Genomic DNA, 72,089 nt, shown 5'->3' on the forward strand with positions numbered 1-72,089 from the left:
ATTCTTACACAAGATCTTCTCTCATGTTCCTCCTTTCTTTTCCACCTTTATTGCCCCCTGTCCTAGATTAAGCTTCAGAAGCTTACAACTCATTTCAGATGCCTAATTAGTTCCCCTGCCCTGTCAGGCCCGGAGCCAGATGAAGAAAAGCTTCAGGGGGCAGTGTCTTACCTGCTAGGATGGGGGTCTTGTTACCCATCCTAAGTGAGCAAGAGCTAAAGTGCTGTGCTAGAGCGAGGCCACTGTCAGAGTCCTGATAAAAAAACACAGCTGCCCATTTGAAGAGAATATAACATGGAGAACATGGTCCAGATACTGAATCAAAAAACAGTGCCAAAACAAAGAGGACAAATGAACAAATGATATCAACACACATAGGAAAGAGTTTAAGTTGGAACGATTAAAAAATAGTGAGTTATATGATTTTCTAAAATTGTTTTTAAAATATATTTTATTGATTTTTTACAGAAAGAAAGGGAGAAGGATAGAGAGCTAGAAACATTGATGAGAGAGAGACATCGATCAGCTGCCTCCTACACATCCCCTATTGGGAATGTGCCCACAACCAATGTACATGCCCTTGACTGGAATCGAACCTGGGACCTCTATTCACTGAGCCAAACCAGTTTCGGCTAAAAATTGTTTTTAGTTGAGATAATTAGCATATCATGATTTCAAAAATGTACAATTCAGTGACTTTTAGTATATTCACCAAGTTGTGAAACTATCATCACCATCTAATCCCCAAATGGCTCGTCACCACAAAAAGAAGCCCCGTACCCTTTAGCAGTCATTCCCACTTGCCCCTCACCCCAGCTCCTGGCAATACTAACCTGCTTCCTGTCTCCATGGTTTTGCCTATTCTGAACTGGCTTGAAATAAGATTTTCAATGTGCTTCAGCCTCTGATTGGCATCATTCTACTGGCTGTATTTAAACAGACTGAAATATAGTAGAAGCAACCCCATATACTGTCACTAATAAATTCATCCCATAGGTTACACTGAACATGTCTTCCCCTCCACCAAAATTTTAGCATTCTCCTTCTTTGACCCTTCTCTCAGACAACAGTCTCTGTAGTAGAGTTCAAACTCCTTCACTGAAAAATCCATTAAACTAGATTCCATCCTCTCTTCCTTATCTCCACATTTTTGTTCATATGTAGCCTTTATCATTTTTAAGAAACAGTTTATAATTGATTTCAGATTGAAAAGGAGATGGAAAGATAGAATCACCAATGATAAGAGAGGATCATCAATTGGCTGCCTCCTGTACTCCCCCCATTGGAGATTGAGCCCACAACCCAGGCATGTGCCCTGACCGAGAATCAAACCTCCACCTCCTGGTTCATAGATCAATGCTCAACCATTGAGCTACACCGGCCGGACCTGAGTACTTTTAAGAGTTAAGGTTAAGATTTCAACATATAAGGGGACATAATACAGCCCACAAATCATGTGATGGAATTTTGACCAATAAAATATGGACACAAATGCCACTCTTCAGGTCAATTCCATAGACACCTTGCATACACAGTCCTCTGCTCCCTTTGCCCCTTCCAGCTGCTGGGAATAGAGGCCACCCCCAGGACAACCTGAAAGCCATGTGTTGAAAACCAGTTTACAAGGTAGAAGAAACCTGGGTTCCTGAGTCACGAATTGGAGAAGAGCCACTCCACCTGAGTGCCCACGTAGAAATGTGATGTGAACAAAAAATAAGCTGTTATTGTATTAGGCGCTGCCAGGACTATCGTAGCTAAAATAACCATTCAATGAGGGAGGATTCAGAGAAACAAAGATACATTTGCTTTACCTCCTTTAAGCAGCTAGCCCTAAGCGCCTACTCAGTGCTCAGAGCCCTGTCAGGTGCTGTGGGACAAGAGCAAGGAAAAGCGAGATGTCTGCCCTCAGCATGGCTGCTAAGGCACAGCACATGACAACACACGGAAGGCTGACCTGTCGAGACATCCCTCCAGGTTAATGCATGAAAAGGGGTTTATCCAGGGAGGTTGGTGGAGTCAGAAAGCTTTGTTTGATGAGTTGGACGTGGAGCTTGGCTGGAAGCCCGGGAGAAATGTAGATCCGTGAAGCCATCCCAGGAAGGAGGTGATCATGCAGGAAACCAAATGTGAAAGACAGCCAGGCATGAGTGAGAACTGGTGAGAGTCCTGCCCAACAGGAGCAGGGAATCCGCTGGGGGTCAGTGGTGCTAGGGAATGAAGGGAAGCACTAAGCCCAGGCCAAACTCAGCAGAGCCTGGGCAGCCAGGTAATTCTTTCAAGCTGCTTTACGTGAGGCCAAGAGTCCAGCCTCTAACTTGCTTGGTAAAATTCTTCAGAATAGTCTCCTTGGGTCTTTTTCTTCCAACACCTTCCTTTTGCCTTGCCTGTTGTTTTTGCCTTTGTCCACTTACTTCTAGAGCTTGTGAATAGATCTTAGGATAGAACAATAAAGCATACACACACACACACACACACACACACACACACACACACACACACGGTTTATGATCTCACTTTTGTTTTCAGTCTATCAAGTGTAAGTATTATTCCTAACCCTAATTCTATCTTGGGTTGCTGTTTTGTTTTGTTTTGTTTTACAAAACTTCAGCTAATTATAAAAAATTTCCCCCTTTCCTCATTATAATGTAACAGGGACTTTGCATTCTCAAATAAAATATCATTATCATCATCATCCCTCTTACAACCCCTTGCTTCCATCTGTGTCTGCTTTAATGTAATTCTCTAGTTCAGCATCTCTTGCCCTTGGCCATTTGTTACGAGACTCCAGCCAGCATTTCCTGCAGCACTCAATAATGCCCCAGTAATAGTTTTTCCATTGAAAAAAATACCACCGCAAGTGCAATATTTCCAATGGAAACACCACAAGAACAGTGTTTCCACTGGGCGCACCGCAAGGGGAGTGCTCCTGTGGTATCTCAACTTCGGGCTGAACTCACAATGTGCATCTTAGACTCATTAAAAGTGGAGCCCCAGCTCTCTAGAAGGCCCTGCCATGGGGATGGAATTTTTATTTGTCATTTTTAAAAATACAATAACAATAAAAATTGGATGATGCCAAGGCAATTTTGCACTTGCTTTTTGTGAGTAAAATATAAATAGATTTAGCAAGTAAAAGAATGAGGAAAAACTTCATAAAAATGTACAGAGAGGCTTACCAGCTGGAAAAGCAAGTGTGTGTGTGTGTGTGTGTGTGTGTGTGTGTGAGAGAGAGATAACATTTAAGGCAGCTAAGCAGCTGGGAGAGCAACAACCTGTAAAAACACTTAACATTTACAGCCACTCAGTGGCTGGAAAACCAACTTCTCATAAAATCGATTTAACATTCTGGTCGCTGTTGGAGACATTTAATGCATGCATGTTTATATATCTGTGTTTGTACTGTAGTCCCGGGGGTCTCAGTGGGTTTTCACAGTCATCCACTGTAGGAGAATGTTTGAAACTGTTGAAGGTATAGAATGTGTTTGCACCTCTGACAATGACAATGGTCACCGATGCCTACAGCCTGCCTTCAGCTGTGTGAGCGAGTGAACCTAGAGTTTGACTCAAGGGCAGTCGCTTTAACTTCTGTGTTTGTAACATCTCGCGGGTCTATAGTGCCCTACTTTGGAAAGTCACTTCTTAAAATTTCCAGTTGGAATTCATCTCTTATTTTCCAGGAGTTTAAGCTTCTTAAATCCTGATCTGCCTGTAGTTTGGCAAACAAAGCTATCTGTCAGGACAGTCCAATTTTTCCCCATTTCCCTTGTTATGTCTTAAATCAGTTCAGTGAAACAGAGTAACATTTTGCTTTTTTTTTTCTTTAAGTTTTTTTTTCCTTATTAGTTATACAAAATGAACTTGACTACCAGCTGGTTAAGGGAAATCCCCTCTTTTCTAATTGGGGAATGGATTGAAGAAATTTTTAAAAAGTAAGTAGAATTTTTAAAAAGACTTTTTAAAAAGTTTAAAAATGTTTATTTTCTTAAAACTATTGAAGTCAATAACGCTGCAGCAAATTATAGCAGAGAGATGCTAAGATTCTAAAACATGGTCCATCATTTTGTAGCTACATGACTTTGAAGCTTCAAGCTGCTATTTGTAAAATATAGAGCATTGTTCTTACTTTAACCATCTCTCCTTACAGTTTTGAGGCTCAAACAATGTCACCTGTGATTAGGTGATGTCAAAGCACTAGACATAAAATATCATCATAACACTTAGTGATAAAAGGTTGTCTAATGAAAACTTTAGCACATTAGAAATGAAGCTTGGTCAACATTACAATGATGTCTGTGTTGCTAGGCTCCCATCCCTTTGGAAGATGAAAGAGAAACTAGGAAACCAAGACACAGGGCATACAAATGATCCTGAAATTGTCCACCTGAATTCCCCCCTCCTCCTCTTCTTTGTATTCCAAGGACAGACTCTACACAGAAACACTGCAGCAGCTACCTCTTTCCCAAAAGCCATGCTCATGGCCTGGAACCCAAATGACATAACTAAGAGTCACAGTCTTAGCTGAGGCTCCCCTCTCCCCCAAATAAATAGTCACTCTTTACCAACAGAGATAGAGAGGAAGTGGTATCTCAGTTCTAAGAGTTCCCTGAATTTGTAGGCCACTGACTTGACCCGATCGAAAATAAACATGGAAAACTAACCAGCATTTAAAATAGATTATTCTGTCTATATAAAAACCTAAGCAACTATGCAATGGTTCAACCAGTAGCTATGATGCACAATGACCATCAGGGGGCCAACACTCAATGCACAGGCATGGGAATATGGAACAGAATGATGAATCTCTGAGGGAAGGGGAGTTAGGGGAAGAGCAGGAAGAGATTAATCAAAGATCTTATATGCATACTAGAGGTCTGGTGCACAGATTTTTGTGGGGTCCCTCAGCCTGGCCTGTGGGGATCAGGCCAAAATTGGCTCTCTGACATCCCCAGAGGTGTCCTAGATTGTGAGAGGGCGCTGGCCAGGCCAGGGAATGCCACTAGTGCACGAATCCCTGCACCAGGCCTCTAGTGGACTATAAATCTGGGACCTCTCATACTAGCCAGGGTGCCAAGATCTATCTCCTCTGTTACTTACTTTATAATTGAATTAGGTTCAAGTGGTACTAGAAATAAAACATAAAAATGTTGTTAAATGTTACTAGAGATCTTTCTCCATAAAAACCTCATTCACTTCTAACAGAGTGAAATAAAAGCAAGGCTTGGGGAAGGATGTTATGGAACTCACCCCTAACATTCCAAAGACACCTACTTCGTGCTAAAGAAGAGCATCACATCCGAGACACAGATTAATAAAGGGCCAACAACAAGATGCCTTGTGGTGAGGTGGCTTTGGAGATTTCCAACTCACAGAAAACTGGAGGGGAAAATAGTGTCCTTTTTCTAAACTTTAAGCTAGAGGGACGTGAGCTAACACCACAGAAAGTCTCCACCAATGCCGGGGCTCCTAGTCACTGGGCAGGGTTTTCCACGGGGCTCAAACCGCTGTCCTTTCCTCCCTCCCTGGAGATACCCAAATAGTGCAGGCTAACCACAGACCCCAGGGCTGCGCAGTCATCCTTCCTGTACGTAAATGGCAAGGCCTCTGATAATAAAGAGACTTCCAACGTCCGAAAGTTGTAAACAAGATAAACCATGAGCTATTATGGAAGAATCAGCAGAAGGGGGTGGAAATGGAGTAGTCCATAGTCCAACTGGCCCTGGCTCTTCTCCACTCTATGGCTGTCAACACTGCTGACCTTCTCTGAGACATGCATACGCATTGGTGATGGGGTATTTACACTTAAGAAGGCTCCCTAAATATAGGCATTATCACATGGTCTAATCTTGTAGGGAGTAAATGTAAAAGGTCGAGAAATGTGGGATATGGTTAAATCCTCTTGCTGACATTCCTGTGACTTAAGGGGAAATAAAACTCTCATTATGGGCCAGGTCTAGACAATCAATAATTTGATAATGAATGATAATTGGTTTGATAGTCTACAGCACAAATATCAGAGATTCAAGGAAATCTAAAAGGTCAGTGAAGTTTTATTGAACAAAACAAGTCATGTACCCACTTGAGTTGTGCTTACTTTAGAAACAGTTTTATTGCTGGCCAAGAATTTCTAAATCAGAGATAAAAGTGCACAGATGAAAGGAGCAGGCAGCGTAAGAGTATACGAGGATAAGAAACAGCAAAAGGCTCCAGGAAAGACATAGTTGGATCTCGAAGGGAAAAAAAAGAAAAAAGAAAAAAAAAAGAAAGAGGAGGGCAGGGAGAGTAGAGGAGAAACTTCTGGAAAAAAAGAGACTCTCTTGGCAAGATGAATGGAAAATAAAACTGCAGAATGAAAGACTGCTTAAAAGAGCAGCCCCTAATCTGCTGCCAACACAGGCTAATTTGTATTTCTGGAACCAGCAGAAAGGATGTCAGCTGAAACCCATGTTAGAGTCACCTTGCAGCAAATGTTCCACCACACATGTGCAGTCTGGAGGGGATGGCATGAATCCGGGTTTCAGAGTGAAGGATGACTTCCGGAACTCCCAGCACCCCATCCCCAAGCTCCCACTTCAGTACACATGCTCTTTCATGCTAGTGGCACGTGGGAACTAGAAAGCATGGGGGCTGGGCTGTCAACTGAGATCTAAATGTGGCTCCCAGGCCAGAGAGAGAGCACCCATCCCACCATAAATGCTTCTTTAATGAGGTATGAAGGCCTAAGCTTGACACCAAGAAAAACACTCGCCTGGAGAGTACTAAGAATTGAAAGAGAGGTGAACCGAGGCTGTGCTCACTCCAGAATAACATTCTCATCCTTTCGTTTGTTTGGGTTCATGTGAAGTCATTAGCTTTTGCTGTTCGTTTTCCATATTGCTTTACATGTCACTATGGTGGCCATGACATTGTAGACCCATAGAAAGGAATTTTCCCTTCAGTCTTTCCCTTTTCCTTTCCTTTCTTTCCCCAGGCCTCCATTTCCACCTGCAGGGAAATTCAGCTAAAAGTACAGAAAAGGACAGCCTAATGCCATTTTTACAAAGTGGACACACTCTGTATATCCAACCTGCACTCAGACCACAAAGTAGAAAGTTACTACCAAAGATAAGCATTGCTATGATTTATAACAACATAGATTAAATTTCACTGTATTTTGACTTTATTATGTAATTAGAATCAGTCTATTAATTTTTTTGTGTTTGGCTATTTTTGCTTAGCATTATGTTTGTAAGTCATTGTTGCATAGGCAATAAATTATTAATTCTCCTTCTTTCTCCATTGTATGGATGAACCACAACTTTATTTATAGATTCTTCTATTAGTAGAAATTATCATACATGTCTTTTGGTGAATATGTTTATGTCCATCTTTCAGGTGTACACCAAGAGAAGTGGAATTTCTGAGTTATAAGTTAGGATTTTTCTCAACTTTAATAACCATTTGGATTGTCTCTCTGTACAGTTTATGTTCAAATCTTCTGACAACTTTTCTTTTTTATTGATTCCAGAGAGGAAGGGAGAGGAAGAGAGAGATGGAAACATCAAAGAGGAGAGAGAATCATTGACCGGCTGCCTCCTACACACCCCACACTGGGGATAGAACCCAAAACTGGGGCATGTGCCCTGACGGGAATTGAAATGTGACCTCCTGGTTCATAGGTCGATGTTCAACCACTGAGCCATGCCAGCTGGGCTTGAGGACTTTTCTATTTGTTTTCTGCCTTTAATTATCTTAATGCTTTATTTTGAATTAACAGGATTCTTAATATAATGTAGATCAATTATCCATTGTTACTGTATTATGGAGAATTATCTTTTTTATTTAAGAAATCTTTATCTGTTTGAAGATCATGAAAATATCCCCCAATACCTTCACCTAGAAGCTTTACTTAATTTTACATTTAGATCTACTTTTCATATGGAATTGTCTTCAGTGTGTGGTGTGAAGTAGAAGGTGGGAGTAGTAAGGATCACATCCATATAGTTAATTAGCACAATAAAGAAATGAGGCCAACTGGGACAGGACTTTGGTTCAAGAAATTCCTGCAAACCAATTTCTCCAAGCGAAAATCTTGCTTATATATTTCTCCAATCAGGATAATAGATTTCTCACCTGAGCAAGCAGTTCACTTATCAAAAATCAGTTTACTTATCTAGACTCACTTCAAGACTCTCTCTTGAACCAATCCTAAACTACTATGCCCTGGATTTTTAATCTTAATTAGTTTCTACCCTTGAAAGATCTAATTTTAACCATTTAGGTTCAAATCTTAAAGCCCTGGATGCCATTCTCTGACTTGTGCTGAACACAGATCTATTATATGCAGTGTCCTTAGTCAACAGGTTTTTGGTTGGTCTTTGCTGGGGTTGACAGAAGACAGAGGGAATATGTCTTTAGCTCCTTAGACATACCACACTGACTCAGCTCCATCTATTGAAAAGACCACCCTTTGTATCAGGTAGCCATACACGTGTTTTTTTTTTCATGCTTACTATTCTGTCCTATTTGTCTATTATATGCTAATACCACACTTGTGTGTAAATACTGCAGCATTATAACAAGTCTTCATACCTGGGGTTCTGACTCTCCCAACTTGGTTGTTCTTTGGGACTTTCTAGGCTAGTTTATGCCCTTTGCATTTCCAAGTAAGTTCTGAAATCAGCTTGCCAATTTCCAGGAACTATCTTCAGGCATTTCATTTGATCTATTGATCAATATGGAATGAGTCATAATCTGTAAACAATTTGATCTTCTAAGAACATATATATGTATCTGTCTTATTTCTCTCACTAATGTTTTCCAGTTTCTGTGTAGACAGTTTGTACATTTATAATTAGATTTATTCCTAAGTATTTTGTATGTTTCAATTCAACTATAAGTGGTATCTTTTTAATTCCATTTTCTGTTTATTGTATCCAGAGATCTTGCCAAAGTTGCTTATTAAGGCAAATTCATTATCTGTGCAGTCTTATGGATTGTCTACTTATGCAATCATGACGTCTGTGAATAAAAATCACTTTATATATTTTTAAATATGTAAATACTTTTTTCTGACAAAGTGGTATTTTCTCTTACTGAAATATCTCTGGTCAATGTGTTTTAGGTGCTCTTTTGTTTTGTGGAATTGACAGATTGCAGAAGCAATATTTACTTAGCTCATTTGAATTTCCATAGTTAATGAACTCTGGGATTGGAAGCAGAAGCTCTGAATTCAAGTCTGCTATATGAAAATTTTCAAAAGAGCAAAATTCTGAATTTCATAATAAAAATATACAATAAACATGTAAATTTTTATTTAACATATTAATGAGGAGACATGTATAGGATGTTAAAACCAGTTCAAAGAAAAATCTGAAAACAGATACAAATACAGGCAATCAAGAATGCTAAAATAAACTTGCTAATAGATGGAAAAGAATCAAGATCCACCAGGAATAAAATGTAGTATTTGAGCCATCTATTCAACAGGGTAGAAATCAATTACAAATCCACCAGACTAAATGTATTTGCATCTGTACACACGAGAATTATTTATATTCTTCTCAGTCTTCTATAATTTAGAGTTGTAAATTAATAAAAATTGATCAATAAAAGGCTCAGGTTCCTATATAAACAACACCCAACTTTCAATTGAAAGGACACCCAAATAAGCAAGTGTCCATTTCAACACCTTTTTGTTTTTCCTGACAAGTCTAAAGAATATGTGATTTGGGCATCTGAAACAACAACCTCAACTTCCAGCTTTTCACTATGAGATGATGGTTATGAATACATCTGAAAACTATAAATCTATAAATCTATATTTATTTAAATCTACCATAATACTTATCGTGATCATGGAATACTTATTTTAAGAGGTGCCAATTCAAATTAATTGCAGTTCTCCATTATGCTGCCACACATCGCATTTCTTCATTACAGCTTTCTTGCTTCCACTATAATTCTGCATACCCTGGATCTGGGATTGATTTTTGCATTGTTTCCAGTATTTAATTGCGCTGGAACTTCATAATAACTGTAAAAGGGTCATAGAGTATGATCCTAAGAGAAATCATACAAATTCCTTCGCTGTGAGTGTGCCTACAGACCAGAGGAGCAGCCCCATCTGAATTACATGCATTTGCGAAGTGACTGGATATGGGTCAGAGGCTGTAAATCTTAACAGAATCCCTCACCCACACATACACACACATAACACACACATAACACACACACACACACACACACACACACACACACACACACACACACACACAGACGGCCAAGTAATGGATCAGGAAGAAGTCTGCCAGAGGGAAGAGAATGCTGGTATGCAAAAGCTAAATGTGGGACAATGCTTCTCATACTGGCTACATGTTAGAATAACTTGGAAGACTTTGTGAAAGGATTAGCCCATTTCCAGAAATTCCAAATCAGTTGCTCTGCTCTGGCATTAATTTTTAAAAGCTCCCAGTGAACTGTAGAGTGCTCCTTGCCCACCCCTGCCTCCTAGGCTTTTGTGCAGGTGAAATGTGGAGCCTCATGCCCCTCCCACAATGGCTCTGCTGTGCTCCCTCCAGGTCTGCACAACTAGGGAGAGTTTCTCAGAACTCTCTCCAATCTTTTGATGAGCATCTATTAGAGTTCACGGGGAACAGAAGATCAGTGGGTATAAACTGTTCCTGTACTGGAGCCTCCAGGGCCTCCCCACTCTCTCCAGCCCATACTGGCCTTCCCGGGTGCATGAAGAATTCTAGATGAATTCTTCCCACCTGTGTTTCCGGCCATGTTTGCCCCAGGTAAACAAGTCTTCAAATTTCTTCTTTCTTTGCAGCTGCTCATTGTTCTTAGATTTTGGGCTACCTCATTGGTATGTAACCTCTCAGAGTTCCACTGCATCTCTATAGTTTATATCTCTACCTCTCCCTCCTTTCTAGATTAAACATACTTCTTGAGAATAGGGACATTTATCTTCTCAAAACCTACCATGGTACTTAAGAGTAGAAATGAAACAGAATCTTTTTATTTCTGAACAGAAGAACTTCTCCAACTCTGCCAATATTTCTGGTGCAGCTATCCTGTGTGTGGGACCCAATTCTATCCACCCTGATCTCTTAAGTTCCCCGAGGTTTCTTAATCCAACCCCAACACCAGTCTGACAGTCGCTAGAGCTTGGCAGAGGAGTTGTTGCCTGTATCCTATCCTAGGATCTTCTTTCTTCTCCACTTTCTCAGGATCTGGATGTTTCTGAAGCTCCGAATTCCTTTCGACAGAAATTCCATCATGCCCCTAGTCACTTTAGCACCATGTACCATGCTCAGAAACCCCTTTGTTCTCAACATCCACCCTGATAGTAGGTTCATGACCCACGTGAAGCTTTGGCCTCTTTGGCTCCCCATCCCCTATACCATCATGACTCTATAGCCATTTTCCTGTGATCGTGGGACTTGCCTGTTCACCACACTCTCTCTTCCCTGTGACTGGGTTCTCCGCTCCTCCCAGACTGCCACAGAGCTGGCACCACAAAGAGCCAATCCTGGCCACAATGCTTGTTCAACCACCCTTAGCAGCCAATGTGAATAACCACATCCACTGTACCTGCCATCAAACAAACTTTTCCTAATTTAAAATTTGTTTTAATGTTCAGGAGCCTCTGCCTTTTTCTAACTTTCCACAGAAAATCTTGAGCATTGCCAGAAAAATCTGCCTCAGCCATAAATTACAATTAGCACTATCTACATAACCTTGGCTAAATGGGCATGGGTAGGCAACTTGAGCCATGTTGGTTTCACATCCGGATTTGCTCTGGGATTATGGGCAGCTTTGCTTGCATTTGCAATCTGTTTGTACTCTACCTTTCCAAGTTAGAGTGGTGTCAAACTGTGGTCACTGTTCCTGACTAGTCTATGTGGGTGGTAATCAGGCTTCCTGTGGAAGTAGTTCTCCAGCCCTCAGTCTGGGAAATGAATTTTCCACATTGGTTATTCATCTTGGCATTCTTATGATGTCGTGACTCGCTAAGATTATTATTATCAAACAGCTCACAAGCTAGTCAAATAACACCCTTTAGGACTGACTCATTTCTACCACAACATATATCTTAGGAGGTGTATTGAAAATTTATTTATTACCTATTTCAGAAATACCTGCAAAGAAATAACCAATGTTTCAATTGCATGGGAATAGGACTGTTTCTTTAGTTGATTATTCTCTCCTGATTCCACACAACCTAACTGCTAATTAGTTTTGCACTAGCCATTTAAGATTTCAGCCTTATTTGAGAGAGGAATACCTCGCATAAATTACACAACACTGCCTGGAACCTTGCCAGAGCCATGAGATTTCAGCTGGAGGAGGATCTGGGTGTTTAGGAAGGTGAAGTGACTTGCTCAGCAAATTGATAGCAGAATAAGGACTTTTCCCAGATCTCCTGACCTACTTACCTTCACACAACTTATTTGTATGTCCATTCATTCTTTTAAACAAATATTTAATGAGCTCTATTTTATGTTGGGCACTCTTTCAACCACTGGTACAAAATTAAGAGCAAGACAGTTGAAGGCTGTGCCTGTAAGGTCTGTGTATCCTAGTTCATTCAGCTCAATGTGCAACATTAGTTCCTCCATTCAGTCATAATGGAAGCATAGAGGAGCACAAAGAGGTGGATGAAGTCTTAGGACTTAGAGTACAGACAAGGATCCAATCTCAGAACGGTTGCCTCTTGTTGCCATACATTGGTGCCCTTTTAATGTAGCCTCTGAAGACCATATAAAACAACCAAACATCCCTTAAACCCTCACTCCTGAGTAGGAACTTATTCGGACATGGACTACCTTACCCAGACCCGAACAGTCATGCAGAGCAGATAAGAGCATCTCCTCCTGGGATGCAGGTGCTTTTATCCTGCCTCCAAGAACACATTAAGTACTGTCTGGAGACATTTGGGATTGGCACAACTGGAGAGGGATGCTAACTGGCACATAATGAGGGGAGACCAGAGATGCTGCTAACTATCCTACAATACACAGCATAGCCCCCCTCGCCAACAACAAAGAATAATGTGACCCCAAATGTCAATCAGATCCAGTTTGAGAAACTCTGGGCTAGAGCTCTAGTAGCCTTACCCAAAAGCAATTCAAAGCCCATGAAGCACCTGTCCCTTCAGATCCATGCAGAATGAACTGCTTTAAATAGAACCAAACTCAAGTCCTTCAGAGGATCCCTAATTACCTTGGTTATTCCAACGTCATCCTGCATGAGGAGCTGCACTATGCCATTCCACGCACATGTATGCTCATGAAATAAAGAACCCAAGTCATCAGCATCGGGTTTATGTACCATTTAACTTTATGAGTGATCCTCAAAAACACAAGGAACTATTTATTAGCTAAATTGTCTATTACACTTCATGATAAATAATGAGTTCAAATGCCTATCAAAATGAAAGAAAGATAATGTCACCCATAAACCTGGAAAAGAATTCTATAAGAAACTAAAAATGACAAAATGATAAATTACCTGTGCAAAAAATACAGCAACCTAATTCTGGAATAGAACTTTATCAATGCAAATTCTGTATTAAATCAATCCAAAAAGATGTGACAGACTAAGGTATTTGCTCTAAATATTATCAGTTCAGCTCTTTCACTACTTAAAACTTTTTTCCCTATTTGCCAAAAATAGAGTTATTCTTCTAAAAGAACTGCTAAGGCAATAAATAATTGTCACACACACAGCTCACACAATAAAAAGTCTGGTATGCATCATCGTAAGTAACCAATCCTTATTAAATTCCCTCTATCTGCTTCTCCATGGTCTTCAAAATGAAGATGCATCCTTGAGAGGCAGGTATTATTTTCTCCAGGTTAAAGGTGTGGGTGTGTGTGTGTGTGTGTGTGTGTGTGTGTGTGTGTGTGTTTGATTTCAGGCTTAAACAAATGAACTACTATGGCCAAGGTTATACCAAAGGAAAACCAAACCAGCTAGACCTACTTCTAATCTCCACTCCTTCTACCGCCTTTTCTCCAGAAACTTCACCTGTGGGTAGTCTTATCTGCTGCCATCAGTATTTCCCAAAAGCATTCCAGTCTGCTCACTTTTCCAACTCTGAAAAGGTTGCTCTGACATATACCAGGCCTGCTAAGAGTCTGCAGGCTAACATAGAATAGGAAAATAACGGCTTACCAGGGTCAAATCCCTAATTAAGGTAAGTCATGTTAACTCACCTGACATGGCTTAGTTTTGTATTGTCCACCTTCTTCAGAGTGGATAACACCATCGGATTGGGCATAACTGGCTGGACCAGTTCTACCCAGCAGGCGACCTAGAATTGCCTTTGATCAGAAGTGAACGCGGTTTGTGGAACTGACTAGCTTCCGATGCCAAAAAAACAAATACAGTGATTTTTTGGAGCTAGACAAACACTGGGAACGCTTACTAGCAACCACAAAGTTAGTGTATTTGATCTTCCATGCTTGACGTCAAGACAAGGTTTTTAAATATCCTAGTATTTGGCTAGCTCTCAAGTTAGCATTTGAGATGTTTATAGATAGTGTAGTTAATAATATTGACACATACAAGCAAACAGAGGTCACTTACAGAAGGAAAACGTGCGATTTTAAAGAACAAAGTAGTATGGAGAACAGTAGTCCTCAACTCTTACATACAGTGAGAACCTCTCAGACAGGGGGAAGGATGCTTTATAAAATGCAAATACCTGAGCTCCCCCTCCAAACCCCCTGCGCAAGGCCAACTGAGCCAGAATCCCCAGGGCATGATGGGACTAGTTTTGTTTTCAAATCTCAGGGGTTGATGACAATGGGTAGCAAGTGCTGAAAATGAGGGCACAGGAGAGGATCTGAGACAGGTAGCTCTGCAAACCTCAGTTCTGAGGTTACCAACTGTGCAGACTGACAAAATCCACCATGCTCCCATCTTCATGTCTCCTATCAATGAGCTAGCAGGACAGGTACCTACCCTTCCAAAATACTATGAGGACTAAAGCAAGGTATGAAAGGCACCTGTCCCTTTTGTGGAGTCAAGATCATCATTACTTTAAGATGGAAGCATTCTATTAATATTCTCTTAAAAGCAAAGGCTTTGAGTTCTGAAATGGTGAATGGACCAGTCTTCCGAGGCCAAACCCATGAACCTACTCGTCTCTCTCTTTTTTCTTTCTCTAACGGGGTGAGCACCTGCCCTGACCTCACCAGGGTTGAGACCTAGTGACTGCCTTGCCACTGAAGCACAGAGGAGGAGGGTGCTGGGTAGGATGGCTCCCTGTGTGTCCTGAGCCACAGGCTACCCCTGTGAGCCTTCTCTCCCCATCCCGTGTGCTGACTTCTGCTGGGACCCTGACCAGAACAGGCTTCCGTGGACCACAGAACCAAAAGTGGGTAGCGAGTTGATCAAAACCTCTCATTCAAAGTAACTGCTGACTAGCATTGAGGAAGGATGCTGAGCATTTTACAACTGTTATTTCCTTGTTCCTCATGGTGATGGTGACCACCTTTCGTAGATATGATCTTGACTTCACCAAAATAGAAGTTGATATTGAATGGTGTGTCAAGGGTTTCCCAATCAGTAAAATGGCATTCCCTGCATCTGAAGCCATGCTTAGGTGATTAGAAACCCCATTCCCTTAATGAATTCAATTTCCTGGAACTCATAACACACAGAGATGAAGGGTTCCCAAGACAACCTCCTGCCTCCTGAATGTGCTATGTTGTGGGTGAGCTAACCCTCCCATCGATAGCTCTAGAGTAGCAGCAAATGTCAAGTTCATGCAAAGCAAACTGGGAAACTGGGTGATAGGTAGAGTCCCAGTCCTATCTTGCAGTGATTCAGCAACTGTGAGTCCGAGAGGGGGGCTCTCACTCTGCCTGTTTAGCTTTCATTCCAGGTTTCTTTTACACTCGTTTCTATGTGTTTCTTGTAAGAAGTATGTTTCTAAACAACATATATGGCTCTGAGTTTATTACTTGAAACTTATTGTCCTAAAACAAGGAGTCGTCAGGCCAAAGCAGGTGGCCACCTGATTTTGCAAATAAATTTTCTGAGAATTCAGCCACCTGATGTGTTGACGTATCCCGTGGGTCTACTTCCACCATTGCAGGGTTGAGTATTCACAACAGAGATGGAGGCAGAAAATGTCTCCTACCTGTCCCCTCAGAGAATAAGTTTTCTAACTCCTGTTCTGAAATGACTCTACTGCTAGTTTTGGCAAAAAGGTGAGCCACTAATTAATATAGAAATACTTTTCTATATCTGATATAATCGGAATTGTTCAGCTTCTGGGATTCAATAAGTGTATGAAAAATGTATTTTATTCATGTAAAACAAGCCATTCGTTATGTCTTGAGACGTGTTTTTCAGCTAAGTACTTCAATAAACTGCATTATCTCCTTTTTCTACCTTCTGGTTAGCCACAAATTCAAAGGCAGAAGCACCAGAATTTTCTGTAATATGTGACCCAGAAAATGAGACATTCCCGTCAGATTTGCAAGGAAAATAGAGAAAAATCTGAGGAATCCATTAAGAATCCCACTTCCCTTATTGACTTAAAAAAAAAAAAAAAAGTAAAGGCGCAGGCCTTTCCTGACGCCATATATTTAAAAAAATATCAAGATTGAGGGGAAGAGCCAACTGACATGGGTGGAGGTAACTCCTTCCAATTGCTGACTATTAGGAAAGTTAACCCACCTCTTCCTTCCCAACCCATCATTATGTAAAGGAAATCATTGCCACATTAGGTCAAGCTCCTTTGGACCAGAGAGGGGAAAAGGGACAAATCATCAAGCCAGGGAAAAGCAAAGGAGATGAGTAAGATAGAGTCAAGTGACCAGAAATATATATTTTGGAGGATCCAATGGAGAAAATGGCAAAGATATAGATTACTACGAACTCAGAGAATCTTAAAGAAGATTGTCTGCGGCAGAGGCACGCAAGGGATGTTCACGCTGTTGAATGAACAGGCTTAGAAAAATAGTGCTGGGTTGGGGACTCCGAAAAGAAAAGCAATGCTAGGAGTTCAAAGAAGAAAAATAAAAGCATGGTTTTTACACATAATCATCCAGTATCATATGAATGATCTCTAAGTATTTTCCCACCAGGGAAAATAAGAGCCCAAATTCCTCACTTGGAGCTCAGCTTCCTGGAGGAGCTCAAGGCTGGGCCAGGTCTAGACTGCATTTTATGCTCCGCTCTCAGCCAGCTCCTCTGGCACAAGTGGCCAGGTTCCATGGTCTGCCGCTGCTCTCTCCACGTTGGCTTGGTGAGTTGCCTACTTCTCTGTCTGGTTCAACAGGAAGTGAGTACTGTTTGCGGGATGCTACTTGGCTATTTTTAAGAGCGGAGCTACATACAGGTATTTATGACTCTAGATCCGACTCAGGGAAACAAAATGTTTGCCAAGGCAAGTGCAGTGAGCATTTTAGCAGCCAACCAGATGGGCTCAGGATGGAAAGGGTCAGGGTGAACAAGTAGGACGAGGCTCTCTCCCCAGCCCTGCAAAAGCCATCACTGCCCTTTTGCCAGGTCGCCATGTCAGATTCTAAGAAATGGGCCTTTGCTGGCAGGAAAGGGCGTTCCATTCTCACCTGGACTGCAGAGGTGGCAGTGAGCTTTACACACTATTTTTCACACTTTCGCTCTACTTTTGTTTATATATGTTAATCAGGAATCCTTCAGAGAAACAGTTCCCTACAAATGTCCTATACGTGCTTTATAAGACATCATTATACATCCCATACACATGCTCTAGGGCTCTGAGCCCAATTAATGATATATGTCAGGACAAATGTGTGTGTCCTATGTGCATACATTCCTTCTTGAAAATTCTGAGGAATTGGCTCACACAAAGACCTGCAGAGGCCACAGAATAGTTCAGCCGCCACAGGTCCAAGGGGTGCTGGTGTCCCCTCCTAAAGCCATTGTGTGGGGGCCTTCAGGCCAGAAATTCTCTCTCACTCAGAAGACAGTAAGCCTTTTGCTCTATTCAGGCTTTCAGCTGGTGGGCTGAGGCCCGCCCACACACAGCTAGGGTAATCTCCTTTACTCAATCCACCCGATGAAAACTTAATCTCATCCAAAACCATCCTCACTGCCCTTCCCTGGTAGCTCAATTGGTTAGAGCAGTCACCGGCAAACTCAACAGTCAACAGAGCCAAATATCCACACTGCAACGATTGACATTTCTTTTGAGAGCCAAGTTTTTTAAACTTAATTTTTTTCTAACGCCACTTCTTCAAAACAGACTCGCTCCGGCTGTGGTATTTTGTGCAAGAGCCACACTCAAGGGGCCAAAGAGCCACAGTATGCCGACCACAGGGTTGGAGCATTGTCCCGATACGCGTGTCTGAAGTAATGCATTCTGCATGAGCAATAGAGGAGACACACGGGAGGAAAGAAAAGTTTTATAACACAGATATGCAAAGATTTCTTAGATATAATACCACGGGCATGATGCACAAAGGGTTGGACTTCATATAAATTTTAAAAGGTCATCTTTTTAAAATACATTATTTAAAAAAGAAAGGGCACAGAATGTTTTTTTTTTTTTAATCTATGTAAAACATCCAGGGAAATAGTGACAAAATAATATCAGGGAAATAGTGACAAAATGATATCATTGCTTCTCATCAGAAACAAAGCCGGCTAGGCAATGAAACAGCAAGTGTAAAGTGCTGGGGGCAAAACAGACCAACAAAAACTGTGTCATCCTAGACTTCAATATCCAGCAAAGAAACCTTCATAAAGGAAGACAAGATTAGGACATTTCACATAAACAAAACATGAGCACACTTATCACCAGTTGACAATAAATAAATAAATAAATAAATAAATAAATAAATACAAAAAAAACACAAAAGAAGTTTCTTTGGGCACGAGTGAGATGATTCCTGCAGGAAATTAGGCACTAGAAATAGCACAAAAGGTCACATGACAATATCTGTTCACAAAATCCAAGTTCTGAAAGGTGCAGGCGGAGCTCTGACTTTATACCCAGGTCTAGGGAAATGGAAGTGACTGCATGGACAAGCAGCCCCTTCAGGAGACCTGGTAATGATAAATGCCCCCCAAACACGTCTTGTCTCTTCCAGGAGGTTTTACCTTTTCCCATTAGCATTCTGGGGAAAAAGTAAAGTTTTGATTGTTTTTCCCTAAGTTGCTCTGGGGGAGGGCACCAGCATCTTATTCCCAGAAAATGGATAAAATATATCCAGTGCTCAGTCTTTTTTTCCCTAAATAAATTGAATTGTGGTTTATTTGATTTACAAAAATTTTAAAGGAAACAGAAAAAGGCAAATAGACTGTAGCTACAAAAGGAGATTTTAAAGGATTGGAGGCCAATAGCCTCAGAATAACCCCAAACGTTCCTTTGGTGACGATGCCTTCCCGAGGAAAATTTTTTAAAAATAAATAATTGTATATGTATTGGGTTAGTGCAAAAGCTGATTGTCCTCTCAGACACCCTTCTTGATGTGGTTGGAAATTGGAACCAGTTTGGAAAGCAATTTGACATTTTATAGCTTAGATATTTCCTCCTTTGCTTTATGCTTTCAGAAATGGAACACTCTGTGATAGAGGGAGCCGCCCCAGGCATGCAATTCAGCCGGGAAGGAATACTATAAACTACAGGTAGCTTGTGCCCTTTATGTGTTTTGGGTATGGCTTTCCCTTGCTATTCTGCCCAGTTTCTTTGAAAGTTACTGAAGGGCACAACTAAAAAAAAAAAAAAAAAAAAGGTTTTCCGGTATTCCTGACTGGACCAATGGGAAATGTGTTTTGTATATCCACTTACTGTACTCTGATTTGGGGTTGAACCTGGAAAGTTACATGGGGTTGGGTGGTTTTTCTGTTTTGTTTCTATATAAAATCACTTCTCTCCAAATGAGGCAGGAGGAGATGAAAGAAACTGATATTCTATGAACGTAGCATTACTAAGTTAAATGGACATCAGGAGAAACGTCTAAAGTGCTTGTGGGGAAATGGAAATTGCACCCTACGCTGCTGAGAAAGCTGCAGCCAGGAGGCTTCAGTTACTTACTGTCCCATTCAGGCACCAAACAAGAACCCATGGACGATGGCCAACTTTCACAAGGGGAAAGCAAATTTCAGTGATTGAATGGGCCAGGGACTTGTCCAGATTTTGTTACTGCAACCAAAATGCACTGCAGATGTGTCTTTTTATGTTAGCAGGGCCTTTCTTTCTAGTACTTGAGCAGATTTAACTGAGCCATGAAGCTCTTTCAAGGATTTCTCTTGGTCAAATCTGATGGTGGCTTCACTGAGAAGCAGAGCGCTGAGTTGGCTTTCCCTTACAGACTCAGCATGTGCCTGCCCCTTCGTGGACCAACAAGCCATCTCACCCCACCTTCTCACAGCTTCCTCGACCTAGGGTTTTTTGGTGTTTGTTTTTTAGAAATAAATAATGGAATTTGGTTATCACTCATTGAACAGTTCTTAATGAGCCCTGGCAGGTGTGGCTCAGTTGGTTTTGTGTCATTTGTGCACCGAAAGGTTGCCAGTTTGATTCCCCATCAAGGTACATGCCCCAGTTGTGGGCTCAATTCCCAGTAAGGAGTTGTGGAGGAGAAAACCAATGGGATTGTGGGCTCAATACCCAATAGGGGGTGTGGAGGAGGTAGCCAACCAATGTTTCACTCTCGCATCAATGTTTCTATCTTTCCCTCTCCCTTCCTCTCTCTCTAAAAATCAATGAACTATTTTTAAAAATATATAATGAATGAGAACTTATCATTTATTCAAAATTCTTCCATTGAACTATCTTTTACACTGCATTTAAAATTACATAATAAACATGTAGGTTAGATGGGGAAATGAGGAGTTGCTAGTCGACAGGCATAAAGTTTCAGTGTTGCAAAGTAAATAAATTCTGTACAACACTGTTTCTATAGTTAACCAGAGGCCTGGTGCACAAAAATCATGCACTGGAAGGGGGGCGTCCCCTCAGCCCGGCCTGTGCCCTCTCACTGTCTGGGAGCCCTTAGGGGATGTCCAACTGATGGCTTAGGCCTGTGCTCACCAGCCTTGAGTCCAGCTCCTAGCGGCAGCCCTCCTGTGGGAGCACACTGACCACCAAAGGGCAGCTCGTACATGAGTGTCTGCCCCCTGGTAGTCAGTGCGCATTATAGCAACTGCTCATTCTGCCATTTGGTCAATTTGCATATTACCCTTTTATTATATAGGATAATATTAGATTGTATACTGACAATTTTGTCAAGTACGTAGATTTTTATGCTGAGTTCTTACCAAAATGAAACAAACTTTAGAAGAAAAAACTTCTTGGATAACACTAAAATAAATATTAAAAAAGCAACTTTTTGCTTCTTACTTTATTCCAGAAACTGAATCATACTCTTCCCCAGTCAAAAGAGGAGTAAACAGAATCTTAGAGGATTTAAACAACTGATGCAACCCAGCACATAGTAGCAAGGCTAGGACTGGCCCCTCAGTCTGTCTGTTTCTAAAACCTATGCTGAAACTGAAATTTAATGCAGAAATCCAAATCACCTTGGTATACCCTTACTCTTTTCAGAGGCTAACAGCCTGTTTAGATTAGGGCGAAGTATCAACTGTCACAAGATAGAATTTCCACTTTATCCATGACAAATCAAAGGACTTTTTAACTTAGGGTATTTCCCGCCTTACATGCATCTGATTCTGATTGTTCCTTCGTTCTGTCTCCACTCTGTGTAAATCCACCAACTCTGCAATGCACCGGAATCTTATTAATTCAGACCCGAGTCTTTTGGAATCTGTGACAATGTGGCTGACACTGGATATGGGCTTGCACAAACTGTTCTGTTCTTTGTGAAGAAAGATTTTTTGAAGGAGGTAAATACTATTAAAACTATTTCGTGAGTTTAATCTACCTAAGAAAAATATAGCAATTCTCAAGAACCTAGCAGTTACAACTTGCATATAAATGATTAGTTTCCAAATAGCTCTTATGAAGTGATCAAAGACAGCTCCCAAAACTTGATGGCACTCAAATATTAGTTCAAGTTAACCCTCTATAGTTAAAAGAACTTATAAAAATTAAACAGCTCAGAAGCTATTTCCCCAATTATGTTCAATCAATGAGAGTTCTAGGAATTCACCTGATTGGCTGGCTGGGTTTGAAGTTGCCTCTTATGGGTGCCTTTGGGATCACTGTGTCTGGAGTACTTGAAGGAGCTACCTTTTAGGACTAACTCTGTCTGTTGTCTCTTGTTTCAACCTGAGGTTTGGACTGAGAGACAAATTCTAATCTGGGCTCTGCTTTTGATACAATCACAATTTAGGCAAATCATTTTTGTCTGAATTACAGAGAAAAATACCCAACTCACAGGTGATGGTAAAAAATAAAGCAAATGGAAGCACATAGTGCTGTGCCCAGAACATGGTAACATGCGCTAAGTGAGAGCTGACTTCTCTCCATTCTTTACTTGCACACCTACTGCCCACTCCAAGCTCCATGGGCAGTAAAGCAGGTGGAGAAGTGACTCAGGAGTGAGTCCTTGGTCAGTTGTACCTCCTCCCTCCCTGTCCAAATCCACCTCCTGCCCATCACTCTCCCCACCCTGAACCTGCTCTCTAAAAGAGGCTCAGAAGGATCTCAAAGTTTTAGGTAAGAAACAAATCATAGGCTCCATGACACAAATATAAAGAAATGTGTTTCATAGTTACCAGATTCACGGAGAAGTTTATGAATGAAGATGCAGACTTGTGATTTTATTTGTGCTTTGCTTTCTGGGATACACAGATCGCAACACATTGGTATGAGACAAGAAGAACATCTTTGCATGTCAATTCGAACATTTAGGAACTTTTCGGGGAAGCTAAAATGCTGTTACTTCCTACGGCAACTGTGGCCAGTGGGGAGGAGCAAGAGGGGGAGCGCTCTAGAAATCATCTGTATTCACCAGAATTCACTCCCACCAGGCCTTGCAATCATGCATCCATCCTCCTCATTATTGTCATTGTCACCTTTGATCTACAGAGAAGATGATGGGGTTGGAGACATGGAATGACTTACCTGGCTCCCATACTTAAAGCCACAGGTTCCTTCTGATACATGGCATTGTACAAGCAACCCTGGTTTAAAGAAAGCACACTAGGCATTTGAACCCACTCCGGACACATCTCTCACAGCATCAATTTTTCCCCCCTGAAAAATGAGAGGACTGAGTGAGATGGTAAATGTCCAAGATATAAAACAGCATCCGCTACGAAGGGGACACCCCGGGCAGTGGCCACTCCACTCATCTCACACTCACTGGCTGACAGAAGACAAGGGGAGGAAACAAGGTTGGGCAGCACACAGCAGCATGGCCACAGGCCCTACAGGTTCTTCCTCTTTAAGACACTCAAGAAAAGAAAGAGGGAGGCTGTATAAACAGCTCTGATTTTCCTGTCTCTTGCTGCACTCTGAACCTCACCGCGAAAACCAAGTCTGCCAGCCAGTGCAGTCTGCAACTGCTGTCTGATGTCCGATCCAGGACAAACACGGGAACCAAATGATATTTCCAACCAATCAGTCCAGGTCCTCCGAAAGGGAAAAGCATTTTCCTGGACTGACAAATGAACCCAAATTAGAAGAGGAGGCTTTACGTTGGCAGGTGGGCCAAGGAATTCACCAGCCACCAGACGGGGGTGAAGGGACGTAGCCCCAGGATAACCTTGACCCCTGGAAGAAAGGATATGGTGCCTTTCAGAAAGGGCTGAGTACCTACAGACGCCCTTAAATGGAAACATCAGGATCTCAAACAACATAATTCATCATATCCACTGCTATCTGTAAAAGCCTTCTCTGGAGGTCTGCCATAAAACCAGCATATGAACATCACTCGGGATCTATTAATCTGACAAACTATCAGCCATACAAAATGATTTGGGAAGATACTTGGCAGAAGGCATCAATATTCCAGACTAACGTGTGGGGCTGCAGGTGGGGGAGGGAGGAGATTCTCCGGAATCTTTATTAGCTCAAATATCTGGCACACATCACGTCTTCCAACTTGGCCCCGGACAGAGGAACAAAGTTTGCAAGACCTTTAGTACCAAAAGGACGTGCTGCTTAGCTCTTTTTTATATATTTATTTATTTTGTAAACTCCAAAATGTTCCGCTCTCTGCATGCAGATGTCCCCAAGCGAGGGAATGGGCTGCCGCCGTGTGTGGGCAGCCTGGGAAAGGGCAGGCCAAGAGGTGACTCAGACCAGAACCAGAGAGGCTACAGTCACATGTGGCACAAGTACGGTAACTGGAGCACTAAACCCGCTCCACAGGTCCCGCATCCACGGGGGCCCAGGAGGCTGAGACTTGGCTGAGGATCAGTATCGATGCAGACGGCTCAAGGATGGATTGTCAAAAGCCCAAACTTGGTTCAGAGGAAGAGGGAGAGACGTGACTGAGGTTCAGACATCTAAACTGAGTGGGCATTTGAAGGTAGAAAGCACAGATCAAGACTGTGGATCATTATCGCACAGGAGGAGGGAAGGGGAAGAGAATGCAGAGCGGGGCAGCATCTCAAGTTCAAGAACAGGAAACCAGCGCTTATAACCAGTGAGGCTGGCCATGGTGGGCCCCTTTTCAGAGCAAGTCGGGCTCTGAGGAGGGAGGGGCTCCTCTCTGGTGCAGCTTCAAGGTTCGTATGCACTGGCCCTTGGACGCATCGGCTTGCCCAGGCTCCTCTGGTGACTTATTCAGATGCCTCAGTTCTCTCGATGCTGTGAGCTGGAAATCACCCTTCTCATGTGCACCCTTGCCATCCCGGTCTTATCTAGATCTACTCACACTAGTGCATTCCATTAGGCAAGTCGAATTTCAATGTTCAAAGCCCCCAAGGGATTTTCCTCACCTTTAACTAATACGGACTGACTGACCTAACAGAACAGCGGACAAAGTGAGGGGCCTTCCTTCAGTCACAGGCTATTAAAGCTGCAGAGTAACTTTAAAAACTAAGTAATATGGTGGGATCTCTGTCCCCAAGTCCAGCACTCAACGAAGACCTTCGAGAGCCACTTACATAAATACATGCACAGGTACATGCACACTTATGCACATGCACACACATACATGTACACTCACACTCATACAGAGACACATTCACACCCAGAGGCACACTTGTGCATACATACATGCACACAAATGCACAAGCACATGCGCACACACCCACACTCATGCACATGTGCACACATACATGTATGCACTAGTATATGCACACTCGTGCACATACATGCACGCATGTACACCCAAACTCATGCACATGTACACATACTTGCTAATTTAAGCCAGCAGGCAAGCTTTTCTTCTGAGTATCACCCACCCTTCCATACTTTCCTTGTAATCTTTAAAGGATCAGAATATGTTTCCTATTGGAAAATGTAAAAAAAAAAAAAATCCATAGAAATGTCCCCTATGATTGAAAACAGAAGTGGGCCATTAAGACATTCTCATTGGAAAGAAAAGGAAAAAAAAAAAAAGCTAATGGAAAGTCAAATGAAATGGAACACCACCAATGCATTTTATCAACTGCACGTCCAGAAACCACACCCAACACATTTTATCAAAGGAATGACAGACACGCTGGACTGTTAATTACCTGCAGGTTTCTCTCCTAAATTTATACCCCTTGTGGGACAGAGGCTGGACAAGGAAAAAGCCGGCTGCGGCAAGAGTGGTTGGGAGGAAGGTGGGTTAGCCAGTGACGCAGAAATCCACGGACCTCCTTTTCTTCATCTCTAAATTGGGATCATTCAGCTGAGCCAAAAACAACAGTATGCCTACGTGGAGTGGGGTTGGGATCTTACTGGCAAGGTTATATTCCTACAATCAAAACAACCTGCTATCAGCCCTACATGTGGGTTATTTTTGTTGCATTATTGCCAGTAAAAAAAAAAAAAATCATAAGAAAACAAAAATCATGAAAATCCAGGTTAGTCTCAGGGCAGCTGGTAGACACAGCTTTTTTTTTTTTTTTTTTTTTTAACTTTATTCTGTCCTTGCTACTTGAAGGCTTAACCTTGGTTTCAGAGACTCCTACAAGAAGTATCCATAGAATCATACATTTATTTATCCTCTTTCTCACTGTCTTTCTGTCTCTCCACACCCTCCCTCTCTCCCCCCAGAGCTCAGCAGCATTTAAAACCCCAGATAAAACAGCAATCATGTTTTGTGGAAAATTCTTTTTTGTTGATAATGATATGGGGAATAGTTCTCGTGCTGTGAACAACGCGGCAACATTTGCCAACAGGAGCTGGCTGTGAACTTGGGAAAGAGTGTGGCTGAGAGGCTGACAGCAGAGAAGTGTTTATGCGTGTGGGTGAGTGTGTGGGTAGGGAGGGTGCGGGGGCGGGGACAGGGAGAAAGCGACATAAAACTCTTCTTGTGCATTGGGGATCTAGCCTCATTTAAACACCAGAGTAGGACAGAGGGGGCTAGAGATGGAGCTGGTCTGTCAACATCCCTTTATCCACCAGGCTCATGCTCGAGGCTGAGGCACCACACAGCCGCTCGCTGAAGCTGGTTTGCTGGTTAGTGAGACACTGAGATGATCGAATTAGGGCAGGCGTGAGGAAGTGTGAAATACCGATTTTTATACCAAACCACAGCACGGTTTCCTTCCTTCAGGGGAGCGGGAGCTAGCCATCTCCCTCTGTAGGGGCCCTGATTCTAGGGCTGTGGGGCATTTTCTGTCTCTTCTCTTTTCAAACAGCCCTGTAGGAGCACCTCCAATCTCTCCTAAGCAGAAGGGGAGGTCTGTGAGCTCAGCTCTGTCAGAGATGGTCAGCATCTGGCTGGTCAGCCTCCTCCCTGGAGCAGAGTCTCCCACCGCTGGGAGCAGGGAGCAGGGTTGGTGGGTTGGAAGCACCACAGCCAAATTCTGCGACAGTGTCAGAGCTGATGGGAGTGAGGTGCAAATATTGCACAATGAGCCATTTGAAAGAATTCTCCCAACTTCTCGGCCCTTGCCTTACGGGTGGCTAAGTGGAAGGACGACCTTCTGCTTCATCCCGGCAGCAAGTTAATAGCCCAGGAGCTAGAAAACCAACTTCAGGAATACTTCATGTTTAGATCCACTTAGCGGTTGGAAAAAACAACTTTAAAAAAAAAATACGTTGAAGAGCCGCTCCAGCAAGTGGAAACAGCGATTCCTTGTAAACAAACCTTTAACACGAAGCTATTTCGTGGCGGCGGAAAACCTAACTTCAGAAAGTTGGATTTCTGAGATTGTTTTCAGCTCCTCGGAGACTCCAAAAGGAACCGCATTCTGTCAGTTGGTGCATCAAATAAACAAACGCGGAGGAGAGATTTTCCATACCCCGTGTCAACCCGGGGTGCGTCTGCACAGCGTATGCAGGCTTGGGGCATGTTCGCCGTGGAGAAAAGCAGACATGAAAACAGCAAGCGTGGTGCCCGCTGGAGAGCTCCTCCACAGGGGACAGCAATGACAGTCTCCGAGGTCAGCAAGGGGAGTCTGCCTCCAGATGTCTCTTTCTTTCCAGCTGCCATCGTGCTTCTCATGAACTATGTAGGGTCTAAATCGCATGCCATGCCTGCACTGAAAATCCTCTGCTTTTTCCATACCATATTCCAAGGCATCAGGGTAGGCAGCGGGCCGGCCAGAGCCATCTAAAAACTTGGACCCCTGCCAGACTGGTGTTGCTCAGTGGTTGAGTGTCAACAAATGAACCAGGAGTTCAGGGCACATGCCCAGGTTGCAGGCTTGATCTCCAGTGAGGGGTGTGCAGGAGGCAGCCAATCAATGATTCTCTCTCATCATTGATGTTTCTATCTTTCTCTCTCTCTCCCTTCCTCTCTGAAATCAATACAAATATATTTAAAAAGCAAAGAAGAGAAAATCACACCCGACCTCAGTGGCAGCCCTGTTTCCTGCAGAACAGAAACAGTTCAGGGTTCTTCACTGAAACTCACCGAGAAAGAACTCCTCACCAAACACTGCACTGGAAATCCACAATCAGAGATGAATACAATTCCAGTTTTGCTAAAGAACTACTCTCTAGGGCAGTGTTTCCCAAACTTCTCTCATGATGAGAATCACCTGGTGGAGTTGTTAAAATACAGATTCCTGAATCCCAACTAAGAAGTGCTAAACTAGAATTTTGGGGAACATATGGATAAAATTGTATACTTAACTAGTGCTCTGTCTTAGGAATATTTAGATAAAATTGTATACTTATCTTAGTGCTCTGTCTTAGGAACATTTTAGGTAAAATTGTATACTTAACTAGTGCTCTGTCTTAGGAACATTTAGGTAAAATTGTATACTTAACTAGTGCTTAGTTAAGTAACTCTGTTTTAGAGCACAAGTATACAATTTTACCTATATGTTCCCCAAAATTCTAGTTTAGCACTTTTTAGTTGGGATTCAGGAATCTGTAGTTTAACAACTCCACCAGGTGATTCGCATCATGAGAGAAGTGTGGGAAACACTGCTCTAAAGCCACATAGCCTTAAAAATGCCTTCCGTATAAAGGAGCAGGAATTTCTTATCAGCCAGTCTTGGTGCCTCTAGTCTAGTTGCTGGATTGAGAAGAGATTTGAAGGCTGCAGAGACAGGTGAGGAGACTGTTGTGGTAATTGGGTGAGCCATGATGGGGGTGGACCTCGGAGTCACGATAGCTGTGAGAAGTAATCAGTTCCTGGATGTATATCGACTACAGAGACAGCAGGTTGTGCTGACGGATTGGCAAGGGGATATAAGGAAGAGGGCATCAGGGACCACCCAGAGTTGCCATTTCCTGAGATAAGATGAGATTCAGGCAGCACCAGTCACATAGCACAAACCAATGTGAAATAAATACGCCCCATCTTTAAAGATGAAAAATCTGAAACTCATAGAAGGTACTTACTTACTCAAAGTCGCACTATGACTGGTGGTAGGGTTGGTACTAAAAGCCAAGCCTGTCTGGCCCGAGGGCCCCTGCTTTCCCTCTACAGCCGCTGAGATATCCCCAAAGAAGTGGGCCCCGGCAGGAGGGACAGACAAACCGGCTCTGGTTTCCATTCTGGGGGTTTTATGTGCCCTCTTGCCCAATCTGACGCAGGCTCTGTGCAAGGGTCACAGCCCAGGACCTGGCAGCCTAATAAAGCTCGCGACCCTGTTTTGTTTGGCTGGCACAGCTCTGTTTCGGGTTTGACCGCCTTCAGGCTGGGCTTGTCCTTTCCAGTTCAGCCACACACATCATCCCCTCTTACTCAGAGCAGCACCCCTCAGATCTCACCTGCCTGGCCGGGAAGAGATTTGATTTTCACCCAAAGATTCAAACCCCCATGTGGGTGGGAATTTGGCTACAAATGCAGGGTGCTAGGGAAAAATGCATGGGTTCTGACATTTGTACCCCAGCCCATCGCTGACCACCTGTGCGAGCTGGGCCAGCTTACCTCTCCATCCCCACCTGTAAAGTGGAAAAACAATATCCACCCAGAACTACTGCTGAGAGACCTGGCTAAGAAAAGACAAGTGAGGTACACCCCAAGCAAGTCAACTGTTTCTTCCGCAGACACCTGGCAGGTGGGGGTTGGGCTATGGTCATCGCCTGGCTTCTGGAAGTCCAGGAGGCAGCCGCCTCTCCCCAGCGGCTTCAAGGACCCAGAGAGATGGGCTGAGTTCCCCTGAATTAAGCCTGACTCATGTCCCCATCCCAACCTCTGGGGCACCGGAAGGCTCCTACACCCTTGGCATTGGCATTGGCACGCCCCGGAGCAGCCCTGCGGCCACGTTTCCCACCCTCCGGCCTAATCAGGGCTTTGATTTGCAGGCCTTGAGGGAGAGGCTGCTGGGCTGTTCCCACTGAGTTATTTTTGGGAGCTGGCAGGCAAGGGGGAGATGGTGCATTTGCAGCCGGCAGCACAGGCCGTGGGGCAGGGCCTGGGCGTCAGCTGCAGAACATGAGGTCACTTCCTCTTACAAACCGGGGACCGGGGACGGGGCAGATACGGGCCAGGCTGACAGCCTCCTTTCCAAGCAATGGGTTTTTGTTTTCGTTTTTCTCTTCACCCACTTGCACCTCAGATGAACTGAAATGAAGTTTCAAAAGAGCTTGCATATTTCGGGGGAGGATAAAACGGAGGCCAAATGAATGGACAAAAAGACGCAAGTGTGGGAATTAAAACTACGGCAATATCCACTGAGTATCGCTACCCTTTTACTCATCTGGGTCTTTGTTTATGAGCCAGATATTAGCAGCGTTTGCTTCTAGTCATGGAGAATAGGCTGAACTCATCAAACCATTGGCACCTAGTTATGTGGCCCTGGGCGAGGGAGATCTATAAGCATGAGACACATGAGGACATTTTTCAGAATAGTCACGGGGGAGATCCCTGAATGGTCTATCTGCAGGTGGCTTCCTGGTATGCGAGCTGGCAGGTGCCCATTCTCCCCAGGCTGCACACTTGCTGTAATGCGCTGCTTTCACTGTCTTGAAATTCATGGCACTTTTTGCACCGGGGGCCCTCACATTTTCATTTCACACCAGGCCTAGCAAATGAAGCAGCCGCTCTGCTCTTTCTCTAAAAAGGTGTTTCTCAACCTTTCCCCCCATATTTGTTGTCCCAAAGGCAACATTCCCCTCCCTAATTAATGCCCCCAAAAAATTATAATACAGATATATAATGCAATTCACTCTTGAGCAACAAGGGGGTTATGGGTACGGAGTCCATGCAGTCAAAAATCTGTGTGTAACTTGTTACTCCCTCCAATGTAACTGCTAACAGCCTGTGATGGACCAGAAGCAATAACCCACACACATTTTGTGTTATATGTATGGTGTGCTATGTTCGTATAATGAAGTGAGCTAGAGAAAATAAAGTGTTACTGAGGGAATTGTAAAGAAGAGAAAATATGTCTACAGTACTATAGGTATTTATGGTTACTGTAAATTAACACCATTTCTTCACAAGATGAAAAAAAAAAAGCCATATGTAAGTGCTCATCTCAAAACGTGTGGTTCAAGGTCAACTGTATTTCTGTGTACATATATTATGTATGTCTGTGCTTTGCATGGTAAAAGCTAATGGCTTTTTGCCCTCCAAAAAACAAATTACTGTCCCCAGGGGTGGTATTGCCCCCATTGGAAATGTCAGTTTCTGATCTAGAGAACCACACCTCAACTCCAAACACCCACCCGGAAGCATGGGCAAAGGTAGGGACAGTAACAGAACCGGTAGCTCTTGAGCCAGGAAGTGTCGGAGTGCTCTGCATGTATTAACTCCTGAAATATCCAAAACTAGTCCGTTCCGTTCTCATGTCACAGGTGAGGAAACGGAGGACAGAATTTCAATCACTTGCCCAAGGCCAGTCACACAGTTAGTAGATGCAGGCTGGGATGTGAATATGGTCAATCAGGGAGCCCACACACCTGATTGACACTACACTCGAGTGGTGTTTGTTTTTACAGTGGACTGGTGGTAGTCAGGGACCCTGTTTATGACAATATGACAGCCGACAATAAGGCCATTAATGAGACAATATGACAGCTCATGCGCAGGGGCCAGTAACTCAGCTGGACCAGACCCTCTGCAGAAGCCAAACCTCCATATGGGCCGATACACAACTGTTGGAAATAGCTGGAAAACGGTAGGTTTTCCTAGAGAAGGCAGTTGTGTCTTCACAAGGGACTGTTTCCATATTCTCTTCTGGAACAGGAACTGCTCACTTCCTCTCCTATTCTCAAAAACATAGAGGGACTTAAACAGAAAGACACACGAGTTTGGGGTTCTAACCTGGTCACACCACTGTTCAGGGCCTGGGTTTTTTTCTGTAAAAAAGGTACATTAAGTGATCCCCACTATTCCTTCCATCTGGAATACTACTATACCTTCTGAAAAACATGGGCAGAGGCAACAAAAATATTGAAGAGTTATACTGAAGTAAAAGTCTACTGTGGGACTTGTAATTATAAACGGCCTTATGAATGAAGCAGGTCATACAGGTGAAGAGAACAGACAGAGGCAGGGGATGCAGAATAACAGACACTCAGGTAGGAAGGTGCTCGCCAGAGTGGGCTGTGAACAGTTCATTTCCGTGGGCTCTTGCCAGATAGGAACATGGGCCCAGTGCCACCAAAAAAATTTTTCCCCCAAAGAAATTGAAAAGCGACATTTTTAGATGCACTCTGCTAATTTGCAGATGTGGACAAGTGGGAAGACCCTGGGGCAGCTTCCATGACTCCTGCTGTTTTCGTGTCCTTGGCCTTATGTGGTCCTCTACCCCTAGTTGTAAGCAGAAGTGGTGACTTGCTTCTAGCCACTAGAATATGACATAGATGAAGATATGCCTCAGGTCCTACAGCAGTTGATTTTGGATTAATCAAAGAGCAGAGGATGATGGGTCGGCCTGGCTTAATCAGGTGAAAGCTCTTGAGAGAGGAACCCTTCCCTCCCTGCAGGGAAAGACTCTCCTTCTGGGTTTGACAGAGAAAGCAGCCACGTTGTAGAAGTCCCTGGAGCAAGGAAGTGTGCCTCCAGCACCTGAGAGCAGCCTTTGGCCTCTAGCTAGCAAAATGCCACGGGTGTGGAAAATGGATTCTGCCAACAACCTGAATGAGTTTGCAAGTGGCCTCCTCCAGTGAAGCCTCCAGATGTGAATGAAGCCAGACAGACTTCTGCTCAAAAACTATGGTCAGAGCTCATTCCAGTTGGTAGGTGCCTGAGCTGTACAGACTATTCAATTCTTGGATTGGGTTATGACCCCTGGTGGCAAATGTGCTATTGAAAAAAATAAAATAAAAAGCATACAAGGGGGTACCTAGGCACTGATCAAAGGCAGAAAGGATGAGGAAGGAATAAAAGGAAAGGAACGAAAGAGCTTCCTGAAGCCAAGAGCAGCTATCTCTCAATGCGGTACAGTAAGACTCGCCTGTCATGTGGCTTGGGGAACAAGAAATGGGAGACCTGGAAAACAAATACACAGCACACACTTGCTCTTTGCACTACCAAGACCACATGAAGAGCAGCGTAATTACGTATTCGAATATCATTGCTGGGAAACACGCGGTGTGACCCAAAGTTCAATGCTCAAGCACATTGGTTCCAGGAGAGATTGCCTTTCATGGTGGTATACCCTTTCTCCTCCGCTGCCTTGCTTCCAAGGGAAACTAGATACTGCTCCCACTTACGGGAATGGGAGCTAATAAGGGCGTCTTCTTGATTAGAGAGCTCCAGGATCAGCATTTTCTCTCTTGCTCCCAAGAAACCACACCAAATGAAACAAACAGAAACCTGGAAGTAGTTCCCCAGCTAATCGCCCTGGCCCGGTGACATACACACGGTTGGAAGGACACTGACCAGAGGAACATGGGATGATGTTGCGTTCCTGATGCATTCCTAGGTCTGCAGAGAGAGGTTGGGCTCACAGGTCAGTCCAGCCCCTGTAATCACTTCACCAACTCTGCCAGAAACACCACTCTTCTTTAGGGAGGTGGGGGAGGGTATTCCAAAAAATTCAACGTTCTCAGACCAGAATCTGGCGGCTCAGCGACACTCCTATGTTCCAGCTCCTCAATGTCCCACCCTGAGTCATCTTTATCAACCAAATGTGTGTCCTGGTGCCAAAGGGATGAACTGGGTCTCTCTGGAACTTCTTCTCTCTTCCAACTCACAGAATTCCTACTCCTTTTCTATGTCAGGTCATGGGTCTGTATTAAGCAAATCAGCACTCCCATAAACCCTTTGGAACTGAAGGTCCCATTCCAACCCCTGAATCCTATAGCTGGGGCTCTAGTATAAGACCTGGGCTTGTCAATCCCCTTACAAGGTCATATTCCCCACAGTACCACCTGCCACATACCTAGACAGACCATGACTGGTGCTCTGTCATCTAGCTTAGAGGTATGAGACTTGCTGGATCATAACTCAATTACTCTGTCTTATGAAGCCTGAACCTTGGGTTTTAGAGATGCCATTGCCAAGTTCAATCTATTCAACAACCCTTCAGTCCTGGCTCACCTGCCCTCTCTTAGTCAACAGATCCTTACCTGGCCCTCGCTTCCTGCCCACCCCACCAATATACATTGGGATTTCAGAGGCTTGCCTCTGAAATCCCAATGTATATTGTCACCCAGCCTCTTTTTCCTGGTCCCTCAAGGTACTCAAGTCTCCTGGTGCTGTCAAAATACACCCTGGAGATTTTTACCAAATTGGGAGAGCCCAAAAAAATTCTTATTACTCCCAACCTCACACCTGAAAACCCAGAGGAAAGAGATGTTCTCCTTTCTGAGGGGCACTGTGTGGGCCAAGCATAATGCTCACCTCCTATTGGCTCCCATTTAAGCTTTACTTGTTTCATCCTGTTACAATAGAATGTGACTTTTGAACATTTTTACTTCAAATATTCTTAAGAGGATTTTTCTCCATTATGTGAAATAAGACAAAGAAGATCAATTAAGGGGTGGGGGAGGGGGTGTATAATGTAAGTAAGCTTTTCCAATTAGATCTATTTAATTCTGACTTTCTGCCCAGATGCGAATGGAAAGTTATTTTTTCCATGTATAAGGCAAATATATGTTGTTGAAAATAGTGCAGACAAAAAAGTGTGCTCTTTCTTTCTATCCAGTCATAGTTGCTGTCTTTATCTCGTTGTGACCTTTTCCCCAACATATTTTTCTGTTTGTTTTTAGTGCCCAGTTTCTAAAAATAAAGTGGCTGGTGGGTTTTTGGAGATAAAGATAATATTTTTATTTCGCTGATACATACAATCAGGAAACATCTCTGTTTATACTCTAGAAATCAGTTGAGAGTTGTAGATGAAGCCACTTTCTGTCAGCACTTTTTTTCTTTTCTTTTCAAAACCTGGAAAATGTAACAAAATCCAAAGCAGCTGTAGGAAGCAAAATACCCAGTCCACTTGCGCTCGGCAGAAGGAGAGCGGACAGGAGGTAACAGGATAGTTTCCACATGAAAAACTTACAAGGAATTGAACCTGTAATGAAAACGCTGATAATCTCCAGGAATGAAAGATGCTTGGATGATGGGTTTGGGGTTTTTCCTGAGTTCAAAGGATCTGGTTTTCCCTGTGAATGCTGCACAGGAATAGGAGACGTCCATGTGGTCATTGTTATGTCTGAGAGCCAACGAAAGTTCAAACTTCATCTTTAAGCCATTCAACGGTGACTGTGTGTACACTTCAAGACCGTGGCTTAGCCGGCCGTGCCTTTCTCTGAAGAACATAGAAAGCAGAATCTTATTATCAGCTTCTTCTCCAAAAGAGGGACGCTGATACGTGATTACCAATTAAAAGTCAGTTTCCTTTAAAAGTGGACGTGTGAGCTCCTCTGACTTGGATGTGCCCGTGAAGGGCCACTGGACCTTGCTGATGCAGAGTCTGACCGAGTGGGGCTGGCTGGGAGGAAATCGGAGATTCTCCGTTTCCATCAAGTGCTCAAGTGATGGGATGTCGCCAGTCCATGAACCACCATGGAGGTAACAAGAGTGCAGAGGATTTCTGCCTTGGCAACTCTGTCCCATCTGTGCCTGGCAGTTTCTAAGAGGGCACCCAGTGGTCCCTGCTCCTGGTACTCAGGCTCTTAAGTAACCTCTCCCCTTGACGGTGGGCTGGACCTACTAACTCACTTCTAACAATGTGAATAAGGCAAAAGGGATGGCATGTCTCCTCAGAGGTGAGGTAACAAAACAAATGAAGCTTTGCTCTAGCTGTCTCTCTCTCACATTCTCTTCCAGTTGGAACCACTGGTCCTGGGAAAGCTAGAAGCCACAGATGTCCTTGCAGAGGCCTGTGTGGAAAGGAACCGATCTCTGGCTAATTGCTGGTGAGCATGTGGGTGTGCCAACAACCACAGGAGCGAGTTTGGAGGTAGGTCACCTCCCATGAGTCTTTGCCACAAAGTTTCCTTTGTAAAAAGGGGGATTCCAATCACTTCTGTCTTGAATGCTAAATCTGTTGCATTTGATGACAATATCAGTGTCTTAAGAACAGTCAAGTAAGTCATGACTATTCACATCGGAAAGCTTCCCCATAAATATCCATCTCAATGTTCCCATCTGAGCTCCAAGGTAGGTATCATCACACTAATCTTATAAGGATGGCAGCTAGTCTACAAGGAGATTCATCCCACAAAACACAACTATTTTAGTTGAAACACTTGATATTTAAGGCGCCAGCTGGGTACCTCAGTTGATTAAAGCATCGTCCCGATACTTGAAGGCTGCCTGGTCAGGGCACACAAAGAATCAGCCAATGAATGCATAAACAGGCAGAACAACAAACTGATGTGTGTGCGTGTGTGTCTCTCTCTCAAATCAATAAGTAATTAAAAAGAAAAACACAATATTTAAGACAAATGGCTCTGTCTTCACCACTTACTGCCTATGTGACCTAGGGCAAGGTGGTTAACCTGTCCAGGCTCCTCTTTTGAAAAGTTCACATGGCAGCGTGAGCACTTTACAGCATTGTTATGAGTACAGGACGAGTTAAAGTGGGTAAAAATTATCATCAGAGAACCAGGCACAGAGTAACTCTATAGTACATGGTTGTTGTTACTATTATTCTTATTGCCATTATTATCACTCATGTGGGACTCACACTGGGACTTTTGATTTCTTATTTGCAAAATGATATCCATTATCTCAATTAACACTACAACCTGCAAATAGAATTGTTTTCAGAATAAGAAAACCTGGGTACCAGCCAGACATTCAAAAAGCATGCACTGAGTTTTCACCATGTCTCACTGAATGCCGGGGATGGAAAAAGGAGCAAGGGAGGCGTGGATCGTGCCCATAATAGAGCCTACAGGAAGTTTATAGCTGATCCTAGTCAAGACCTTTAAGGTAGCAAATATTTCTGGAATTATCAATCTTCCAAAACTCTTTTCGCCACCTTCAAGGGGACTCATCCAGCCAACCAAAACTTCTCAATGGGAAAAGGTGACTCCCTGAAGGGACAAAAGATTTTTTTTTTTAAAGAGGCTTGCTGCTGATAGCTCTAACAACACCAAAAAAAAAGAAGGGAGGGCCAAAACTGGTTTGGCTCAGTAGATAGAGCGTCGGTCTGCGGACTGGAAGGTCCCAGGTTCGATTCTGGTCAAGGGCATGTACATTGGTTGCGGGCACATTCCCGGTAGGGGGCGTGTAGGAGGCAGCTGGTCCATGTTTCTCTCTCATCGATGCTTCTAGCTCGCTGTCCCTCTCCCTTCCTCTCTGTAAAAAATCAATAAAATATATTTTAAAAAAAAAGAAAGAAAGAAAAAGAAAGAAGGGAGGGAGGAAAACAACCCAAACTCCCTTTGGATCAGGATGAAATAATCTAACGATAGGAGCCAGAGGGAAGCATCTGAGGGGAGTGGTCATAAGCCACTCTCCACTGTTTTGAAACAAGTGCACCTTCCTTGCTGGCTAACGATCCATCGCCAGGACCACGGTGCTGTTTCAGATCAAGATTTCAAAACCGTTACGAGCTGCATAGGTAGTGGAGGCGCAGCCAGATGTGATGGAGTTTCCATTGTTTGACTTAGCGCATGGAAAATATTACTAATGGTTGGTATCAGGGGACGCTTAACTGACCCCAACTGGCCAAACTCATCTGGGCACATTTCTTGAAGTCAGATCCTTTAAATACTTGCTCTTGTTATTTCACAACGCCCCCTCCCCCACTTTATGAGATATTTGGTTATATATAGCTCATTTTTAGGCGAAGGAGAAATTCCATGACTACATGAACAGGTGGGCTGGGGACCTACGGGAGGGGGAGCTATCTCTCCCCGAGACTGGATTTAGCAGGCAGCCAATTCTTGATTAGCTTTGGCATGGGAGACAAAACTGAACACGAGGAAAATCCTAAAGTCCCCAAATTTCTATTCAGTCTGCCTCCCTGTCATTAGCCTCATAAGAACAACTCTAAGGTTACAACATTTACATGGGTAAGAGTGCAATTTCTTCTCCTTTCGTTTCTTCTCCTTCCTATTCCCCTCTCCAACGCACAAGGTGAGATCCATCAGAATAGTCCAAGAGAAAAGAGTGTTTTAGAAACATTCCTACTCATATTAATCTAGAGTGAATATCCGAGTTTTGTTTCCCAAATATATTTGGCTTTAAATTTTCTGGGAAAAACTGACAATCATAAATATTAGCGAAATATCTGACTTCTATTTCCATGCCATGCCACAGTTCCCACAACAAGGCAGTTCTTGCTAGAGCCTCGCACCTGCTCTTCTCTCTCAGTGTAGAAAGCTCCGAATGGGTCGTGGTTTTCTTCACATTCAGCCTGTAAAAGTCCTTCACTCCCTTTTATAAATGAGCTCAGCAAGCTCCAGAACTCAATCCTAATTCAGGGGGATATGGAAAAATTTCAATGCTTTTCCATACCTTGCGTGACAGTATCCGAACCTCTTTTGTCAGCAACACTGGGGGGAAGATGCTGGAGTACAGCCTTCCTTGCAAGGCTTCTGGCACTTATCATTTAGCCCTGACACTGTACGTTAACAAAATCGAGACAATAAAATGTGACTGTGATTTAGAATTGAACCGTGTTTTAATGAACTCTATACACTTCACTTTTAATTAAATGTGCTGCTCTTAGTCAGGGTTTTGATGAAGTGACATTGAATTCTGAAAGCGTCTTACTGGTATTTATATAACTGTAAAACGGTCATTCTGTTTTTTAAAGTGTCAAATCTTGGACATACCTGGTTTCTGGTTTAAAAATCTAAGGTAAGGGCATCATGCATGAGAAACAATGTCTGCTTAGGTTTTATAGCCTTGTGTCCAATTAGAGCTCAAGAGAGCCTTTTGCTGAGTAAGAATGTGCCCGTATTTGCTGTGCAGCTGATATATTTTCATTGGTGTCACAGTTGTTTCAGTTAATAGTGTGGGTCCCACCCTAGTCCATTTGGCTCAGTGGATAGAGCATCAGCCTGCAGACCAAAGGGTCTGGGATTTGATTCCAGTCAAAGGCAGGTACCCTGGTTGCAGGCTCCTCCTTAGCCCAAGCCCTGGTCAGGGCGCATGCGGAGGCAACCAATTCACATGTTTCTCTCACATGGATGTTTCTCTCTTGTCTTTCCTTCTCTTTTCCACTCTCTCTAAAAAATCAATGGAATAAAATATCCTTGGATGAGGATTAACAACAACAACAACAATAATGTGGGTCCCTACAAATGATCTGTTGGTGCCAAACAAGGTAGTTGATTGGAGACTTCCCTCAGTGTTATGAAAATTGATAGAAGGGAAGGGAGTGTGGGGGGAGAACAGACTGTTGGCCCCCAGAGAACCAGCTTCCAGGCTGGAAATACCTAATGTCATCACAAGTGGTTGCTGTGAATTCCGCCATGCCCTCCAGTCTCATTTTCAAGGGCCCCCGAGAAGCCCAGGTCTCAGAGCCGGCATGAGCAGGTGGCGCCTGGAGCGAATTTAAACGAAGGAAAATGAATGTTGAATGAAGGGAAGCCTCACTCCAGAAGCAGCATGAGCAATTCCCACGGCACGTCGCTGCTGGGACGCACTGCAGAAATATGATGGAAGTTCTAATTTGCTTTAATTATAAGAAAGTAAACACCGCCCTCGACATGTCATCATGTTTATATAGGAGCCCAACCAGCTGCTTTTCTGCTGGCATGGCCCTGGAACCGCTCAATTAAATCCCAGGGCACAATTTCTTTTTATGAATGAAATGCCATTAGGATGAAGCCAGCAAGTTGGGTTTTTGGTTGTTGTTTTTTTATTGTTTGCTTTGCAGGCTGTGACTGTTCAAGGACAAGTGACCAACCACAGCACCTTCCGATTTTAAACTAAACAGTGGTAATTCCCAAGACGAGAGCAGTTAGAGTCCTTCTTTTTGAGGCAGCACCATCGTTATTTTACAACTTTCCACTTTGCAAGATGAATGGAACAAAAATGTTTTATTCCTAACATAATATACTAGCAAGAAAATAATTTTTAAAGAAGAGAAAGGAAAGTTTACTTCTTAAGAGGCTACAGGTCATCTTAAAACATGAAACCCTAGTCGCAACCGGTTTGGCTCAGTGGATAGAGCATTAGCCTGCGGAATGAAGGGTCCCGGGTTTGATTCCAGTCAAGGGCATGTACCTTGGTTGCAGGCACATCCCCAGTAGGGGGTATGCAAGAGGCAGCTGATCAATGATTCTCTCTCATCGATGTTTCTAACTCTCTATCCCTCTCTCTTCCTCTCTGTAAAAAAAAAACAATAAAAAATATATTTAAAACACACACACACACACACACACACACACACACACAAAAAAAAAAACAAAAAAAAAACAAGACACCCTAGATAATAGCATTAAAGCCATGTCTCAGATGTAAGATCTCAGACAACAGCCCCTTCTGAGTGTCCTTTGCCCAGTTTATTTTGGAACCTTAATGTGCGGTCTTCCACACCTCAATCATTTCTTTAAACATGAAGACTGATCACATTTTCTCTACATGTCAAGTGAGCCTTTAATCATTTCTTTAAAAAAAAGAAAAAAAAAAGAAATCTTTACTAGTTTTACTGCAGTCTTGAGTCTAACCAAGGCAAAATGTACCTTCAGTGGACATTAGACCCATCATTTTGGATCACCAAGCGCCCTGCTCCTTAACCTATCAAGACTGTTAGATCCCAGAAGCACAGCATATAAAGGTTTATTGTGAACTATCATCACATCAGACATCTTCAAACGTCCTCCTAAGGCACTTCTCCCCTTGAATCATGTGAAAATACGGTATTAGAGTCTACTTTTCACCTTTAAGCCAAACAACCAGGATAAATTGTTAACAAAGTAGGAACAGGGTGAGTACTTGCTATTTCTAGAACCATCTGTGTGCTAGATAGACTTGGGCCAAGACCAGTGTTGAGTAGTCCACAATGTCGACCCAGGCCAGCTAACCACCTCAGATGACAGCTCCGCATGCAAAGTGCTGTCTCCCATAAATCTTTTTAAATTTGTTTAAAGATACTGATTTTATAGAGAGAGAGGAAGGGGAAAAGAGAAAGGGAAAGAGGCATCCATGTGTTGCCCTGTTTATACGTGCATTCATTGGGTGATTCTTGTATGTGCCCCGACCAGGGATCAAACCCACATCTTGGTGTATCGGGATGATGTTCTAACCACCTGAGCTACCTGGCCAAGGGCTGGCTCTCATAAATCTTGACACCAGCTCCTTCTGGGTGCCTAAAGCTACCTTTGACTCAGCTTGTATATATCTAAAACTATCACCTTCCCTCTAAAGCCTCCCCAGCATTCCTCATCTCAGTAAATGGGTCCAACATCCATTCAAGCCAACTTCCTGGTAGACTCAACTTCTCTCTCTCTCCCTTTTCACATTCAGTCACCGAATGTGAAAGGAACAATTTCATGTTCCTTTTCCAAAATAACTCTGATACGTATCAAACTTGCTCTATTGGCTGTCTCATTGCAGTTTGAACTGCCACTTTCTCTCCTAACTTATCTTCCCATACCCATCTTCTTCTATTGCAGTCCCCTATAAACAGATTAACCATGCATCCCAGGTTGTCCAAGATGGTCAGAATTTATATCCATGGTGCCAGCACAATTGGTCTTTGCACCTCTTTTTATTCTATAAAGTTTCCTGGTTTGGATAATAAATTATAGGGTTACTACACATATAAGCAAATTTCCTTTCCAAACTGCAAATCTAATTATGCCATTTCCTGACTAAAACCCTTTAATCGTTTCCGCCAGTCTTTGGAATAAAGTCTCAACAATTTGACCTGGTTTTCAAAACCCTGCATAATCTGGGTCTGCCTTCTTGCCAGCTCTAGCCAGGGTACGTCTTCCAGATGCCTTTCTTTCTAGGATCTGTATTCCCCCTGTTATCCATCTCACATCACTGCACTGGACTGTGTGGGCTGTTTACTCCATAGAGTTTACATGCAGGAGGCTGTCCAACTGCTCATCAACATGTGGTATACTGGACATCCCAATACACACGATGTAACAGTTACTCAAAAACTGCAGTCAGAGGAAAAATCACACTTCTTTGCAAATATGAACTGACAATGAAGAGAGGAACAGCAGCACTCACAATCAGACTCTTCTGTGTCAAAGTGGGGCTGCAGGTGGTGGAGAACAGATGCGAACCACAGGAATAACGTGCAATCAAGCCCTGTCCTGAAGTGAAAAGGAAAGTTGTCATTATTTAATTTCTCCTTTTACTGCTACACATCGTCACGATTATGATGTCACCAGCAGACAGAAATTAAATGCTGTCACCTTTTAGTTATCTCAGTGTAACCTAACATCCACCCCAGATTTACCACCATGCAATCCGCCCACATCAGAAGGCATGGCCTCATTCCCTATAACGATGAGAAAACACAATTAATAAAATCTGCTGCTTAAACTGGTAGTCAGACCAATGCATTTTAATGCCAAATAAGAATTTTTTTTCATTAAAAGCTGAACAGCATTTTACAATGGCATAACAGCATTAAAATTGCTATTCCAGAGTACACTGTGTGTGCCATGGGCAATGTCCCTCCCACCAATGTTCTATCATTATGTTCAATTTTCACATAGGCATCCTTGGAAAACAGATTTTTTAAAAATGGGTTTTCATCTCTGTTCTGGCTTGAATTAGATCATACTTAGCCTATTATTTTTTTTAAACTCCACTTTTACTGGCTGAGACCTCCCTACTCTGCTAATGAGCTAATAACAAACCCTTCTATTCCCAGTAGCTAATCGTTCTTCATGATCCTGAACTAAGAGAGTATTACATCCCAACCGATAGATTTCTGATTCCGAAATTAAATCTGCTGGGAAGGTTATAAAAACAAAACAAATAAGCTATCTATACATCTTCTTCACAAGACATCTGCCAGCCCTTTCGTGGTTCTTCCAGGGTAGGACTGGGAAGAACGCAACATGCAGATCTTCATAGCACATTTCTCTACTATCGTTCCATCTTTCATATTCAACCAATAAAGCCCAGAAAGAAGACAATGAACAATGAGCAGGATTCGTTCTCAAATCAAACACATCATTTTTCCTTTTCCCTTTAGATTTCTCCCATGGGAACTGACACAGCAACAAAAGAATTGAGTAATTATGAAACAAGTTATATTTTTAGACATAATTCCCAAACCATAAAAAAATCACCTTTTATAGTATGCAATTCATAGTTGAAAATTTTTTTCACCAGAACATTGTCAACCTTCCCCAAAGCAGAGCCTCCTCGTTCCCCTCAGCCTAGGCACTTTCCAGGTACTAATCTACCTTCTGTCTCAACAGATCTGCCTATTCTGGACATTTCATACTCGTAATGTTATACACTATGAAGCCTTTTATATCTGGCCTCTTTCACTTACAGTACTATTTCCAAGGTCTATTCACGTCGTAGTATTTATCAATACTTCATTCTTTTTCATGCCTGAATAATATTCTGTTGTATGGGCACACCTCGTTTTGTTTTTCCATTTATCCACTGATGTATATGTGGGTGGTTTCCACTTATTGATCACTATGAATCATGTTGCTGTAAACATTCATCAACAAGTTTTTGCATAGACATGTTCTCTAGTCTTATGGATACATACATAGGAGTGACATCTCTGGGTCCTATGGTAACTCCATGTTTAACTTCTGAGGAAACACCAAAGTGCTTCCACATCAGCTGTATCCTTTTACATTCCAAACAGCAATTTATATGTGTGTTCCAATTTTTTCCACATCCTTACCAATAATGGTTATTCTCCTGTTTTTCAAAGATGATTATAGTACTCATCCTAGCGCATTTGAAGTTGCATCTCATTGTGATTTTGATTTTGCACTTCCCTAACAATAATGTTGAGCATTTTTCATGTACTTATTAGGGATTCATATGTCCTCTTGCAGACATTTCTATTAAAATCCTTCCTTCATTTTTAAATTTAGTTTTCTTATATTTGTATTGTTGAGTTGTAAGAATTCCTTGTGTATTCTGGAGACTTATCCCTTATCAGATATATGATTTGCAAACATTTTCTCTAGCTCTGCGAGTTGCTCTTTTGCTTGTTTTAATGGTATTCTTTGAAATATAACAATCTTCATTTAATGAAATTTAATTTATCCATTTTCCTTTAGTTGCTTACACTTTTGGTGCTAAGGACCAATTGCCTAATCCAAGTCAAAATGATTTATGTCTTTTTTTTTTTTTTTTTTTTTTTTTTTTACAGTTTTGTCCTTACAGTTAGGCCTTTGGTTCATTCTCAGTTAACTTTTGTATATGGCATGGGGTAGGAGTCCAACTTCATTCTTTCTCATGCACATAGCCAGTTATTCCAGCACCATTTTTATAACACCCGCCCCTCCATTGAATTGTCTTGGTACTCTTGTCAAAAATCAATTGACAATCAATGTAAGATTATTTCCAAACTTTGAGTTCTATTCTATTGGTCTATATGCCTCATGGTAGTATTATACAGGCTCAATTATAGTTTGTAATGTTATAAAATTGGGAAGTTCGGGTCCTAAAATTTTTGTCCTTATTTCTTTAAGATTCTTTGGCTACACTGGGTCTCTTCCATTTCATGGAGAAATTACAACACACTGTTGAAAGAAATTAAACAAAACCTAAATAAATGAAAAGATATCCTGTGCTCACAGACTGGAAGACTTAATATTTTTAAGAAGGAAATAATCATAAAAGTCATCTGCAGATTAAACACAATCCCTATGAAAATTTCAGCTGCCATTTTTGCAGAAATTTACAAAGAAATCCTAAAATTCTTCTGAGACGTGATGGTAAGATTATTTGCTTGAGACCACATTCCTCAAAGCCACTAGACACAAATTGGTCTCTTCTGGGATAAAATACATGTCAATAGGTGTTGTTTGTCTCTAGATACTGAATGAACAAATAACTGCAATTAAAACTAGTGCACAATGATTGATTTAGATTGGCCATTGGCCAGCCCACATTCTAGATTTAGATTCCCAGTGCTGAGAGGAAACATTAAGTGCAACATTGACATAAGTAATTTGAGGATAGTGCTAATTCTTGTGGAAAACATAAAACAGAGAAATGGATGAGGGAGCCACGGAAAGGGAAGTCAGAACCAGCCCTGTGAGGAGTGGACAGAGGAGCCAGGCTCATAATTATTTTGGGCAAGACTACACTAGGCAGGAGAAACAAAGCCAAAAGCTCAGAAGAGAACCTGAGTTAGCCCATTACACTCAAGTGGAGTCTTCTTCCCAGCAGCAGTGGAGAGGAGATGACACTTAAACATTTAATTATTATAATTTTGATTTTCTGCTGCTGGAAAAGATGCTCAGGAGAACAGGGTGTCTCTCCAAGATATGAAAATAGCTTTGCTTCTGGAGAAATCTCTGCATTGTCCTAGCGGGAGGTACTGGGGGGAAATGTATTTATTTGAGATTCACTTTGGGGCTGGAAAATAAAAACAGCAATTTATCAATAGGATCGAACTTAATGCTTGTAAGAGACTCATTTGGTTGAGTTTTATTTTACTACATTTTAAGGTTAATTTAGCTGGGTAGTTCTTATTTTATCAGAAATATTTACCCATTTTTATTAGTAATATATGTTCTTGCTATGAAATATTTTTTCCTTTCGTTCTTCCAAGTATGTTCTAATTAAGGTTTAGCTAATTTTATGCAACAGTATGAAAAATGTGGAGCTATTCCCTGAGCCTGAATTCCTTTGAAAGAGTGGAATAGAGCAGAACGTGTTATTAACTAATTCCAATCATTTAGATTTCTGACCCAAATCAGACCTTTGAGGGTTCGAGCTCATTTACATTACATAAAATGCAACTTCCCATTTCTGGAGCATAAAAGGCTTTGAAAGTCACAAGGAAATGGCTCAAAAAAGCATCCAAAACATCAAATGGCTTTAACAAATCCCGCTTGATGAGTTAAGTGTAAAGGAATCGGAAACATATGGATTACATTTCCCTTAAAATACACATAGGTTTAACAGGGAAGAAGGAAAAAGTGGCTGGCCCAGTGTGGTTTGGGTTTGTTCGAACCTAAAACATTTGGAAAACAGTTCAAGATGGTTAATAAACCCCAAAGTGAGCCTGGTAATTGTGCTGGATTTCACAAAACAGTGCCTCCTAGGGAGAAGGAAGAGAAGGGAAGGAAAGAGGAGGGGAAGGGAGGAGAGGGCAGAGGTAGAGAGGAGTAAGGAGAGAAGGGAAGGGACAGGATGGGATGGGACAGGACGGGACGGGACGGGACAGGAAGGGAAGGGAAGGGAAGGGAAGGGAAGGGAAGGAAAATAGAGGGGAGGGTGTGGGAAGGGGAGGGGAGGGAAAGAAAAACAGAGGGGAGAGGAGAGGAAGGGGAAGGGAAACAGAGGGGAGGTGAGGAGAAGGAGAGAAACAGAGAGAGGAGGGGAGGGGAGGGAAACAGAAGGAGGGGAGGGGCGGGCCTAAAGATTCAACAGGCCTGGACTTGTCTGAGAAGCAGAGAACCCTTTGCTAAGGTTAGAACTTGATGTTTCTTGGACCTAATTCCTGATTTAGTCATTTTAAGTCCTAGCTGTGGAGAGACTCCTCCTCCCCTTCCTTCCCATGGCCACCACCACCATGCCCCCATGCTCCACCTTCCTGCTCCCTAAAATGAAAAAAAGAACCGACATTTCTAAGGCTCTGTCCTTTAAAGAATTGTTATAATTTGAATTCACTTAGGAAATGAGGAGGCTGAATAAATGGAATTCCAGGCTTAAATTACTGTGTCATTCTTGTTGATACAATGAACCCTTTCACCTAGTAATTGGCCTAGGAAATTATAATTCCTGCCCTGAATGGCCTGCTAGAGGGCAAACTTGAGCCCCGGCTCTGAGCAGAGGTCAGTAGCCCAACATTAGTCAGAGGAGATGGGGAATTCATGAGCCGGGCCTTCTCACTGCTGCAGGAAGCCATCTTGCCCACTTATCCCTCCCTCGGTCTCCTCAGGCCCACTTGTGCGGGGAGCTACCACATATTGCAATACAGTGCCACACTTTCACTGCAGTAGTGGGACCCAGATGCCCTATGGGTCATGCTGCTCCTTAAGTGCCAGGTCTTTGCTTCTTGGACTTGGACTCCCAGGTAGAAGCAAGGCTTTGAGGGCGGAGCCAAGCCCCAAGAGCAGAGTCTTGCCCTGAAGAACGGAGCAGAGCCTCCACACCAGCCTCTACACATGGGGAGAAGCAACACATGTTTAGAATCAGGAAGCTAAGCTGTAAGAAGCGATGACAATGGGAACAGTACAGGCAAGGGAGCAAAATGCAACCTAAGAATCCTAGAATATTCCAGCAGGAAGCAATGCACAGGTCGTGTGTTTCCACCCCTGCTTTGAACCATTGGGAGCCTGAGATACAGGCAGCCATGAACCTAAGTCACAGCCAGAGATGGGGTTGAAATGCTGGGCCTCCAACTCCCAGGTCACATGCTATCTGGAGACCACAACTCCCAAGGCCCACAGTCCAGAAACCAATAAACACAGAGGTCATTGGGTGCCACATATTCAGTGTCCTCTGCAGGTGTCCCTCACTCACCCTGCCTATCTTCTTGATGATGGTCCTCCAGCACACTATTTTATTAAGGAACCATCTCTTTGCATTCTGGCAACAATCTCAGCCACCTTGATAGTTCAAAAATACCCCGGTCACTTTATACACAGCTCATTACAACAAACATTTTCTAAGTGGCAGGCATTATGTGAAGCAATCAGGATACAAAGATGAAGAAAACAAGGTCACTGTCCTCAAAAAAATTCATAGTCTAGTGGAAGAGACAAAACATACACATTCAATTGCAGTACATCTAGGATGGGTAACAGGATAGCTTTTATCTACCTAAATTAAGGTGTAGTTATGCAGGTAAACCAATCTAGTTGGCACATTTTAATCACTCAGCTTACAAGACAGGTTTCCATTCAGTTTCTCACACAAAATATTCCAAATAGGAAGTTATTCCTATCTCTAAAATGTATTCCTACTTATAGCCTATTGCATTACCAAAAACAAATGTATTTTATATATGCCTAAAAGGTCCCCATGTATATCCCTAAATTAAACAGCATACTTTCCAAAACTTAGAATTTTTGTCAATATTTTGTCTTCTTACTTTGCAATCAGAACCAGGTATTGAGACAGATTTGGAAGCTAGCTGGCTGTCAAATGAATTAATTACTCTGTTTTCTAGATGTGCAAACTTATCAGAATTCTGACATGCTATGACATACTATGTGTCCAATTGTCGCAGAGACACACAGTGTGAGCTGAGAAGAGCATTGAGTTTTCTTGCAATTATAATCCTGAGGAAATAATTTGTAAACGTTTTTTTTTTTTTGCTAGAGAAGCCAAGTGAATGAAATAGAGAAAAATTTAAAAAACATAAGCACTAATATTTCATGTTGCTGATGAAATACCTCTCCAGTGTTAGCCTACCTCTAAGTAAGACCTCAAGACTGGATTTTCTGGTTCTGCCATTTTTTATTCTTGGAGATAATTTTTTCCTTAAAGGGATTCCTAATTTTACTCACTTTTAGGAGAGTGAAAATCTTTACTCACTTTTAGAAGAGGTAAACTTTCAGGGTCACACACGCTGTGTCGGGGTGGGCCAGAGGCCGGGAAGGGGATAGCTGTAACAAGTGCTTTGCCAAGATGTGTGCAGCTCAGGGTCTACCGAGGCAGGCTCTTTGACTCAACACATCCCACCCTGCACCCGCTTCCATGCATCTTATGCAAAATAGTATGTAATGCCTTTTCGCTTCACATAGTTTTAATTGTATGAAACCCCTATTAAATATGGTAAATAATATTAATCTAGTTGAAAGAGAATTATCTTTTTATTTCACTTAAAAAGTCCAAATCACAATAATTGTAAACATCACGAAACACTTATGATATGCTAAGTGCTCTTTTGATATGTTGGTATATATAGACAGATCTATATAGATATTAATATATAGAGATTGAGATATAATAAAAAGTCATAATACATATCAATATGTAAATGGGTACATACACACACACACACACACACACACACACATATATATATATATATATATATATTACCAGTATATATTGTATCTTTATATACAGGTACCTACATTTCATAGATGAAGATACTAAGGCATTAATTAAAAAAAATAAAAAGACTAGCAAATATGTCCAATACAACGGCTAGTACACTGCAGTGCTGGGACTTAATCCTAGGCTTTATAGCCACTATGACCTGAACCTTTCTTCCTCCAGGAGAGTCCATTTTCCTTGAATATTTAAGCAAATATAAAACCTCTTAATTTTTATGCTCCTCGGAGGTTTTATCAAACATAGAGGCAAATCAAAACCCACTGTGGATATCAGCTAACCTTGTTTCTGTCACTGGTTTTGGCCTGTTATATTTATGTATTTATTTATTTATTGTGGTGCTGGTAACTGTATGTGCATATGTTACTGATAAAGATGGATTTTGTGAAGCTAAAAGAGTTTACATTTCAGGGCCCCTTGCTTATTTGGGCCTATTCTATAGCCTGGGAAAATCCCTCGTACTGTGGTCACATGGTCATATATTTTTATAAAATCTGCAAAAGTAAGATGCTTTCACTGTAAACAGTCAAGACCACCACGTCTGCCTTTCCACTCTGACTCCTGTCAGTTGCCACTGGAATGGTTGAGGGCATTTTGGTAATCCAAGTGACAAGCTGAAGTCAAAATGCGTCCAGTTCATGGAGCTCATAGGATATCTGTAGATGATTCACAGGCTGTTCGTGTACAGTTAAATTATTGCTAGGCGTCTCTGTATAGGAATGGGTTCCAGAAAAATTCCTGCAGCCCACTCTGCTGACTGCACAGTGTTATCACAAAGATTTAAGGCAGACACTTAAGGGGAATCAAGCCAGAAGACAGTCTGCAGAAATTCCTCCCACACCAGATAGCTGATACATGAGGGAAACTTAGTTTTCCTCAACAGAACAAGTCTGAAAATATGTGTGCATTACCAATAATTAGAAAATTTTTCTAAATAATTAATAATTATTATTAATAATAATAATAAAAGTTGCCTTTAGAGAAGATAGTGTATATAGTGGCAACTGAGGAAAAAAGAATAAATTACAAAATTATATATTTAGAGGCATCAGGAAATTGTGGAAACAATGAAGACTCCATGAAAACTACTATCAAACTGAATCCAGTAATAGAGAAAATAAACAATATACCAAGTTCAAATGAGGTTTATTCTTGATAATCAAGTGTGTGTTAATATTCAAAACTCAATGTAATTCAACACACCAAGAGTAAAATATGATGTAACCATGTCAACAGGTGCAGAAGAAAATATTTGACAAAATTCAACACAAACTTAACTCTCAGAAAACTAAGAATAGCAGAAAGCTTGTTTACACTAATAAAAGTAACTACCAAAAACAAACAAATAAACAAAAAAAAACAACACAACCCCAAAACCTCATATTTAATGGTATTTCCCCCAATAGTAAAAAAAGAAACAATAGCTGCACTATTAATATCCAACAGTGAAATGGCACCCTCAGTCATATTAAGAGAACCATAAAAGAAAAAAAAAATAGAGGTTTTAAGGACCTTTTATAAAACTATAGTATTTAATACAAGGTAATATTGGCACCAAACTAGACAAAATGCCTATACAGCACAGAACTATACTGATACAGACCCCACATATGTGCTTCCTGACACACAACATAGACCACCCTGCAGTGTGGAGGGAGAAAGGCAACCCTCTTACTAAGTGGGGCTCAGTCAGCTGGAGAGCCACATGGACAAAATGAGTCACCCCAGAAGCTGGAGAGCTTGGGCTGCTGTGACCTGCTTTCCCTGCACCAGCCAAGTTTATTGCATCGTCTCAGCCACTCAGTGTCTCTAGCTTAGATGATTCAAGGTTGTTAAAACAGTATTTCTTTCTGTCTTTTTTTTTTTTATTATCGAGATGGACATATTGCGGTCTTTTCCCTACTCTTACTCTCGAATTCCAAATTTGACCACAGAGAAGCACATTAGACGCAGAATTCCACTCAGAATTAGCCAAGGAATTGCCTGAGTACCTGCAGGATTCTGTTAGGAATCTGGCAGGAAAGAACAAAGGGGCGGGAATGGCATCAAACAGATACACACAAAGTGAGTAATATCTGTCTCGCCAACATAGACTTCACAGTGAAAGCAAAATAAAAAGGGAAGAAATTTGTTGAAATTCCGTGAGTTTGGATTCAATCTGAACCATATGGAGCTTCAGATTAGGTCATATTCTCATGATAAAATTACTAATTTTGTCTTCAATGTTGTCTGCTACTCAGTGTTTCCATGATCTCTTATTAGCTGATCTCACGCATTATTTGTTTGGTCTATATCATTCACAAGATAATGGACTTCAATGAAAGCCCCGGGGTTTCACCGGTGGGCTGAGTACTCGGTTACTAAAGTGTCAAAGGAAAGGTAAGACCGTGGAACAAGATGACCTGGATGGAAAGGTCTCTTACTTCCCAGCAGTGTTATCGTGGCCAAATTACTTCATCTCCTTGGCCCTCAGTTTTCCTGACTATAAAATGAGCTTAAAAATAGTATCTACTTCATTAAGTTGTTGTGAGGATTAAAGGAGTTAAAGGATAAAATACTTAATCTATAGTATCTGATACATGATTAGTACCATAAAGATATTAGTTACTGCCAAAACTGGTTTGGCTCAAGGGATAGAGCATCGGCTCGGGGACTGAAAGGTCCCGGGTCGATTCCGGTCAAGGGCATGTACCAGTACGGGGTGTATAAAAAGTAGCTGATCGATGACTCTCTCTCATCGATGTTTTCTAACTCTCTATCTCTCTCCCTTCCTCTCTGTACAAAATCAATAAAATATATTTTTAAAAAAAAGATATTAGTTACTATTTTTTCATCTATAAGAAGTATACAGGAAAGTCTTGCCTATAAATGTCATTGGTTTTTGTTCATTACATTTTAGCCTGGGCTTTCTATAAATTGCAATAATTTTGGGGGAAATCCCTGGTTTTCCCATTGATAGAAGGCAACCCTGGTTTGTGGATGTCTGTAGAAGAGGCGGTAGAGCAGAAAAGTGAAGAGCTAGGGTTTGGGAACTGGTGGCCTTTATTTAAAACTCCTGCTCGTGAGTTTGCAATGGGTGACTTAATTCCTCTTCTGATCTTTAAAATGGGGACATGATGGTATCAACCTCATCAATTCCGGAAAGTTAAATGAGATAATAAATCCACATCATTTACCGAGTACTTATAGTTCTCACTAAGCATCAGGCACAGTACCGTTGTTATATTATTTTTAGATGGGTCCCAACATAGAAATGCTTGTAATCACCTGGCAAAATGAATTTTAACAATTCAAACGCATGTTATTACTGTTCAGTCTTCATAGCAGAGACTTTGTTTCTCTTAGCATGTTGTTGGAATTACCCCAGACGCTTGAGTCTTCTTCCAGTTAAAATAGCAGTATGCATTGGGAAATCTTTGAGGTTCTTCATTGATGACACTAGAAATGTATGAACTTGAGGCACATTCATCTACCTAAATGTCAGATATGACCCATAAAATGTGTGTGTATAAACAAAAACTCTCTTTAAAATGTATCATGTCATTCCTTTTCCCTGTGTTTTATGGAGGATTCTTAGGATCAAAGCTGATGTTTTATGGAAATCATGGAAAATTATCCTCCTTACTTGTGGCTTTCACTATTACTTTCCTGTGACTCATTGCACTAATAGTCTAGTGACATTGCCACTTATCTATAAAAAGAAAAATAATAATTTAAAAATATAAAACAAACACCTCGTGAAGTTCAGTTCTACTGGCTGATTATTCTATGGGTGACCAAGAATGGGAGGGAGATAAGGGGGGGAAAGGTTTCACACTTTCAACTGGAGTTCATTAGCAATGAGGGCTGCAGTGGAAGGAATGAAAAGTCCACTGGACTTGCTAAGTGGTACCCCAAGAGGGGGTTGCAGACATCATCAAACTTCTCTCCAACTCATCTCTAGATGGTCGTGGGCCCCACTTCCCTGGTAAGGGCAGATCAGCAGGTCATCAGTAAGACCAGAAGTTGTACAGACGGTGATAAATTAGGAAAGGGGAGAGTTACTTGAAAGAGTAAGCCAGAATGGCCTCCAGGAATTTTCAAAACATCACACTGGAGTGAGCAGTGAAACCCGGTTTTTTGTTAGCAGCACACAAAAGACCTGAAGCAAAGCAATCAGGGGGGAAATTATAAGACAGTGGGTGTATTGGCTCAGACCCAGTAACATAAGACATTCATTACACTTAGACGCAGTAATTCTCTGAACACCCCTTAAATCTCTCAGCTATTTAATATAAGATGAGAGTAAATGTTCAGGTCAATAAAATTATCGGCTATTTTCATATCCAAGAGGCAGAAAAGGTTCACCAGTGGAAAAACGTAGAGGTTAACCATGAACTTTGGTTAATAAACCGTTTGGCCTCGTGTCCTTGCATGCACAAACCATCCACCGCCGGCAAACCCTGACCCCTCCGAGGCCGCGATCCTGCACTGGCAGCACAGCCTGCTGGCAGCCGGAACCCCAGCTGCCTTCTCACAGGTTGAGGATCGGCCACCACTTGCGGAAAGGGTATTTGAAGGATGAGTGTTGTATAACCACAGGCTGAGGCTCCAAACCAATTCCAGTGAAGCCTGATAATCGTTTTTGACATTTGGAGACATTTTATCCTTCAAAACTCTTGGAGAGCTGAGCTGCTTGCCTGAATGTGCTGTTTCTATGGAGATCGGGGGAAATTTTAAAGCTGTTCATCTTAACTGACCTCTTCCATTCTTTTCTTTTTGTTCAATTTTGACTCTTCCCTGAAAGTTCAGTCCGGAGTTAAATGCTTTTGTGTTCTCCAATCTCAATTAAATGTTCATCCTGCAAGAGTGCAGTGGTCTCCCAAAAGGGCCACTTCTCCTCCAGAAGGTGCCCGGGACCATTTATTGCGGGTATGGACAGAAACTATTAGAGCTGCTACTGGACTGAGCTTTAATCTGAAAATAGGAAGGGGGCTAAGTTTTCGTAGTGCTCTGAGTACAGACTGGACATGGGTTCTCTCTGTGCTGCCTTGTATCAAAAAGTGTGGTGTTTCCCGAATGGCGTGGCTCAGTGGTTGAACGTGGAAGTATGAACCAGGAGGTCACGGTTTGATTCCAATAAGTGCACATAGCCCAGGAAGTGGTCTCGATCCCCAATGAGGGGCGTGCAGAAGGCTGCTGATCAGTGATTCTCTCTCATCACTGACATTTCTCTCTCTCTTTCCCTCTCCCTGAAATCAATAAAAAGATTTCTTTAAATATGGGGCACTTAGCTAGGACTCATGAGGTCTCTCAGGGAAAGGGGAGGTGTCCTCCATCACAGGAGGGGGTGTCACCTTACAGCACAGGAGGGCATGGCACCAGTACCCTCATGTTGTTCTCTCTCACCCCCTTCCATCTTATCACAGTCTACTCGAATCCAGCTCACTGGAATTATGGATCCTATTACTTAATTCAAACTAAACCAACTTTCACGGAACAGACAAGTGGCTTCCAGGACCCACACAAAGAAGCCAGAGTTTGAAAACCTGTTGCTACTGCAAACACAAGATAGGAACAAGGGCTGAGTGGCAGGGCTGAAACAGAAGAGCATGAGCTAAGGGTGTCTTTCCGAAGCCAGACTCCCTGGGCTCAGATTCCTGACAGGACCACATCCTAAATCAGTGACCTAGAGAAGTTACTTACTGGCATGGTGTATCAGTCTCTCCCTGTCACATAGGATGCAACATGAAACTCTCATCCCTACAGCAGTGGCTTGTCAGGCAAATTAAATGAGAAAAGCCTGGAATCCATACTTAGCTTTAAACAAATAGCTTTTAATATTACCCTCTCACAAGGGCAAAAAGCACTGATGATATAATGAGATTTGGTTGAATAGGGAAAAAAACTATTTCTAACAGATTTTAGTTGAACATGATAAACTATCTTGTTTAGTTGATCTTGATTTTAGTTGATCATGATAAACTAAATATAGTTTACTTGATAAACTATATTTAAAATAATTAAATATACTTTTGATCCAATAAAGACAAGATGTAACTGACAAAGAATATTCTCAACAATGAATGACTACTTCTTTTTTAAGTTTATGACAATGCTACATATGGAAGCATTGAGAAAGAGGAGCTCTGAATGGAAGGAAGGATCCCAGAGTAAATTTACAAAGACAGCATAACACCTCAAATAGATTCACAGCAAAGAAATTGGAGTCAAAGTGAACAAAGTGCTACCAGATGGCATCAATGTGCTTATTTTTACAGAAATAATACTCATAAAATATAATACTCTAAAATAGCGCCTGGCCGGGAAACTTTCTAATAGTAGTTTGCCATATTTAAAATAACTGCCAAATTTAAGGCATGAGATTTTTTATTATTTATATATTTCTGTGTGTGTATATATATATATATATATATATATATATATATATATATGTATATATGTGTTGTGTGTGTGTGTGTGCGTGCGTGTGTGTGTGTGTGTGTGTGTGTGTGTGTGTGTAATTTACAATTATCTGCACTTTCCTTAGATGGCCAATGGCTAGTGTTATGCTTCCTATAATCGAGGCACTTACTCAAACAAAAATCCTAGAAACCAATGTTCAGAGGGCAACAGAAACTGTACATTTTGACAGACTTTAAAGAGATATAATTTTTTCCAAGGAAAACACTAACTTTTCTTCAACACCTGTCTCAGTAGTTAGCATTTTCTGGAGGAAAGATATTTCTCATATCACGTTTTTGAATCCATTTTCTTCAGTGTAGACTTTTTAAAATTATCTATCAATAAAGCAATTCATCTACCCCAGGAGGCATTCTCCTCCACTGAGATGTTGTGTGTGGGTTTTTTTTGTTGTTGTTGTTTTTTTTGGACTTCATGAAAAAGAGCTCTTAGGCCAAAATACTGAATTTTAATTACAGGCAGAAAGGAGCCTGAAGGTCTAAGTATGGGTAGCAGTTCATATTTGGGGGGATCGTGGATCAGGATCCTTTGAAGAAGCTGCACAAGCTACCTGATAGTTTGGTGGAGCCAGGCAGATGTGGAGAGGTAGTTGACTAAATATTTGTACCAACATCTGGCCACCAACTGTGTGACCTTCCGTATGTTGGCACAATGTAACAAAAACAGAGGCTGTCTGGTAGTTCTGGCTGCTGCGTTCCACAACACTCAGAACTTTGAAGACAGGTGTTTTTGCTTTCTCTGGAAAAAATGGGATTGATGGGAAAAAGAGATAAAGCAGTACTATGTGAATTGCTGAACTTTGGTAAATGAACCGGAAAAAATACAAATGGCCAACAAATAAATGAAAAGATGTTCAACATCATTAATCATTAATAAAATGCAAATAAAAATTACATTGAGCCCTAATTGGGATGCTCAGTTGGCTGCAACATTGTCCGATAAACCAAAAGGTTGCAGATTCAATTCATGGTCAGTGCACCTACCTAGGCTGGGGGTTCAATCCTTGGTTGGGCATGAAAAGGAGGCAACACATCAATGTTTCTCTCTCAAATCAGTGTTTCTCACTCTCTCTTCATCTTCCTCTCTCTCTAAAATCAATAAAATAAAATAAAAAACACATATCCTTGGGTGAAGCTTTAAAAATAATTTCCATGAGATATTACTTCATATCCATTAGCATGGCTAGCTTTAAAAATAAATCAGGGACAGTCATAATAAGGAAAACTTGTAACCCTTGCACACTGCTAGTGGGAATGTAAAATGATGCAGCCACTATGGAGAATAGTATGGCAGTTCCTCCAAACATTAAAAAATAATACTATCATTTGATCCAGCAATTCCACTTCTGGGGACATATAAAAAAAAATGAAATCAAGGCTTGAATTGATATTTGTGGACCCATGTTTACAGAAGCAATATTCACAATAGCCAAAAGGTGGACACCACCCAAGTGTCCATCAGTGGATGGATAGTGGGTGAAAGGATAATCCAAAAGTAGTATACTATTACTCATCCTTGAAATGGAAAGAAATGTTGGCATATGCCACAACATGGATGAATCTATGTGCTATTATGCTAATGAAATTAAACCAGTCACAAAATTGAATATTAATGTAAGATTCCATGCACAGAGGTCCTTAGACTGATCAGATGCACAGAGACAAAAAACAGAATGGAGATTTCCAGGGGGAGGGCTGGGGGAGAAGGAGGCAGTGTTTAATAAGTGCAGTTTCACTTTCGAAAGATGAAAAAGCTCTGGGGATAGCGGAGGCAATGATTGCTCAACACTGTGACTGTACTTAATGCCACTGAAGTGTATCCTTAAAATGGTTAAAATGGTAAATGTCACGTATAGTGTACCACAATTAAAAATAGAAAACATTTTTAAAAGGGAAACAGTCTTTCTAAGTGGCACCTGTTTACCCAGCCAGTTTCACAAACACCTGTGTCACACTTCAGAGAGCACCGTCACAGTCATTTTATGGGGCTCTGCTGACTCATTCATTTGAGGGTAAGCACTTATTGAACACTTTATTAAGGACCAGCAACAAAACTAGATACAAAAAAGGGAATATAAATTTAATTAAGACGTAGTCTCCAATAGCAAGAAAAAGTGAAAAGGAAATGAAGTTAATATAGAATCACACTCACTGCTGGCCATTTTATATACAATAATTCATTGGGTTCCCATGACAATCTTAACTCAGAGGTGGGTATTATTGTACCTTTTAGGTCTTACAACTGAAGCTCAAAAAGTAATAATTTGTCCAGGTCACAAAAGTAATAGGAAACAGAAAAAGGATTCAACGCTTGGCCCAATTCATGAATCTTTGCTCCTCTAGCTATTTTGACCCACTATTTAGGTCCAATCTTGATTCCATTTGCCTAGGCAATTCACTCTGTACACACATCCTAAATTCCTTAATTCTCTGAGCTATGTCTTCCTCTTAATTGGGTTTGCATTAGAAAATAGCTTGCAAAGATTAAACTTGAGGGTCTCTGGACTTCTTACTTCTATCTCATTTCTAAAATCAAAGCTAGCCCAGCTGGTGTGGCTCAGTGGTTAAGCATCGACCAGGAGGTCACGGTTCAATTCCCAGTCACGGTGTATGCCTGCATTTGGGCTTGATCCCCACTGTGGGGCATACAGGAAGCAGCTGATCAATGATTCTCTCTCCTCATTGATGTTTTGATCTCTCTCTTCTGCTTCCTTCCTCTCTGAAATAAAAAATATATATATTAAAAAATAATAATAACAATAAAATAAAATGAAGGCTAAAGATCAGGTTCCTTAATTAAGAGTTAGCTCTGGTCGTAGCCTAGTAGCTCAACTGATTAGCGCAGTGGTCGGCAAATGGCGGCTCGCGAGCTACATGCGGCTCTTTGGCCCCTTGAGTGTGGCTCTTCCACAAAATACCATGGCCTGGGCGAGGCAATTTGGAAGAAGTGGCATTAGAAGAAGTTTAAGTTTAAAAAATTGGCTCTCAAAAGAAATTTCAATCATTGTACTGTTGATATGTGGCTCTGTTGACTAATGAGTTTGCTGACCGCTGGGTTAGATAGAGCATCATCCTGGTATGCCAAGGTTCTGGGTTTGATCCCCAGTCAGGGAACATATAAGAATCAACCAAGCAATGCATAAATAAGTGGAATAACAAATGTCTCTCTCTCAAAAACAATGATGTATTAAAAAGAAAGAGTCAGTCATAATATTCCATATTGACTATCATCCAGATTCTACTCCAAATATAGCCAGTTCCTTGTGTTCATTCGTTCATTAACAAAGGTAATTATTTTTTCCTAACTTCTCCAAAATGGAGTCCACTGGCTGCTCCTGTGCCCACTGCAGCCTCACAGCCCACAGTTTCTTTCAATGTGCACCAATCTGTGCACTAGGCCCTTAGTTTAAATATAATATAGGTAAAGCCATGCAAATTACTAGTAAAATATTTTGCTTCCTTGGTTACACAGTACTTTGGTTAATTGGAAAATTATTATGGTTTTTACAAGTTATATGGTAATTTAACCTCAGGGGTTTTTTAGGAGGAGGATATGGTGGGTTGTATCATTAAATGTGTTCAGAGTAATGCCACATAATAAACTTAGTGGCATCCAAAAATAAGCTTTTATTTAACTCATGTAATCAACTAAAGGTTGGCTGATCTCAATTAGCTCAGTCAGTTGACTCTACTAATCTTGAATGGGATCATGCATGCTTCTGGGGTCAGATGGCCTCAGCTGGGCAATGTCTGGGGCAGTTTAGTTGGAAATACAGTGCTCCATTGATGCCTCATATTTCTACTGGGCTAGCCTGAACATGTTCTTCTCATGAAGATAGACATATAAGTGATCCAGGTCCAGTTGTTTAAGAGTTTTTGGAACCTTTGGTCATTTTATGTCTACTAATATTTTATTGGTCAAAGCAGTCACATGGATAAACTCAAAGTCAAGTTGTAGGAAAATATACTCCACTTCGAGTGGAGAAACTTCAGAGTCACATGGCAAAGGGCAGGGATTCCAAGAAAAGAGAAGAACTGAGGTCATTCATGCAGTTTATCATAGTGTGAGAGCACGGTGACTAGCCAGACCTCTGGAAACCCTCATCTCTGCAGTAACCGATACTGAATTAGTTTACACATATTGATGACATTTCAAATTAGCAAGCAAAGGGTACCCCAGCTAAAAAAGATCTGGACATAATTTAGAGCAATTTATATAATTAAGTTAACATACTGCTGCTTGGATACCGTGGAATTGATACCGGAGAAGTAAAAAGCTTTGATAATGGGATGCTTGTCACGGCAGTGGGGACACCCCAATGTAAAAGCCTAGGGCACTCATCATCAGGTAGTCCAGGACATCAAAGGAGGATGAAGAAATGCCAAAAATTAGAACTGAGGGCAATAAAGAAAAAGCCCACTACATCTCAATTTGGGGCAAAGACAATCTTATATTCAATTTTCTGCCAAACCTATCTGACCATCCAACATCCTTAAGATGGAAGTCCTCCTGACATCCTAAAAAAACTTGCCTTCTGAGATAAATATACAGCAAACTATGCAACAGCTGAATCTTATTGAGGAAGTTTCTTAAATGAATGCTTATCTTTACAGTCAGCTTGCTCAAGTTCACTTATTTTCTCTTTTGGCCTCATGAACACAGAAAGACCAAGAGAGTCCAAATAAATGAAACAGAGAGGAATGGGCAAACAAATTACTGTTCATTCAGAGTCAGGAAAATCTCTGGAACTGGTCTAAATATTCAATTGAGAAAAAGCTAAACCTTGTTTGTCAACTGCATTCTTCTCACTTTAAAAAATAAAAAGGCATCCCATGAGTATAATGATGGAAATTCAATCCGCATGTCATCTGATTCATTACACTTAGCTCATCAAAATATTTTCTAAGAGATGAACTCTTTGGTGGCCAAAGATGCTTTGTAGTCCTTTTTCTTTGAAATGGCCAAACTGCAGATTATCATCAGCTTACACAAATGCACAGGCAGGTTGAAGAACACCCCCACATTGATTATCTCATAAGGTTGGAGTGAGTTATAAGCTTGGAAAGTTTGTCTTCCTAAACTGGCTTCCTCTCTCTTGTCATGTATCACCAATTCCAGTTCCACCTGTATGGTGCAGAGCCTACTTTCACACTCACATCAGCACTTGTGCTCTCACCAAGAAGGACAAACCAATACAAAAGGATCAAAGTCACAGAAATGGCCCAGGAAAGTAGAGTAGCCTCTGGGCAAAGAGTCCCAGGAAAATTTAGAGGCATATGAATGTTCTGGAGTGTAGTATGATTCTGCAGCCAGATTGCAAAGGTAAGAGAAGCATAATCTTCTATTTATCAAAACTCAAAAGAATTAACTGAGTTGCTCATTACATTCGAGAGCCCAGCCTTGGTGCCAAATCTAATCCACATTTATCAGAAGGGGAGGAGAAACTTTTCCTCTGTTTTATGAAACTGGTGTGCAGTCCTGATCTCAGTGAGATGAACAGTTTTTATGGATAGGCAGAAAAAAATCAGAATCACTATACAAATTGGGACACTACAGAAACAGCAGAATAATAGCACAATAAGGCAGCAAATTCAGGTCCTGCAATGCTAAATACCTGGCTACCACATGCACTGCATGCTACTGAAAAGTACATTACTGTATTTATTATGAATTCATTTCTATTACTGGCTTATCTTACAATATTCATTACAAGTTCGAAAAGTGTCTTGGAAGGTGGGTGTGATCGACAGTGATAAACTTTTTACTTTCTTTTTTTATTGTTTAAAGAATTACAAATAATAGAACATATGTCTCCTTTTTTCCCCTATTGACCTCCCCCTGGCCTCCCCTCCACCCCGGCACATGCCCTCACCTCCCGCCCCTCGGTGTCCGTGTCCACTGGTCATGCTTATATGAATGCACACAAGGCATTTGGTTAGTCTCTTACTCCTCCCCACCCTCCCTTGCCTTCCCGCTGAAGTTTGACAGTCCGTTGGATGCTTCTTTGTCTCTGTATCTATTTCAGCAGACACTACACTTGGTTCTATATTTTCCAAGCTCCTGTAGTCTCTAATCTTCACCTGCTACTAGGTCAGCCTTATATTTTACACACATGCCTGTCACCTTGGTGCAGGTGACTCTGGGGAACATGGGATAAAAGGGTTCTGTTGCTTTGACAGAAGCAACAATCTTTTTCAAAACAGGTCAAATGACTTCCTCTGCTATTTTCCCCCACAAACTAATTTTATTCACTCCAATGATGCAGAAAACTAAACTCGAAACTTCAGATCTTGGAAAAGATGGGGACAGAAGTTTTCCTTCAAGGGCAAGAGTAGAGCTGATCTAATCTTCTCATCCCACCTATATCTGGTGACACGGGCTTTGAAGGCCAGATCTATGATAAATTAGGCTCAAGATTCTTAAAGGCAGGGCTCCGAACATTATAAATTCTCATTATTTACTTTTGATACAAGCTGTCCTTTAGTTTGGTTGCATTGATGGTACATGAAAAGAAGGGGGAGACTCAGAAAAATGAGAAAAGTGGCTCACTTATTTAGAAAACCGTTTGATTTACTTAATCAAGCCAACTGTTTGAAAATTCACTTAACTTACCTACAAAATAGTTGAACTTATCAAAAATTGGCCTTTGTTCTTAGAGGATTCCCACCAAGCTAACTTGCGGATTTCATACAGACACTGCAGTTGAAATAATTTTCAGCAATCACATCTCCAACCCTCTCATTTGCAGACTAGACATAAGAGCCCGAGACACAGGCTGATTTGATGCACACACCACATTCCGTAATGTAAAGTATATGCAACAGAAACACGACATAAGCTTATGCTGTACCCCAAGTTTATCTTCAAAAACAAACATGAACACTCTCTCCTGTGAGAAATCATTCCCTAGAAAGTAGAAAAGAAAACCAGACAAGCAACCATCTTCAGCACATCGCCTGAACTGGACACAGCATATCTAAAACCATGTCAGTGTCCTGGAAAGCTTTGGTTTTTATCTAGAGACTTGTTTAATTTGGTAGAATTGGTAGATAAGCCCCAATATCTTTACATATACTTGTTACTTCAAATTATTTTCCCATATTCTGAATGATTAATTCCATTTACAAAGAATGACCCTATGGAGGTAATTTTTATTATTCTGCACCATTGTATATGTGTCCAATACTGTTCTAAGCCACCTGAGAAGAAAGATGACATCGCTGGGAAGGCAACAGAGACATCACTGAAAATGCTTTCATGAGCTACTCTTACTTGGAAGAAAGCATTTCATTACTTAGAGGGGCATGGTTAACTTTCAGTCTTCTAGGGCAAAGCCAGATTAAGGATTATGTAGTCCTGAGCAATTGGTTGATGGTCAAGAAGGCTTTTGAAGCTTGCCAATTATTCAGAGAGTACAGTAACTTATGTGAATTGGAAATATCAGGACACAGATTATAAATAAAGTATGGAAGCCTAGTAATAGCTAAGAATTTATAAGGAAGTCAGACCATCTCAATTTAAATCACAGCTCCACGTGCTCTGTGAAACCAAACAGGTTATTAAAATTCTCAAAGCCTCAGTATTCTGACCTAGAAAATGGGAAAATGCTACACACTTCCTGATGTTGTTTTAGGGATTTAAATTAATAAAACAGTTAAACTGGGCCTAGTTTATCCTAAGTGTTTAATAAGTGTAAGCGATATTTGTCTAATATTATCCAAGAACCTTATGCTTAGAAAAAAAGGCATCTACACCTGTCCATACATTCTGCATTGTCTACAATGGTTTATATAATTAGCTACAATTATTTACACAATAATCCCATATTTAATAGTTGGGGTGACATGGAAGGGTGGGTACTTAATTTTTTTTTTCCCAATTATCCTCCTTTACTCCAGAGTTTTGTCTCTGTGGTTACAGAGAGACAGATTTAATAGTTAATGATCAGCTTTGCCAGTGGTAATCAGGCAACTCAAACTCACATGAGACTGACTTGTGTCAGAGACAACAGAATAATTTATGAGACTCTGATTGCCAAGCAGAATGATAGTCAAGTTGGCTGTTCAGACGCATTCTCTTCTGAAATTGGGACTCAAAAGAACTGTTGGCCCAGAAAGGAACTCACTACAGACTGATTCATTTGCCTCTCAGCATAACCATTATGGCTTGTTGCAGTTTAGGTTCTTACAAGGGTATTTCTTGGATCACATGATCTCACACATCTAGAGGAAATAATGAACAACATAAACAGGCCCAGAGAAAGAGAACCAGCGATCAGATTCTCAAACCTCAGAGGGAAAGTAAGGGAGGATGGGGGTAAGGGGAAGAGATCAACCAAGGATTTGTGTGCATACGTATGGGCCTAGCCAGTGGCCATGGACAATGGGGGTTGGGGGAGAGGGCATATCTAGGGAGGGGTTTGGGATGGGAATGGGGGAATAAGGACAATTATCAATTAAAAATAAGGACCATAATCAATTTTTTAAAAAGTTACTTCCAGATATCTAATGAAGGTCAAGCTACCTAAGTTAGTAAGAATGAGGAGTCTACAGAAATAGCCCCCTACTCACTCAACTAGTAGTTCTACCATTAAAAGTTAGTTGCATCCCTAAAGAGCTGTGGGGACTCACTCCTCCAGTCCTTTTCCAAGTTCTCTTTTTTGTTCTTGAATGATATTAGAGAACTGGAGAAATCTCTAACAAGGGTATGCAAATGCAATCTATGTAAATGAATAAGGTGATGAAAATCCAACAACAGTCCTCAGTATGTCTGAGTTGCTTCATTATTTTCAGAAGTGCAACTAATCTTAAATTATGCAGATACTTAACATTATATACTGCAATCAGAAGGTGTTGAATTCATCTCACAAACCCATCCTTCATTCATTCCTTTATGAACCATGCATTCAGCAACTCATCCTTCTAAGAGACAAACATCTGGATATCTCTACCCCTCACAGGAGAAGGGAACAAGGAATACCTGTGAAAAAATAAGTTCATAGGCAAATTAACTAATCAAAATATGGTGAGAAGAGAGAGAGAGGTCAACACTAGCACAGGGGGCCTTCAGCCTCAACAGGATTAGACAGTGTACTGAAATATTACAAGTATGGTCCATGCTGAATCATAAGAAAAACAAGATATCCAGATAACTATTTTGAATGTTCCTCATTTTAAAAAAATTATATACAGGAGTAGGCCCAGAAAATCCTGGACCATTAACTGAGTGTTTTGTATGTTTTCAAATATTGCTCAAAATATTATCACTCTCCAGGATGTGTTGTCCTCTCAATTTTGATTCAGTTAAATATGCCGGCCACATTTCAACCAAAGATGTTTGCTTAATATACAAATAAACCTTAATACATTACACACTCCTGCACTTGAGAAAATCTCCAAATGACAAATGCAGCCAACTGTTAAATAACAAATCATAATATTTGTGAACAAATGTTTAAATTGAGCTGCTTCCCCACCCCCACCCCTATACCCTCCCTATTCTGAATGATTTCCCCGTGTATTGTCTTGCATATGTTTCAGGAACATTGGGTCATGGCTGAAAAATGTAGCTGAAAGTTTTGAAGTCCTATTTTTTTAAAAAAAAAAAAACAACAGTGCCACCACTTGAAAAATAAACATGATGTCTAGGAACGGGCTCTGTTTTTTGGGTTTTTTGTTTTGTTTTGTTTTGTTTTGTTTTGTTTTTTTATACATGCAGGATTTTCAAGTTGCATGAAATGATTCAAAAATCTCAACCTACATAATACCAACCACTTTTAAAATAGTTTAGGAAACATACCACATCCAGCTTTTAACAAACTCACAACAAGGGCAAAAAGCCAGATCCCCTCAAACCAAATATGATAAACACAAGCACTCTATTTTCCATGGTTCATAATACCACCACAGGGTTGGTGGAGCCACAAGAGAAACTAGAGGTTCTGGGACTGTCACATGCAATGCCCAACTGAGGGCAACCTCCCCCAGGAATCTTTATATGATTCCCCAACCGAACACATATTTGCTTCCTGAGGCTCCCACACCAATTTATTTGCCCAATGGGTGGGGGTAAAGAGATCAAACAAAGGACTTGTATGCATGCATATAACCAATGGAAAAAGACAACAGAGGGTTAAGGGCATGAGTGGGGGTGGGGAGGCAATGAGTGAGATAAGGACACATATGTAATACCTTAATCAATAAAGAAATTTTAAAATGATAATAAAAATTGCATGTCTATTCATACAGCTTGAATACATTTTAATAGCAGACACCCTACCCTGTTCATCTCTAGTAGAGGTTACTGCCCTTGGTAGAGGTGTTCTATGGGTCACCTGGAGCCTCTTTCCACCTGCCAGGGTCATCTCCTCCTTCTGCCCTGTGCATTTTATTCCTTGCTCACTTCTACATCTTTGTACATCCTGTTCCCTTTTTCTGAAAGATCCCTCCTCTTCCACCACCACTCCATACTCTATTTCTAATACTTCTTATTTTTTTTTAGAGTGATTTGTTCATATCCTTGGGTGAGGATTTTTTTTTTTAAAGTCATCAATTCTTGGGCATGGAAAAGTGTTGTGAAAGTCTTGTAAAGGGAGAATACATTCCTGACCACTAAAGAAGATGGAAAACAAAACAAACACATTCAGAAGGATGGTATTTTGATTATTGAAATTTAGGAAATAGTTTAGAAAAATAAGGAAATGAGACTAACTAAATGTAATTATCCTTTTAAATGTATCCACATACAGAAATTAGATATTGGTGGACTCCCAGAAAGAGTTCCGACTTCCACAAATGATTCAGAGATTGGTTTAAAGTAGCAGCAGGGAAAAAGGACCTATGTGGCTGTTTCGCTGCCTGCAGCTTAAGGGACACTTGAGAACCAGAAAGCAGTCCAGTTTGAACCACTTGAAAATAAATAATAGAAAGTGCCTGTACCAATTCACCCAAACTTGTTGACACTGTTTCAGAATTCCTTAGGTGTTCCCATGTAAAAACAAAACAAAACAAAATAAAAGTCTTGTGAAAGCTTAAAGTGGTGCTTTTAACAGTAGTATTTATTTTTTTATTAAAGTGTCCAAGAACCATGATTGCCTATGAGATCCAAAGACTTACAAATGGGCTATCCTTTCAGTAAATTCAAGTAAACCGCCATTTTAAGAAGAAATTGACTTATCTCTCCCTGTAAAATCTGTATTAAATTGAGTTTACAGAGATTTGAAGAGTGCTGAGATAGTACACACTGGAAGACATTCAATTGATCTTGCTGCCTAACTCTTGCCATCTCTAAGCAGTTAAACAAGGGGATTCATCCAGGATTCACATTCACAAGGGGATTTATCCACATTCATGTGACAAAATCTGGATGGGGTTCTGGTTGACTGAGCTCCGTCCCATGGTGTCTGCAGACAGATTACTGTTGTCTTTTCTCACTTGAAGAAAAGTGCACAAATCCAGCCATGGTAGCTCAGTGGTTGAGTGTCGACCTATGAACCAGGAGGTCATGGTTTAATTCTCTGTCAGGGTACATGCCCAGTTTGCTCGATCCCCAATGGGGTGGGGGTGGGGCTTACAGGAGGCAGCCAATCAATGATTCTCTCTCATCATTGATGTTTCTATCTCTCTCTCCCTTTCCCTTCCTCCTTGAAATCAATAAAAGTATTAAAAAAGAAAAGTGCAGAAAATGCAACTTACTCCACAAATCCCCAGAGGAATGTCCAGTATCATTGTGGAAACATCTTTAGGCACTATTCTTCCAAAGAGGGAAGGAACTCTCATGAGGGTCTCTCTCTGCTACAATAGTTTACCCCACTCTGAATGGGTACATTTGGAAATCATTGAAAACATACCATGAACTTGTTTCTGACCTGATGTCTAAACTCCTTGGAACAAATCCTTAAGAGATGAGTTGGACTCTGAGAGTAAATAAGATCGTCACTGTCCATGTGTATTATGTAATACTTGTCTATGGGAACCAGATGAGAAGGCAGACTGAGGAGCTATTTCCTGAAAATACTGACTTCATAAAGAGTGTGTGGAGGAAATGTCATAAGCAGGACAACCAATTTTTCACTTCAGAAGCCTCATGTCAATCAACATTAATTGAATCAAGACTCTCCAACACTTCAGATGTTTCTATGAATGAGCACATGTTATCATGAGCAATAGACATGTTTTAAACATTGTAAAAGGTCCCTTAAATAAAGACTTTTATGTCAGTTCAAGGCATGGAAAGAGAATAGAATATAGCCAATGTCAATTTTCCCACCCGGTCATATGGCCTCCATCCATTACTACTCCCTGTCAACCTAGCTCCTTACAAACAATAAATTAACTGAGATTCAGAAGGAAAAGTGAGAAAGGATACCCACATGTGATGTTATTGGCTGTGTCCTAGAAATATCACATCAAAACCAGAGACAGCTGTCTTAGCTATGAAATGAATCTTCCCTAAAACTTAAAATGAGCATCCTTCTTGATCTTATTTCATTTAGTCACCCAACTCAGAGGTCAATAATAAATACTTTTGTTAATCCTCACCCAGAGATATTTTTCATTGATTTTTTTTTTTTTTTAGAAAGAGTTGAAGGGAGGGGGAGTGACAGAGAGACAGAAATATTGGTGAGAGAGACACACATTGATTGGTTGCCTCCTACATGTGCCCTGACTGGGGCCAAGAATCAAGCCTGCAAACTGAGGTACATGCCCTTGACCAGAATGGGACCCATAATTCTTCAGTCTGTGGGCTGACGCTCTAACCACTGAGAAACCAGCCGGGGCCAGTATGAACATTCTGATCAAACATTCAATACAAAACACCTTAGTTCCCTCTACTGATTCTTCAAGAATATTTCCAAGCCCTTGCTAGTTTGGCTCAGTAGAAAGGGTCCTGGGGTCCTGGGTTCAATTCTGATCAAGAATATGTACCTTGGTGGCTGGCTTATCCCTTGTCCGATATTTCTGTCAGTCTCTCTCTCTCTCTCTCTCTCTCTCTCTCTCTCTCTCTCTCTCTCTCTCTCTCTCTCCCACTCTCTAAAAAAATAAATGGAAAAATATCCTTAGGTGAATATTTTAAATTTCCAACACAGCAATGGATGACTCCTATATATGCTTAATTTTTAAAAAGTATTATAGTGTTTGGATTTGATTAACAAAGTAAATTGCCTTGGATATGAGTTTTGTTTTTTTTCTGAATTCATCAACTACCCAATCTCCAACTTACTTTATATTAGCAACAACATGTGAAATGTGGATCTCAATTAAATTCGAACATATTTTCTCATCCAAATGTTAGCCCTCTGCCAAGCTTAGAAGAAAGTGCATCTTATTCTGCTATAGTCTCCAAAGGCAGCCGCAAGATTATAGTCTGATTGTAGACAGAACTGAGTACACTGTGTTCACTTGCCTGTTGTCTTCAAATCGTTGCAACATGAACAGTTATCAGTGGGAAGTAGTTGGACAATCAAATGACAGTAATCGCAAGAGTATAAACAAATCAAGGAGAGCAAGTGAGGAATGAAAACAAGGCTGTGGAATGTTTCCTTCCGTGGGTTCATGTACTCTCTGAATGTCAACTGACTTGAAAATCAGGGGCTCGTCAGGGCAATAAAGGTAAAAGCCTGGAGATGGCTGAAGTCCCAAAAGCAATCTCAGGTCACAGGCTGATAATTCAGTGACAGCAAAGCCATATATCAACACTAAATTTCCACCATTTTCCTTTCTGAAAATGTCTTACCTGATTTCTTCTGCCATCATTGGAGTATCATCACTCCATCATTGACTAAATTATTTCATTCCAAAGAAAACTGGTTGTTAGAATTGAAATAAGTTGGGTGCCTTAGGGTTCCTTGAGTATCGAGAAGATGATTTTGCTTAAGTGGAAGGAATCACATATTGTTATTTCCATGCTGCTAACCAAAGAAACATATGGATGATTATGAAAGAATCAGGACCATCCAAGAAGAGGAATGACCCAATCCTTTGCAGGAAACTTCCAGGAAGTTCTGAGACATTGGTGCACACACCTGCAAACTCCATTCCCCACTCTGCCTGTCTTACACTGAAGACTCCCCAGCTTCCCCCAGACCATATCCATAGCAACAAAATTAATTTGCTTTCTAAGAACTTCAAACTTCATTTAACTTTGACAAAATGGGATATTGCACAGTAGGTACCTTGTATCTAAAAACCCATGCAACCAAACACAACTTTAAAATGTGCTGCCTAGTGTTTGAAACTTACACAAAGTTGGGGAAATGGTAGAGAATAAAAGTCTGCTGAGCATCTAGATAAAAGTCACTCTCTTTAAAGACACAAAAAAGAAGAGACAGATGACCCAAACATAATTAAAGATGGGTCATTTTAATTATCTATGTCTTGAGCTGGGCTAAATGAAGTAAATCCATAAATTGTTGGGGATTCATGATCAAAGAGCATCTTTGCACTTGGAGAGCATGTTGTTAGACCTTAGACTTCTTCATTCCCAAAGGTGAAGCATGTTTCTGCCTAGAGGAGGTGCAGATGTGGCTCTTGCACATCTTGAAATGGGCTCTGTCTGAATAATCATGGGCCACCAGAGACTTAACCTTAAAGCCACAGAGCATTCTAGAACCACCAAGCACTCTCACCTGTCTCTAATCAAACTATTTCCAAATATCTAGAGTTTGGTTCTAATTGTCCAGAGCAATCAAGCAAGACCACTGGGGTTTTAAAAATGTTGGCTCCTCCACATCATCCTGAATGGTCGTGTCAGTTGGTCTGTAGAAGGAATCACCTTCTTGCTTATAAATGTCTCATGTAATATATCTCCAAAGGATCTGATGAAATTAAAGAATGGGGAGAGGTAAGCTAGCTTCAGAGGAAAAAAAGTAAAGAGAATGCTGTTTGAGTGACACGTGTTTCTGAGAGTACAATGGAATGTCTTAATAAAGTGACATTCTCCTGTATTTTAATCTTAAATGTGACTAGAGGCCCTGTGCATGAAATTCATGTAAGGGGCTCGACCCTCACAGCCCCTACAGCCTCGGCCGGCCCTTGCAGACCCTCACAGCCTCAGACAGCCCTCATAGCCACAGCTTTGTCCAGAAGGCCATCTGAACAGTTGTTCAGCTGTTGGTCTAATTAGCATATTAGCTCTTTATTACAAAGAATATACATGAACATTTATAATGAGCTGACATTTAAGATCTTATGTAACACTACAGGCCCAAAGCACTTAAGCCATGCAAGAGTTAGCCCTCCTTCCCCTGGCTGCCAGTACATGCTTTCCTCTGGCACCTAGGACGCAGGCTTCCCTCCAGCTGCGGGCAGGCAATGGGGACCTGGACTTCCCTCTGGCCCCAGCTTCATCCAGAAGGGTGTCCAGAATGACAACCGGAAGGACATCCAGTCTAATTTGCATGTTACCCTTTTATTAGATTGGTGGTTTATCTTATCTAGCCTTTTCTAGCTGCCATAGCCCATGGCCACAGAGATCAGTGTGGTGATAACCAGAAGGAAGGAGGTGGGGGCTGGGTGGAGGTGGGCGAAGGAGGGGAAAATGGGGACATATGTAAAAGTGTCAATAATAAAAATAAAGTAAAAAAATATATTAAGTATGAAATATGAAAAATAGAATATGGATGAGAATCAAAATTAGGAAAACCTACCAAAATAGTAACCATGAAGGAAAATAATGAAGTTAATAAATCAACATCTTTTACAAGGCTAAAAATAAGCTTTTGTATTTTGTCTTAATTTTCTATTCTAATTAAGATCTTGTTTATATAAATGCAGTGAAAGAACTCTCACTTGTATGTATCCCATCTGCAATAGGATACACTACTACAGCATACAGAAATTTATATGAATAATTAAATGCTAAATTTGTCTGAACTCACAAGTGCAATGGAGCATGAAGTAAACCACGGAGCTTAGTTTTCCCCTTTGCCCAGAAAAAGCAGGATTCTTAGCATGCTAAGGTTTGCCTTCAGTTCTCAATAGTCGCTAAAGCAACTATGAACAAGCTCAACTTTCAGAAAAGTTTTCAACAAAAAAAAAAAAGAAGAAAACTCACTCTTATAGAGAGTCATTGCCCCAAATGACTAAAATTATATTCATTACAGCACAAAATGCAATGAATCATCTGTCACGCCAGCACATTCTGCTTTTTAGGCTTACTGTGATTGTGCTTGTTTACTTTCTTGTTATTACAACCATTAGCAGCACTCAGGCGTGTTCTAACATTTGAAGCAAAGTCAGAACCTTTCCTAGGCAACCACAGACAAGCTGCAGTCTCGCTCGGGGCTGAGCTATGTGTTACGGCAGCAAAATGGTCCATTTGCTGAGCAGTAGAGTCTACGGGGTTTGTCTACACTTATTTTATGTATTCACTCTGAAGACATCAATTGGTGACTAGGTCGCTGCAGCCCACAGAAAAAAAGGTGAGAAGATCTGTCTGTATATTTCAGACAAAAAAAGAGGTTGATGCTTTGCTAAAGTTTTGTATGACCTTACTTTATCCAGTTCATAGTGCCAATAGGTTATTAGGCTGAGTTGAAAGAAATTAGTTAACAAGACATTAGTATGCTGAGCATCATTATATCAAACGAGCAATAAAAATTTTCAGTTCCTGATTTTATTACTT

This window comes from Pipistrellus kuhlii, unplaced genomic scaffold, assembly GCF_014108245.1.
Source record: "Pipistrellus kuhlii isolate mPipKuh1 unplaced genomic scaffold, mPipKuh1.p scaffold_m20_p_37, whole genome shotgun sequence".
Lineage (NCBI taxonomy): Eukaryota > Metazoa > Chordata > Mammalia > Chiroptera > Vespertilionidae > Pipistrellus > Pipistrellus kuhlii.